At 38.7% G+C, this 72089-nt stretch overlaps 1 protein-coding gene across 1 annotated transcript; it reads right to left on the minus strand.

Moving 5' to 3' along the window:
* Positions 1 to 6139: 6139 nt before the first annotated feature.
* Positions 6140 to 51314, minus strand: ZNF713 (zinc finger protein 713). The gene is made up of 5 exons (XM_019820640.3): positions 51174 to 51314; positions 38356 to 38444; positions 17369 to 17495; positions 16939 to 17031; positions 6140 to 7575 (listed from the first exon to the last, which is right to left on the minus strand). The coding sequence occupies exons 1-5, from the start codon at positions 51256 to 51258 to the stop codon at positions 6518 to 6520; spliced, it is 1452 nt and encodes a 483-aa protein (XP_019676199.1). The 5' UTR covers positions 51259 to 51314; the 3' UTR covers positions 6140 to 6517.
* Positions 51315 to 72089: the final 20775 nt, after the last annotated feature.

The raw sequence follows: 72089 nt of genomic DNA on the forward strand, positions 1-72089 counted from the left end.
TTTGATGCTCAGGGATCGAAGGGAGGCCACTATATCTCAAATAAAATTGTAATAATATTAACACACAGCTGTTGAACAAATGATTGTGTACCATAGGAATGCATCTGTGGTTCTGTTTTAGGAATCCCACTGGGAACATGGTCAAGGATTTGAATTTACAGTGATTTTAGGGAGGCAGAAAATATAGGACTTCATGATTGCATGTGAGTTTGAGGGCAGGAGAGAGAAATCTAAGGTAACTCTCAAGGGTCTGCCTTCAGTGAGTTGGTGGATTCCTGGGCATCCTGGTATTTGATAGATGAGAGAATGAGGAAGCTGTTCAGTTGGATTTACTTGTAGGATTATAAAAGTTCTTAAGGTTTATCATGTCTAGGTAATGCTCAATTTCTCTAGCTTTTAGTCCAACTGAATATTTTAAACCACATTTTACACATGGCTATGTGGGCCTCAGAGACAAATTGTTACTGCCTTGCATGTCTGTCCTTCTGTCTTATTTGAGCTCCTTGCATTCCACCCATCCATCTCTCAGCTCTTGGTAATTTCAACATGTGTGGCCCTGATAAAATACCAAAACATTTCTATTTCTGGACTTAATAGGTTTCATATAAACTATAAATTATAGCATTGTAATTATGTAAAATGTAACTGTGTGTATACAATTGTGTAAGATACAATATCACATTATTGTGATGTAGAGGAAGAGAAGGGGTGGTAGGAGTGTCAGGGATCTTGTAGGCAATTTGGCGATAACGTTATATTCAAAATGTGACTATCATGAAGTGCGTTATTATGGAGTTTTGGTATAACTTATAAATTCTCAGTTCAATAAAATTATCAAGTTCTTCCTACATTAGATTACTACTTCTTTCATGTCCTAACTTTTTTCTATAAAGTTTTGGCTCATTTTAAGGTTCAATGAATGTTGCTTTTTAAAATCAAAATTTTAAGAATTTAAAAAAATATTTATTTTGAGAGAGAGTGTGTGCCCACATGAGTGGAGGAGGGGCAGAGAGGGGGAGAGAGAGAGAATCCCAAGCAAGCTCTGCACTGTCAGCTCAGAGTCTGACTCGGGGTTTGATCTCTCTAACCATGAGATCATGACCTGAACTGAAATCGTGAGTCAGATGCTTAACTGACTGAGCCACCCAGACACCCATCCCACTAATGGATTTTTAAATTTAATGTTTTCATTCATTTTGAATAGGATATTTAATGAATTTCATTCATTAGCCAGTGGGAGCCTTGTTAAGCTGATGCCTGTGTCTTTCTGACTTGCCTTCATTAGTTTTTGTGAATTTCCTTACTTTCTGGCATAAAAGTGTCATTCGGGTCTACCTGTACTTTTCCTGCCTCAGTTATTGGATTGGCAAATTCTCCTAGGAGAAGTTTCAGTGGGGAATGGTATTTAGAAAAAAAGATGCAGGTGCTAGGTGAGCACCTTGCTACTGGACTTTTTTTTGTTTCTAGTATATTTCAGAAGCTGTAGCTATCTATACATTCAAATACACATACACAAGTCCATGTGCACACAGGCACACAACACAAACTTCTAAACACCAATGAGCTTCTTCTCCTCCCCCTATTCCTTGTTTGTATTTCCTTTCCCCACACAGTGAGAAGAACCCTGTCTCCGCTCCAGCAACATCAATGACTGACTTGCCAAATGCCACAATACACACTAGATACTTTTGGAGTTGTAATAACAACAAACTTGCTAAGTATAACTCCAGATTGCTTTTGGAGTTTGTGTGTGTGTGTGTGTGTGTGTGTGTGTATGTGTGTGTGTGTTGTCTTTAGTGCATACAATGAGAGCACTGTGTTAATTTATTGGGACGATTTTTGAGTAGTAATTATTTCTTAAACCTTCATGATCATATATAGGGTTCTTCAAAAACATGCACTTTACATTTGTTACTTTATCAATACTGTTTTTTCTTTCAGCAAGCTGTATACTACTATTGCACTCATCAACCCACTCTTTTCTCCAAAATCTACCCCTTACCTCAGCTCCATGTAATAACTCCAGGGTGCTTGAAATATGGCTTTCCAAATACCCTTTCTACACAAACTGGAGAGAACCTTTTCTTTTGTAATTCCAAATGGAGCGAGTGGGGCTCGCTCAGTCTGACAACCCTGGGATCATGACCTAAGCTGAAATCAAGGCTCAGATGCTCAACTGACTGAGCCACCCAGGCACCCCTGGAATCATTTTTAAATAAAGTTATTTAAATGATTTTTGTCAAAGGAGGTGAACATCCCAGTGATAAAAAAGGTCCTGTTTTAAACAATGAGGCACATCCATATACACTAAATTAGAAAAGCCTGTGAGAAATCATGGCCTTGTCTTAAAAGACATTATCTAGCTTTTATTGCTAAAAGCGACTGATAGGAGTAGCTGTAGAAACAGCAGGACTTCTCGCTCTTAATGGTCGTGTACATCTCCAGGGCCCAGATTTTGGTCATTACCACTTTGCACTAAAAGAAAAGAAACTGGAACTCTTTGGGCTGGAGGTGGGGGAATAAGTTAATCCCATTTCTTGGAGCAAGGAAAGAATTCAGGATGGGCTTGGAACATCTTACTTCCAAAAATGAGAATACTTTTAAGGATAACAGATACAGTGGTAAGAGTTAAAGAAGTTAGCTTAATAAAGCTTCCACTGGTCAAGGTCACAATTTGAACATTTAAAACAATGGCTAATTGGGATTGCATGAGTATAGAAGAGTCTAAGTGTTCATAATGATACTCAAGAGCAAAGTTCATATAATCAAGTATGTTAAAACACAGCTGTAAAAAAATTGAATATGGTGTATGTATGATTCATTATTGACCTTAAAGAGTAATATAAAATTTTTCTTGCTAAGTATGTGTTTATGTACAGATGTGTGTTTGTATATACACATGTGTGTGTGTGTGTGTGTGTGTGTGTGTGTATAATTTGTTCCTGTTTAATTGGTTAAGAACAAACATAGGGGTGGTGTGTTGAACCATTATCAAGGAAGACGAAGAACTTGATGATCCAACCAAGTAGAAAGATGGTTCAACAGTTAATCAGCTCCAATGGTTATATACAATAACCAAGTAGAAAGAGGATTCAACAATGTGTTGCAAAATGATGAAGTAGCCAAATGTTCTACAGAGGAAAATGGATAACAAAACTTGGATTCTTCAGGAAGGAGCTGGAGGGTCTTATTAACTATACTAATGAAGCATAGAAAAGCTTTAAATAATGCTAGTCAATAAGATTCTTATATCAACTAGACAGAACAATGGGCCAGATGGTTTTGGGAAAGTTAAAGTGTCAAAAATTTCCAATCTATACAAGAAGAAAGTCCTAAAATGCCCCATGACATAATAAGTAATATTTTGATATAAAAGAAAAACAAAGAAAAGTTGTTTGGTCTATGCAACTAGGTTTTATGGATGACCTGATTAAGGGTTGGCCAGTTGCTAATCTGTAAATTGCAATTTATTTGTCTGAGAAATTATTATTCTTATTTTGGGTTAGATAAGATTACTAGAACCCAGGAAAGGTACACAAATACCTGGTAGGACAACCTAAGCCTAGCAACAAATTGACAAAAACTGGAATGCCATTCAAATAAAGATAATAAATCCATGAAGCTAACATTTTTATGGTTTTGGTATAATTAATATTCTAGGTATGTCTTACCTGTTTCTTAAGGTATTTAAAATATTTACCACAATCTGAAATTTTAGGCTTGTGATTTAATGAGAGTTTTAGATGTTTTTAATCCCGAAACCCATGTTAAAAAGAGTGGGGATATCTAATTTTAGACATTCTTGTTTTTATTTATTAGTTTCACATCTGTGAATAATTAGGGGAATGTTGGATGCTTAAAGAATTTCAGTTTCTTAAACTAATAAACTAAACATTAATCAAAATACAAATAGTAATGACTATATTTCTCTAAGCCCACAAGGCCTGTGGACATAAGAGAATCTATCACATGATGATCCTTTAACACTCTGAAGTTCTGAGAAAGTCACACAGGTTTTAATGTTGAGCAGCAATCTTTCACTTTATTAATTTTAATATATTTAACAATTGTTTTCAAAGTGTTACAAAATACTGCTCCAGGCACTGTTGGTATCCACTGAATCAGGAGTAGATGATCCATGTTCTAGTGACATTTCCAGTGAGAAATCCTGAATAATAAATTATTTATTATTATTGTGTCTAAGCTTAAATATCTCTTTTCATAAAAGAAAGGCATTAGCACCTGGTTAGACAGACCAAATGAACTAATATACATGAAAGGATAATGTCTTGCCCTCCTAGACAGAAATAAGTCACAACTAACAGGTCTTTGAATAAATACTACACCACTGGCTTCCCTGCTCTAAGAACCAGTATTTTGGTGTAATCAATATATTTAGGGTTCACTCCTTAGTTTGCAACATTTTGAAGAGAACAAAGGACATGAAAATAAATTCATCTCAGAATCACTAGTTTACTGTACATCTAAGCATAATCATTTATGACACTAAAGAATATTTAATAAGCTTCTATTTTTATGATTCTTATTTATTATGTCAGTCCAGACACCTCTTTTCTAGGATTATCCAAGTTCTACTGAATCTCTTCTGAAAATTCCATTGTTCTCAATTCACCTGTTGGATACACTGCCTTATACTGTAGCTTTTAACACTCTTTGTGGATACATCTTTTTATTTTTTTTCCCGACTGCAAAATTAAACTTTGATCAAAGCATTTATCAATTGTAATTAGCCATTACTTCTTTTAATACATACCTCTACTGTCTGAGATTTCACCTTGGCTCACTCTTTTCCTGAAATCTGAGTGCCCTACTTACGGCAAATGAATGTTAAATGTAGTTCATTTTGGAACTACCCTGAAAATGGATCTCTACTACACGGACATCTGAGCACAAAATGTTATTAAAAATTCTCCTTGACCATAGTAACTCATGGTTTTATTAACTGTTGCACACTGCTGATGCACAGGACGTAAATGTACTTTGAAAAGTTTAACTTCTCTGATGAAATGAGTTCATTTTATTACTTTTAGTGTTTTAATTTTTAAATGTCTTTAAATCATTTCAGCTTTGACTCAAGAACTTTACAAAATCTAGTCCTTCAGAGGGAAAAAAAAGAGAAGTCTTGAGATGGGAGCTACGTTAGAAGAAAAAAGGTGAGGAAGCAAAGGGGAAATACATTTCTACCTTAGCTTCATGGCTTCTTCAAGCCATGCCTGAGGAAAGAGAAAAACAGAAAACCAAGAAACTGAAGCAGCCCCCAAAATGTATTTATTTGTGGCTTATGACAGTTTACATTTATAATGCTTTTTAACATCAAAATGTGATTATCTGTTACACAGGACTGTATTCATAAAAAAAATTAACTACTTTAAATTCTTTTTGGAAAAAGGTGTTACATAAATAAATTTATATAAATAAAATGAATTTTTAGGCCAATTTATTAGTACCTCCTTAGTTATTTATATAAGCCAGTAAGGCTCTTCCCTGGTTCTCAGCTTCATCATGGCACCACAGCTCAACATCTGGTCTTCTACTTCTTGTCTTTCACAGTTGTGTAGGGAAGTGTAGGGATTCTTAGCCCCTGGTCATTATATAAAAACAAAACAAAACAACAACAAAAAACTCTGTATTCAAACACACAAAAAAATCCATTTTAATTAAAAAAGTCTATGTTTGCTAGAGGGAATTTTAAAACTAGAACAACAGGATAGAAAAGTAGACTTCTCTGAATCATTTTCAAAGTTCATCACTATGATCCTTAGTCTCCTCCAACATGCTTCTTAAAATGATCCTCTAAGTTGTTTGACGAAAACGCAAAAGTTGCTGAAATGAAAACAAACACTGCCAAAATCCTGTCACATTGTTTTTCAAATAAAGGTACAGAAGATTTAGGTAGTACATCAAGCGGATATTTTTAATTTCAAAGTTATATATGTATTTTGATAAATAAATGTTTATTTATTTTAGAACAAATATAATTGTCATATAAAACTCATAATTTCTGCAAATAATATTTCCTAGGCAATGCTAAAAATTCTGAATCCCTTTAAGGAAAAATATTAAGTAAACACTGAATATGGTAAAAACTGTAAAGGAAACAAATGGCTGGTTTGAGAAATATTGCTTTTATGTTTATTTCAAGTTTATGTGACTGGTTATACTACATCACTGCTTTAAGTAATCAATGTTTACATACTTTAAAAACTTTATATCATAAAAGTTACAGGAGAATAATTTCAGATTATTGCCTATAAGATTTCTGATCATTAAAAAAAGTTTTATATCATATTTGGAACATGACTCAATATTACCTTATTTATAAAATAAATTATTTTCACTATTTATAATCTCTCCTGGGAATATGCTAATTTAAGATCTAAATTTATTTGGTTTCTATGCATTAAAAGTTTATTTATAAATTTTCTCTTCTCTATGAATAATTTTATATTCAAGGGGATGAAAAGATCTGACCAAAAGTTTTCCTATATTTATATATTCATATGATTTCCCCCCTGTGAGTTATATGCTGCTGGGTAAGAGAAGGACTGGAACTTAAGGTTTTCTCACATTTATTATATTCACACAATTTCTCCCGAGTATGGATCTTCCTATGTTGATTAAGATGTGCACTCTGGCTGAAGGCTTTCTCACATTCATTACATTTATAGGGTTTCTCTCCTGTATGAGTTCTCTCATGCTGATTAAGATGTGTCCTCTGGCTGAAGGCTTTCCCACAAAAACTACATTCATAAGGTTTCTCTCCGGTATGAAGTCTATGATGTTCAGTAAGGGATGTGATACGGCTAAAGGCTTTACCACATTGATTACATTTGTAGGGCTTCTCTCCAGTATGAATTCTCAGATGTTGAGTAAAGGATGAATGTTGACGGAAGGCTTTCCCACATTCATTGCATATAAAAGGCTTTTCTCCTGTGTGAATTCGCTGATGTTGAATAAGATGAATCCTCTGGCTGAATCTTTTCCCACATTCATCACACTTATAGGGCTTCTCTCCTGTAAGGACTATCTGAGGTTGAGTAAGAGATGAGTTGTGGCTGAAGGCTTTCCCACATTCACTGGGTTTCTCTTCAGTATGAATATGATTAGTAAGAAGAATATGTTGATTGAAGATTTTTCCACATTCATTATATTCATAAGGATTCTTTCTTACATAGTCTCCCTGATAGTAAATCAAGTCTGAATTATGTTTGATGCTATTTCCTTGTGTGTCAGAATTAAGGGGTATTTTAATTGAAGGAATTCTCTGATGCTTAATAAGGTTTGAGTTTACATTATAGTTTTCTCCAAATCTATTACAGTCAAGGCTTCTCTCCTGTGTGATCTTTTTGTGGGTGAAAGATACTTGTGCTAAATGTCTCTGCTGATTTTCTTGGTTAAACTCTAATTGGTAATCAAAATCCCAGAGTCCTCCTAAGATGGAGTACCAGAAACTGTCTCCTGTTAGTCTCTCCATTATCATGTCATGGTTTTGATTTTCATCAGAAATATTCTGGTTTGGAATTGATTTTCTGATATCAGGTCTATTCTCTCCACCTAAAAGAAATTCAGAACATACAAATACTTTGCCATCTTCTCTGTTTTGAAAAAGAAATTGTTGCACAATGAATTACCAAGTGAGACTTAAAGTAATGTGAACAAAGCATATGTAGCGTAAGTTTTAAAATATGGCCATGTAACAAGGGGGAAGACTATAAAAGGATCACAAAAAGCAGTGAGCAGGGGGAAATTTTAAAACATGTGTGGTAATCATAAGAAAAGATCATCCAGGAGTATCCACGGTTGAAAGGAAATGGAAAGGAGAGTAAGAAATATCAGAGAAAGATCTGTGCTCAGAGGTAGGAGGTATCAGAAGAAAGACTACTGGAAGAAGACAGATCCAGACCTTATAAATCTCATCTGTGGATTATCCTTATGTAGTGTCAGCTACTTGTTTATTGAAAAAGTATGTATTTCTTCCTATTTTAATTTTTTGTTTAAAATGATAAAATGAATACTTGCTTTTAGTAACATATTCAAATAATGTAGAAATGCATAAAGTAAGAATTCCAATCTGTAGAGGCAGCTGTTTGGAGCTGTTGGAGGCTGTCTTGCCAGATTTTTTCCCTATGTTCATACAAATATAAATGTAAGTCATATGAATTGTGATACAAACAAAATTTCATTTCAGCCTCCTACCACTTCTTTGAACTTAATTTAGTGGGGGTATTCTTATTCTGCTTCCAGATGAAGATTTGGGGAGGTTCCATGGCTTCTCCCCTCATTCTTAGATAACAGATACTCCTGTTACATTCAAACACAGTCTCTATTCAATAATTAAAAATTTAATCATGTGTTTAATAATCAAAGTTCCAAAATTAATCCCTTTCTCTTCCCCTGGGCTGTTATAGAGCCATATTCTTCCTTTCCTCCCACTGCCTGCCTCTTCCCCTGCCCTACTTTCTTCCTGCTAGATTTTTCCCTGACTACTCTCTCATTTCTTTCCCCACTTAACTATTTCCCTGGCCACTTCTTCCTTCACTTACTAAGTGTTGTTTAGTTCTCTTCTAACAAGAGTTGGAGGGTAGGAGTCATGTGGAGGGAGGGATTAAGAGAAAGGCCAATTTTTGTATAATTGAGTGGCTTCACATTCTCAGCTTGCAGAAAGCTAAATAGGACTCACTTTGGGAACTTTTATGATTCTTGGGAGGTTTTAGCTGGACCTCTCCTCTCATTTCCATGACCTAGACAGATAAAGCTCTAGTTTGGATAGTCCCTTCAGACCAGCCCTACAGCGTGAATCCTACTGGACAAGATCCAAGATCATGTTGCCTGACTCATAACACTCACGATACCTTGTTCTAACAAACTTGGATAGTACAGACAGATCCTAACTCAACAGTTTTTCTGGCTCACCTACAAAAGCCATTTCATTAGTTAGCTGTTCTTGGGCCTTAGACTGCTTTAGGTTTCTCAAATGTGAGTCACTCACTAGTCTTGGTCTTCCAACCATAGGGAATGTATATATAAAAGCTGAAGGAGTGTTGCCCTTGAAGCTGGCACATACAATTATCATCCTAATTAGGACACTTGAGAGTAAAAGGGGGCTCCATTAATAATAATGTCAACAACTGTCTTGGGAAAATAAACTGGAATTACATCATAATACTGTTTTGTATTTTGCTTTTTTACATTACTGCATATCATGAACACATTTACATGTCAACAAATACATTTCCATATTATTTTTAAAGGTTTTAAAATATCCAATTTTCTGGATATGTCAAAGTATTTTTAATCAATCACATTTAGGTTACCTTGGACTTACTGTTATCACAAACAGCATGGCAAGAATAGTTGGCTGAACATGAAACATATATTTTATAAAGAAAAAAAGAATTGTAAAAAACCGATCAGTTTGCTTAAAGATATACAAAAAGATACATAAACAGAACCTACTCTGGTCTAAAATTGTATGTGGAAAAAAATAGTGATTTAGAAGATTCATTTTAAACCCACTGACCATTTCAACCAGATTACCAATCGGATTTTATTTTCAGCCCAAATGCTTTTGTCTTGCCTAGGGACTTTGGCTCTAAAATGTTTAGAATAACTGGCTAGAACTTTGAAGACACATTTTCTGCCTAGGAGTAGAGTTCAGAGCCTTCATTCCCTATGGCCTAGCTTCTGAAACTTTTGTTTATTCCTGGAAACATGGTGGCTTGATCAACATATTCATGGCCATTTTTGTTGACTGCCTTCTTTCTATGCCTCTGTGAGGGAAAAGGGAAAACTGCTGCTGGTGGACAGACTTTTCATCTACTGATAACAGAAGGAGTGACTATGCATGGGCTATATAAACACTGCTCCCCCACTCTGAATATCTTCAAGGCACATCAGATCTGCAATCACAAGGCTGCCTATCTACATCCCAGTGGGATGCCAGGGAACAGAATCTAGACTACAAAATGAGACAATGATCACTTTGAGTTTCAAAGCATTTGTGAAGAACAAACTCTAGTCCATTTGCTCTAGCTCCTCACCTAACCTAAGGCCCCATGTTAGCGGACATGACTGCAACTTTCCTTAAAAGGAGGGTGGGCTCTGATAAGGATGAACACTTTTATCAAGCCATGTATAAGACAGCATGCAGAGATGCTGTTCATTCGTTATTCACTGTGTACTTTCTTCCTGGTTTGGCCTTACCTGACTAGGAACCCAATCATTAACTGAAGCTCCCAAGTCCTACTTTGTACTTTTGCCTACTCCCCTCTTACACTGCCTGATCCTCTGCTGTCTGAGATTACAGAAAAAGTGTTACCTGGGAAGAAAGTGTTTTCAGACATGGAAGCAGAAGAGCTTTGCCTGCCTACACTGTGAGAATGACATGCAATCTATTTTATGCCCAAGTCCTAAACTAAGCAAGTGCAATATCTTGGTCATGGCTACAGACTAAGCCTCTCTAGCTTATTGCAGGGGTTCATCAGGCCTTCATTATTCTTGCAGGAACCTAAGGGCTCTACATGAAGAAAAACAGGGGATTTTCTGTAGTCTCAAGTGGTTACTGTTTGTCTTCATTGACTCCATATTTCCTGGATCAACTCTTGGGGTTATGACCTGCTGATAAAATTAGATTTCTAGGATACTTAGACCTCTGATCTCCTTTGTATCCAGGAAGGGATACCCTCTAGATGTGACCATGGTCAGTTTAAGCATGTTGTGATGTCACTGGGCAACTTGAACAACATCTTGAAGGGCCTTCTGGACTGCTGTATATCTCATCAAGTAAACAACTTACCCTGATGTTTAGCCTCATCCAATGCCTTTTGAACTGAATTATTTAGAATTAGGAAGGAAGGAAACAAGAAGGGAAAGAGGAACAGAGAGAGGGAGGGAGAGAAAGGGAAAGAATTAGGGAGAAAGGGAGGGAGAAAAACAAATTTTGAAAAGTTTGCCCTTTCTATGTGCAAGGCACTGTAGTATTTCCAGTTCCCTTTTGTTAATTAAAAAACATGCCCTGATCTATAGTGAGTTATGATATTAATTTATTGGGTAGAACAATAAATTAAAAACTGAAACAACAGTTATAGAGAGGGAGGGGGGAAACCATAAGAGACTCTTAAATACTGAGAACAAACAGGGTTGATGGCAGGTGGGGGAGAGGGGAAAGTGGGTGATGGGTATTGAGGAGGGCACCTGTTGAGATGTGCACTGGGTGTTGTATGGAAACCAATTTGATAGTAAATTATATTTAATATAAAAATACTTCAAAAAAATAAAAATAAAAAATAGTCTTAATTTTAAAAAGAAAAAAAAAACTGAAACAAAATAGCCTAAAAAAGATGAGAAACTATCAGAGTTCATCTGACATAGCAATAAAGATAAACGGTGTTTGGTAAAATTTTTGTCTCAATTTTATAGATTATACTGATCTTATGAGTTGCAATAAAAATGGATTTCTTGATGATAGTGGTGGTTATAAATAATTAAAAATGATTGGTTTAAGAGAGGTTGTAAACTTTTTCTATAAAGGGTCATCTCGTGAATATTTAAGGTTTTGTGGGTCATATGGGCTTTACTGTTTACTCAACTCTGCTGTTATAGTGTGCAAGCAGCCACAGACAATATATGAGTGATAGAGGGAGTGCGGCTGTGTTCCCATAAAACTGTTTACACAAACATATGATTCTAGACAATGTTTGTTCATCCAAAGAGTCTACAATACCAAACAGGGTTGTCTGGAAAGGGAGACCCCCTTGATTAATCTATGACATCCTGTGTTGACTGGTGGTTCATCTTATACTAGCAATGTATGAGAGTGCTTTCTTTCCTACAGGCTTATCAACAGTGTATGCAGACAAATTTTTGGGCTTTTGCTGACCTGACAGGTGAGAAAAAGTCATCTGGTGTAGTTTCAATTTGTGCTTCTCTTATCATGAGTGAGACTGAACATTTTTTCTTACATTAAACATATTTGTACTCCTTTACCTAAGAACTGTTCACATGTGTATATTTCTATTGGGCTGTTGGCCTCTTATTGATTTAGAGGAGCCTTTTTAAAATTAGGCTAGATTAGATTATTTTGAGAGAGTGAGAGAGAGAGCGTGATTGAGGTAGGGGAGAGAGATAATCCCAAGCAGGCTCTGCACTGATAGTGCAGAGCCTGATGCAGGGCTGGAACCCGTGAACCATGAGATCATGACCTGATCTGAAACTAAGAGTTAGACACCCAGCCGAGTCACTCAGGCACCCCAGGAGCCTTTTGTTAATGGGAGCTTAGCCCTTTTGATATAAGTTGCAAATATTCCCCCCCACCCCAACCATTGCCATTTACCTTTTCACTTTGCTTATTATTCTATACCATGCAGAATTTGGGGATTTGTGTCTGTTGAAAGTATAAATCTTTTCTTTTATGGCTTCTAGATTTTGAATCATAGTCAGAAATGACTTCCCCATTTCAAGGTTATAAAAGATTTCTCCTATGTTTTCTTCCATGCTCTTATGGTTTCATGTTTTACATTTAACGTCTCTGATTCTTTTGGAGTATCTTAGTTTAAGGGGTAAGCTATGGATCCAACTTTATCTTTTTCCAGATGACTACTCAATATTCATTAAAAGGTCTACCTTTTATAGTTACAATTGTGGTAAGCACAGCATAAAGATGATTCACTAAGCTGTGCTCCTGAAACTAATGTAACATTGTGTGTCAATTATACTCAAAAAAAAAAAAAAAAAAGGTCTACCTCTTAAATACCAGTTATCTCAATATCATTTTACTAAGATGTGTACCTTTTCCCTACTAATTTGAAATAATGCCTTTAACAGATACTAAACCCCTGCATACATCTAGGTCTATTTCTGGATTTTCTATTCTGTTCAGTTGGTTGCCTTGTTTTGCTTAATAAACTTTTGCTATATATTATCTAGTTGAGATAACCCCTCATTGTTTTCCTTTCAGAGTTTTCCAGATTATTTTTGTGTTTTGGTTTTTCAATATGAACTTTAGAATGAGCTTATCTAAGATTCCCCCAAAATCTTGAAGGCACTTTTTATGGGATGACATTACATGTGTGTTAGGAACATTGACATCTTGGTATGTCTATTTATTCAAGTTTATTTTTGTGTCTGTCAGTGTTTTAAAGTGCTCCTCATGCAGGTGTTGCACATTTCTTGTTAAAAGTTTATTTCTATGTGTTTTATCTTTTTAGTTACTATTAATTGGGCTCTTCTCTTCCATCTTATTTTATAACTGGTAGTTGTTTGTGCTTTTACCTTCATCTCATTTCAACAATTATTTACCTGGCTATACAGTTATATCTGAACTTTGATCCATACAAGGAATCTCGAACTCAGTGTCACACTCTCTGGCTCAGTGAGTAGACTATGGCCTTATTCACTCTCCACCTGCTTTCTAATCTCATCAAGACCTCTGCTGCTTTGACTTGTCTGTTGTTTTCTAGTTTCCAGTCCTCTTCAGGCCTTACTTTACTTTTTGTCACTTTTTGGACTCTATGTCAACTCACCTGAATTAACAAACTCTCTCTCAGTTTTCCTCCTTCAGTTCCACCAGTCTGACAGGCTCTCAGCCTGGATCTACAAAGCCTTTCCAGGGGCGCCTGGGTGGCTCAGTTGGTTAAGCGGCCGACTTTGGCTCTGGTCATGATCCAGAACTCGGTCCCTGAGTTCGAGCCCCGCATCGGGCTCTGTGCTGACAGCTCAGAGCCTGGAGACTGTTTCAGATTCTGTGTCTCCCTCTCTCTGACCCTCCCCTGTTCATGCTCTGTCTCTCCCTGTCTCAAAAATAAATAAAACGTTAAAAAAAAAAAAGCCTTTCTAGTGCCAAGTAGAATGGGAGAAATGGCAAATATATGCATAGTTACTGGAAACCACAAATGCATAGGGCAAAATCTCATCTGGACCCTCAAAGCTGCTTGGCAATCTCTTGATTCATTTTTGGTCAGTTTCTGTTGACCTTAGTAAGCTAAAGCAAGTGCTCCTCAAGTTCTGTACTTATCCTTCCCCGATTCCTTTATATTCAAAAGACAACCTTGCCTCCTACTTTGCCGAGAAAATAGAAATAACCATTGTGAACTCTCCCAAATCTTTCTTCAACAAAATTATTTACATAAAAAATCACCCTCACCTCCTTCTTTCCAATCCCACTCCCATCTCTTCTAGAACCTTGCTTCATAATTTGTATCTATTTTCTAATTACCCCCTCTATTAACTCCTCCCCTTCAGCATTACAAACAAGCTAAAACCATTCCTGCTTGGAACAATCCTCTTTGGACACTAGCTTCTATTCTAGCATACGCTTTCTATTGTCTCCCTTTATTATTCTAGCTTCTTATAAGAGTACTGCATACCCAGCTCTACCTGTTTACTTCCTGTTCACTCAAAATGTACTAACTGATCATTCTTATATAATCACTCTTATTAATATAATTATTAACTTCTTTGTTTCTAAGTCCACTGGACATTTTCCAGGTCTCATCTTCATCTGGAAGAGCTTTCTAGATAAATAGGCATCAGTAGATGCCAAAAAGGCAAGCAGTAACCCAGAGGGCAAGCCAGAATTAGATCAGTTCATCCATGGAAATGTTTTGCCACATCCTCATCAGAGGAACCAGTCACTGTGTCTCAGTGTCTTACAGGATAATGCAAAAATGCAATCTGTCTTCTTGGAGGAGGCTGCCAGGCTGCTGATTCCTGACAAGGAGGATATGAGGAAATCACTTGTTCAAGCCGATCTGTGAACCAAGAGCCTTAGGCATCCACATAATAATTTCTGGAAATTTTCCTAAGTTAGCAATTATTTTCTCTAGCTGGGGGTCTGTGGATAGGGACATAATGGGAAAGAGTGTGGATCTTACAAATGGATATGTCTGTGGGGAAAAATATGTACCTGAGGGAAAGAATAGCTTTGCCTTCTGCTGTAAGTTCCTATGCTGGCAATTCACCTGGGAAGGGAGTTTTCATTTTCTTCCTTTAGTTTCCTACTTCCCAGGTTTCAAAGTGTGGAAATTCATAGAAATAACATCACCTACTGTTGTCAGGGAAAGTGTTAGGGTTCCTGAAAAAATGTTTTAATTATTAGCCTCTACTTATGGAATGGCAGCACTGGTCAGATCAAAATTCAGGTTCAATGAGACTAAAACAGGAACAAGGATTCCTACCTAACATGACCTGGAGAACTAAAAGCAAGAAGGACAGCCAAGTCAAAGCCACACTGAAAAATAAGCTGAAGACTGAATGACAGAAAACCAAGTCTAAATGGGAAAACCAGGTGCCAGAGCAAAGAATCAGGGTGGACACTAGACACAGACAGGGTAGGTTAACTTGACTTAATAAACCAGAGTGGAAAATACCTAACTCAGTGTCTGGCATACGTTTAACATACAACTACTTGCTAATATAACTGGGCAGAACACTGTAGGTGGTATGCCAACAATAGAGAGCTAAGCTTTTGGGGTTTTTTGGTTAAGAAGCCTCTCATTTAAAGAGTCCATCAACTGATGAATGGATAAAGAAATTGTGGTTTATATACACAATGGACTACTATGTGGCAATGAGAAAGAATGAAATATGGCCCTTTGTAGCAACATGGATGCAACCGGAGAGTGTTCTGCTAAGTGAAATAAGCCGTACAGAGAAAGACAGATACCATATGTTTTCACTCTTATGTGGATCCTGAGAAACTTAACAGAAACCCATGGGGGAGGGTAAGAAAAAAAGAAGGAGGTTAGAGTGGGAGAGAGCCAAAGCATGAGAGACTCTTAAAAACAGAACAAACTGAGGGTTGATGGGGGGTGGGAGGGAGGGGAGGGTTGGTGGTGGGTATTGAGGAGGGTACCTTTTGGGATGAGCACTGGGTGTTGTATGGAAACCAGTTTGACAATAAACTTCATATATTGAATAAAAATAAAGAGATACTTTAAAGAGAGAGTATAAAGTCAACAAATCCAGGTTTTAAATAATTAAAATAATGGCATGACATTCATAAACAAAAATATAATCTGAAATCTGGGAAGAGAATGTGAATGAAATACTGAGGCTAGAAATATAGACATGGGAAAAGGACACAGAAGGGTTATTTTAAAGTGATGTACTGCAGAGTTGAGCACCACGTCTGTAGGAATACATACCTTTAGAAGAATGAAAAGGGACAGAAGGTAGTGAAAGAAGCAGGTAGAGATACAAGACTGAGACTACAAGAGACAAGAATTGTGTGTATCACAAGCCAGGGTGGAAGAAAATTTCAAGAAAGTAAAGTGAATGCAACAAAGTCATAGGAGACAATAACCGTTGTGTTTTTTTTTGTTTTTTTGTTTTGTTTTGTTTTGTTTTGTTTTGTTTTTTGTTTTTTTTTTTTTGCCACTGGATTTGACTGATAGGAAGTTAGCGGTAATCTCCAAGTAAACAATTTTAGTAGTACAGGTAGGACAGGGGTCATATCACACAGATAATCTAAAGAATTAAAATTCAGGTTATGGGTTTTAGGCATATTTAAAGAGTTTGATAATAAAAGGAAAAAGAATGAAAAGTAGGTAAAAATGGCAGAGGATCTTTGACATGGAAAAGAAAGATTTAAAGAATACTGAGAGAGGATGTATGAATAAAGACCAGAAAATGTTATGTGGAGATTTACAACACCAAGGTATTTATGAATGTTAAAATTAATACCTTGAAAGTAACTTTTGTGTTGTGTAAATTTTTAAATAGTAAGTATATATTATCTGTTTAATCAGAAAAAAAGAGCCATTTCCACTTTGGAAAAAAGTCAAACATAAACTGAATTTTAAAAGTCCTCAGTATTCTTTAAACCCCAGAGGCAGAGATTTGGAGCACACTCAGTTGAATATTTCAAAAGTGACTGCTTCTCTTTACTGAGCAGCAAATACCCAAATGCTTGCTCCTCACCTGCACGAATGTCCCCTGAGCTGCCTCTTTCCATCATCCATTGCTCCTCCTGCTCCAACTGAGAGATCACCTCTGGCTTATAAAGTTGATGCCCTATTCATGGGAAAAATGTATGCCATAGAAGTTTATACTGGGAACAAAACTGTCTCTCAGAACTCATTTCCAACTTTTTTAGTCTTTAGAGCCTCTGGATTTGGAAAGGGGAAACTTCAGAGGCAGCAAAATAAAGCTTACTCATCTCAAACTCAACAAAGTCAAGACCTTTTACCTGAGGAGAAACAGCAGGAAACAAAGGTCCTCTGTCTCCAAGCATTGATTAGCATTCTGTCCTGGCCTGAACTATATTCACAAAAGCTTTGGAAATTTTCACTACTTAAGGAAACAAACCCCTTTAGAATGGTTTCTAGTTTTACAGGGGCAACATCCTTACCCAGTGCGACCAGATTCCTGTAGTTCTCCAGCATCACATCTCGGTAAAGATTCTTCTGAGCAGGGTAGAGCTGGTCCCACTCCTCTCGTGTGAAGTCCACAGCCACATCCTGGAACGTCAGTGATTCCTGAAATATCAAGAACACCCTGCTTAGCCAGACACTGCTTTTTACAGGGGCCCTTTGGGGAAAGGGCAAAGGTGCAACAGTGGCAGTGGCAAAGGTTAGGATGTCTGAACTGTTGAGCTGCCAGTCTTCAAGGCTCTCTCTTGAGTAATTTAGGTCAAAAATTTTAAAACAACAATTACTACCTATCATCTTTTAAGACAGACATAAAGACATGCATGAAATAAGGCTTGCTTTTAAGTTTTTTACAGTTTGTTGCAAGGGAAAGACTCTCCTCACCTAAACAATTGAAAAACTATAGGAAATTCATGCTGTAAGATTTCAGAAATGAAAGAATCCAGGATCAGTAGAAATACTGAGGTGTAAGGAGGTGTCAAGTTGGTGGATTTTGTGTATTCTCAACAGATCCTTAACAGATTTTTAAATTTCAGACAGAATTAAGAGAAAGTATTCCAGTGGGTTGGAAAAAAAAAAAGCAGCAAGGGCAAACAGGTTGAGAATAGAAGACACATGGTGCATGTGGGGATCAGAAAAAGAAACTACCTTGTTACAGGTAGGAAATTCAAATAAAAAAGGGTGACTTCTAAATTTCCTCCACTGTCGGTGCTTTTTAACAATCCTTTTGCTTTAAGGGACGCACCATACAAACACAGGCACATACAAACAATATATATACCTCCCCCTCTTCCCTTACTACCTAACCGTCTCCCACCCCCACCAAATACCACCCATTTCATGGGTATAATAACTCCTCAACCCATCAGAATGAGTGTAGTGTTACAAATAAGTCCTTTCCCCCATAAGGTAATAGTCGATATTTAAATACAGTTCTGGCATTTTACTTATATTAATTTTCATGCTTTGATAACATATCCTTCTAAAATATATTTCAATTAAGTGACATAGACAATTTAGAGATGAGTTACCAAAGCTGGAAGAAATTAAATAATTTATCCAAGGACATACAGCTAGTAAATAGCAGGAACTGGATTTTATCTTCAATCTTATTCTAAGAGTATGCTCTTTCCATCATACCACAAAGATGTGTTTTCTGCTTCTACAAACATCTTCCCTCTTGTGACTTTTATTTCTAATTTCCATTCTACTTTCCCCATGCTTCTTGCATGCAGTACCAGGGTGAGGAAAACTATTAATTTATTATAGTGTACATTTTTTAATACCTGCATTTGTAGTTCTTTTTTGGGTGTTTTATTTAGTACTTTTTATTTCCTTCTATACCTTCTAATGATTTTGCACTTGGTTACCTGTTTCTTCTATTTTATTCTTTTTAAAAAATATCCTTATTTGAATTCTATTTTTAGGTAGATAATGTATTAATATTAATATAGTTCATAAACAAAAACATATAAAAAGGTAGTAAAAAAAAATCTCTCTCCCAGGCTTCTTTCCTCTCTATCTAGCTCTTGCTCCCAATAGATAATCACTATTTATAATTTTTTAGTGTATTTCCCCAAAATTCTTTATGCAAATATGAATATGGATTTTTATTTTCTCCCACTTTTTTTTTACCTCAAATGTAACATATTGTATAGATTTTTTTTTTCATTTTATTTAAAGTTTATTTATTTAATTTGAGAGAGAGAGAGTGAGAGCGAGACCAGGTGCATAAGCAGGGCAGGAGCAAAGAGAGAGGGAGAGACAGAATCCCAAGCAGGCTCCGTGCTTTCAGCGCAGAGCCCTACTTGCAGCTCAAACTCACAAACTGTGAGATCTTGACCTGAACTGAGATCAAGAGTTGGATGCTTAACTGACTGAACCACCCAGGGGCCCCTCATTATAGTTTTTAAATTTAAAAAATTTTGACATAATTTCAGACTTAAAGAAAAGCTGCAATAATAAAAAAAATTCCTCCCTCTCCTCTACCTTTTTCTTTCTATAATTTTTCTGGACCGTTTAAGAGTAAGTTGCAGACATGATGCCCCTTTACCTCTAAAAAATTCAGTGTTTACTCTCTAAACAAGGGATTCTCTTATGTAATGATAGCACAATGATCAAAATCAGGAAATTAGCACTGACACAATACTGTGTCTAAACTATATACTAATTCAGATTTCATGAAATGTCCTAATAATGTCCTTTATAACAAAAGAAATTTCAAGACCATGTACTACATTTGTCTTCTATCTTTTGTCTCTTTTACTCTGCAGCAGTTACTGAGCCTTTCTTTAAATTTCATAACATAGATATTTGGAAAAGTATAAGCTAGTTATTTTGAGAATAAAACTCTGGTCTTGTCTAATGTCTCCTCACAAGTAGATTGACACCACACACTTTTGGCAGAGGTAGTACGGAAGGGATACCGGATTCTCAGTGAATCCTATCAGAAGGTACACATTATTGACTCGTTCCATTACCAGCAATTTTGATAATTTGGTTAAGGTGGTTATCTACCAGCAATTTCTACTAGAAAATTACTATTTCATCCTGAAATTTTTAAGTATCTTGTGGGGGAGATAATTTGAGACTATGTAAATATCTTGTTCCTTAAACTTTCATCCACTAGTTTTGGCACTGATACTTCTTGCCTGAATGAATTACATTTATGATGGTTGCTTACTTTTCTAATCCCATCATTCTTTGTATAAGTTGGCTTTCTACTGTGATGAAGAGGTTTCTCTTCTCATTCATTAATTTGTATCAGGTGGGTTTATTTATTTATTTATTTATTTAATTTATTTATTTATTTATTTATTTTATTCAGTAAGTTATAATCATTTACTATTTATTTTAATGCTCAGATTGTCTTAAATTTAGTTGGGAGGAGCCCTTCAAACTGGCTCTGTGTCTTTCAACATTTCCCTATCATTCTCTGAGCACTTTACTTTTTGGGGACAGAAAAATGTTCTTTCAAGGTACATTTTGTGCTTTTCTGTCCCAAGGATGGAATTAACAATTTCTTCAAGGATCCATGGTTCCTTCTAGTGGTCAAACACTGAGCGGCTCTGCTTCTAACCAAAGGATCTGTAGGGCTGCCGTGTATCATGTTCTGTTCTATTGGTCAAATACGGAGTGTTATGTCTACTTTCTCTTAATGGAGAATGGCATTTAAAAACCAAGATGTGGACCCTAGGTGTGTTCAATGCTACTGGAATGTTAGTGGTTTTAGGCCTTCTAAGTGGTTGTACCTGGGAAATAGAGGTATGTATATAATGATGTATGTATACATGAACACAAATACAACTCCATAACCATTTCTATATTTAGCTGTATATATTATGAGATTACACTGATACCTCTAATTCCAATCCAACATGGCAGAGTTTATTTATCATCTCTTTTCATGCTAACTCATGCCTCTGCACAAAAGAAACCTACAACTTAGAGCTCTGTATTTGCAGTTGCTTTTGCTTTTAGTCTCTGAGTAGAGTCCAACAATTTAGGTTTAAAGGTTAACTCCTTTTCCTGCCTGATTCCTTAAGTGTGGTTATGTCAGTAATTTGAAATACAGTTTAGTTCATTTGTTTCTGCTTGTATTCGATTGTAGGCCCTCCCTGCAAACTCTCTCCCTCTCCCTGCCATTCCCTCTTTCTTTTTCACCCATTCTCATTCAAGCCCTGTTGGCAACCAATCTCAGACTAAATTTCAACCTGGTGTTCCTTTTTTCTCAAATGAGAAAATATACATATATGTATGTTTTTATTTCCTCTTTTCTTACACAAAAAATAGTGCACTATAGATACTCTTGTATTTTGATTTTTTCACTGAACAGTTTATCCTGGAAATTCCTCCACATCAGTTCATGGTTATCTATCTCATTCTTTTTCATGGCTACATGGATCTCTCTTGTGTGAATGTTGCACAATTTACTTAACTAGTGTATTAAAAACACTTTAGTTATTTTCTACTCTTGCTATTTAAATAATGCTGCAATGAATTATCTTGTATGTATATTATTTTGCAACTGTGAACAAGTCTGTCTGAAGAATCAATTTCTCAAAATAGGATATCTAGTAAAAGAATACATGAATCTGTAATTCTGATATATATTGTCAAACTGATCTTTTATAAGGGTTCTATCAATTTACATGCTATAACAATCTATTGTTGCATAACAAACTACTCCAAAGTTTAGTAGCTCAAAAGAACAATCATTTATTTTGTTTATAAAATCTGAAACATGGGCAAGACTCAACGAGATTAGCTCATCTTTGTCCCATTTGGTTTCAGCTGGGATGGTTCAGCTCAACTTTGGGCTGTAGGAATCACTTGTAAGATGGCTTGCTCATATGGCTGACAAGTTGGCTGTCAGATGGTGCTCAGACAGGGGTCTTAGTTTCTCTCTGCATGGGTCTCTCAACAGGGTGCTTCTGACTTCTTCGTGGGATAGTAGTTGGATCCTGAGTGTAAAATTCCCAAAAGGACCACCTTTTATGACCAAGCTTCAGCAGTCACATTGTTCACTTCCACTATAGTCACAAGCCTATGAAATTGCCCAGATCCAAGGGGAAGATACAGACCCTTACCTCTTAATGGAAAGTTTTTCTTTCTTTCTTCATTTCTTTCTTTCTCTTTCTTTCTTTCTTTCTTTCTTTCTTTCTTTCTTTTGTTCTCTTTCTTTCTTTCTTTCTTTCTTTCTTTCTTTCTTTCTTTCTTTCTTTCCTTTCATTCTTTTCTTCCTTTTCTTTCTTTCTTTCTTTCTTCCTCTTTCTTTCTTCTTTTTTATTTTTTTTTTAATTTTTTTGGAGAGAGAGAGAGAGAGGCAGAGGGAGGGGAGAGAAAGAATCTTAAACAGGCTCCACACTCCGTACAGAGCCCTATGTGGGGCTCAATCTCACAGCTGTGAGATCATGACCCAAGCTGAAATCAGGACTTGGATGCTTAACTAAGCCACCGAAGCTCAGATGGAAAGAGTTTTCAAGTCACATTATAAGAGGAGTCTGTGGGATGGGAGAGATTATGCCATTTGTGGAAATACTCTCTGCCACAGTATATCTTCTAGAATATAAAAATTCACATTCCTCCCACATGCAAAATATACCCATCTTCTTCCCCTAAGCCCCCAAGTTTCATTCCATTATGGCATCAGTTTGAAGTCCAGGATCTTGTCATCTAAATTAGGTCCACATACAGATAAGGATCTTAGAGTGTAGTTCCTCATGTTTGGTTCCTTGAATGATTTCTGTCTATACTATGACCTGTGAACTAAAGAAGTAGTTATTTGGTCCCATCCTGAACTCCTCCCCCCACCCCCAATTTACAGTGGTAGGAAAGGCACAGAAATAATCACTGGAGGTATCCCCATTCAAGTAAATAGCCGTTCATTGTAGTTCTAAAATGTAGCTGAACTGTGCACATGTTGAGAGGTGTGAATGGGAAGGTTTCATTTTCAAACCCAGTAACTCTCGGTTTCTTTATATTTAACGGACCTTTTTCTAGCCTATATTTTTCCTTTTACATTTTACTTTAGGTAGCCAGAAGCTAAAGCAATCAGGGATTTCAATTTTCTACATGAAAATCTCCTTAGATAGATCATTGGGTTCATTAAGTATATTTCCTATTTTCCTTATTATGAAGGTGACAACATTGCCCATTATTTCTTCTTTGAGGATGTTGTTTCCTCTTCAGGTGGGCTTCTCCAAGGACTGTCTGGTGCTCTTAATGGCAAGGTAGCTGGATTTAAAGCAAGCATCCCAAGAGAATGAGGTGGAAGACTTATTGCTTTTTGACTTGCCTTTGAAGTCACAAAGCTTTACTTCCACTGGTCACAGACCTGCCCAGAGTCATTGGAGGGAATACACACCTCAATGTCTCTTGATGCAATGAGTATCAAAGTCACACTGTAAAGGAAGTGTTTCTGATGGGAGATGTTTTGGCCACTTTTCTGAAAAGGCAAGTTGCCACACACTTATACCAGCAATGTAAGAGAGTGCCTGTTTCCCCAAAGCTTTGCCAAGAGATTATGTGACCAGCTTGTGGAAATATCAAACTCATGGCACATATGAAGCTTGGTGATAAAATATCAAGCTTCTCTAGTTTTATTATTTTTTTTAAGCTTCTCTAGTTTTAATTTAAACTTTCTCTTGTTACGAGTATATTTGACATTTTCTTTAGGATCTACCTGAATTTTCTTTCCTGTGAATTGTCTTTTTATGTTATTTGTACATTTTTTATTGGATTCATAATCTCTTATTGATTTAGAGAAGTGTTTTATATATTTCAAAAATTAGCCCACTGTTAATTTGAGTGGCAAAATATTTTTCATCATTTGACAATGTCTTTTTACTTTGCTTATAGTTTTCTTATCATGCAGACTTTTTGGGTATTTTTTTTTTTTTTTTTTTTTTTTTTTTTTTTTTAAATTTTTTTTTTTCAACGTTTATTTATTTTTGGGACAGAGAGAGACAGAGCATGAACGGGGGAGGGGCAGAGAGAGAGGGAGACACAGAATCGGAAACAGGCTCCAGGCTCCGAGCCATCAGCCCAGAGCCTGACGCGGGGCTCGAACTCACGGACTGCGAGATCGTGACCTGGCTGAAGTCGGACGCTTAACCGACTGCGCCACCCAGGCGCCCCACTTTTTGGGTATTTTTAAGGAGTTGAGTCCATCAATCTTTTCTTTTATGGTTTCTGGATTCCCAGTAATTATAAAACCTTTACTCAGTGAAGGAATTCTCTCATTTTTTAAATTGATATATAATTGAGATACATTATGTCAGTTTCAGGTATACAACATAATGATTTGACATTTGTATACATTGCAAAATGATCACCACATTAAGTCTATTTATCATCTGTCACCATACAGAGTTACCACACTTTTTTTTTCTTGTGATGAGTTTTGCTTTCTTAGCAACTTTCAAATTTGTAATATAATATTATTGACTAAAATCCCCCCACTGTACATTACATCCCCATGACTTATTTTGTAACTCAAAGCTTATATTTCTTTATCTCCTTCATTCTTTTTGCCCACCTCCCAACTCCCCTCCCCTCTGGCAACCACCAATCTGTTCTCTGTATCTATGAGTTTTGGGGTTTTTTTTTTTTGCTTGTTCATTTGTTTTGTTTTTTAGATTCCAGATATAAGTAAAGTCATGTAATATTTATCTTTCTTGGACTCATTTCATTTAGTATAATACTCCTGAAGTCCATCTATGTTGTCACAAATGGCAAGACTGCATTTTTTTTATGGCTGACTAGTATTCCCTTGTGCACACACACACACACACACACACACATACATACATGTACACACACACTACATCTTTTTAAAAATGTTTATTAATTTTTGAGAGACAGGGAGACACAGAGTGCAAGCAGGGGAGAGGCAGAGAGAGAGGGAGACACAGAATCTGAAGCAGGCTCCAGGCTCTGAGCTGTCAGCACAGAGCCTGATGCAGGGGTCCAACCCATGAACTGTGAGATCATGACCTGAGCCAGAGTCTAACGCTCAACTGACTGAGCCACCCAGGAGCCCCCTACATCTTCTTTATCCATTGATGGGACATTTAGGTTGATTCCATATCTTGGTTATTACAAACAATGCTGCAAAGAACATAGGGGTGCATATATCTTTTTGACTTTGTGTTTTTGTTTTCTTCATATAGATACCCAGAGGTGGAACTGCTGGGTTGTATGGTAGCTCTATTTTTAATTTTTTTAAGAGTTTATTTATTTATTTTGAGAGAGAGAGAGAGAAAGAGAGAGGGATGGAGGAAAGGACAGAGGGAGGGAGAGATCACATGCATGAACCGGGGAGGGGCAGAGAGAGAGGGAGAGAGAATCCCAAGCAGCCTCTGTGCTGTTAGCATATAGCTCGATGTGGGGCTTGATCTCACGAACTGCAAGATCATGACCTGAGCTGAAATCAAGAATTGGACACTTAACTGCCTGAGCCATCCAGGTGCTCCTATTTTTAATTTTTGAGGAACTTCCATACTGTTTTCCACAGTAGCTGCACTAATTTCAATTCCCACCAACAGTGCACAAGGGTTCCCTTTCCTCCACAGCCTTGCCAACACTTGTTAGTTTTTGTCTTTCTGATAATAGTCAATCTGACAGGTGTGAGGTGATATCTCAATGTGATTTTGGTTTGCATTTCCCTGATAACTAGTAATGTCGAGGATCTTTTCATGTGCCTATTGGCTTTCTGTATGTCTTCTTTGGAAAAATATCTATTCAGATCGTCTGTCCATTTTTAAAATCAGGTTGCTTGTTTTTCTGTTACTGAGCTGTATGAGTTCTTTATATGTTCTGGATATTAACCCATTATCTGATATGTTATTTGCAAATATCTTCTCCCATTCAGTAGGTTCCTTCTTATTTTATTTTATTTTTAAAAAATATTTATTTATTTTTGAGAAGAGAAAGCAAGTGGGGAGGTTCAGAGAGACAGGGGGACAGAGGATCTGAAACGGTCTCTGCTCTGACAGCAGGGAGCCAGATGGGGACTTGAACTCACCCGTGAGATCAAGACCTGAGCTAAGGTCAGATGCTCAACTGGCCAAGCCACCCAAGTGCCTTAATATGTACCTTTTTAATTTTGTTGATGGTTTCTTTCACTGTGCAGAATCCTTTTAGTTTGATGTAGTCCCATTTGTTTATTTTTGCTTTTGTAGCCATTGTTTCTGGAGTCAGATCCCAAAAAATATCACTAAGACCAATGTCAAGGAGCTTACCATCTTTTTTTTCTTCTAGCTATTTTATGGTGTCTGGTGTTACAACTTCCATTTTTTTCTTGTAATACTTTTAGGCTTAATTTTTCATATTTAAATCTTTGACCCATTTGAAGACTATTCTTTTTGTTCTTCCAAGTTTTAAATTCCAAATAGTTAACATACACTGTAATATTAGTTTCACATGTAGGATTTAGTGATTCATCACTTACATAGAATACCCAGTGCTCATCACAAGTGCCCTCTTTAACACCCATCACCCTTCATCACCCATCACCCGTCATCCTCCCACCTACCTCCCCTCCAGCAACTCTCAGTTTGTTCTCTATAGTTAAGAGTCTGTTTTATGGTTTGTCTCTCTCTTCCCACCTGCCCCTCCCATGTTCACCTGTTTTGTTTGCAGACTATTTTGATGTAAAGTATGAGGTATGGATTCAACTTTACCTTTTTCCAGATGGCTCTCCAGAAATGCCAACATCAATTATTGAATAAACTATCTTTTCATCACTGGTTTGAGATAACAATCTTCATCATATGAAAATTTCTATTTTTCTTTCTTTTTTAAAGTTTACTTAATTATTTTGACAGAGAGAGAAAGAGAGAGAGAGAGAGAGAGAGAGAGAGAGAGAGAGAGAGAGAGAGAGAATCCCAAGCAGGCTCCACATTGTCAGAGCAGAGTCTGACACAGGGTTCTAACTCATGAACTGTGAGATCATGACCTGAGCTGAAACCAAGAGTTGGACACTTAACTGACTAAGCCACCCAGGCGCCCCACAAATTTCTATTTTTCAAAAAATATTCAGTGCTTCCTTATGTGACAATCATGGTGCTTGAGTGTCATAGATCCTGGGTCTAGAGTTCTCTCTTGTTCAGTAAGAGAGCAGGTCGCTGAATTAAAACGCGAGAGAGGCTAATGTTCTGAGGAGACAAGAGCCCTGAGTAAGGGTCCTTGCTCTGTTTTTATTAAAATCAGAAGTCTTATTGTTGGAGAAATGAATAAAGTGCTGCACTAAAGATGGCCGACGGGACTAAAACAAGCTCTGGTCTCTAGCTTAGAGACCCCTCTTCCGGGTTCTTCTTGCCCTGTTTGCTGTGAGCATGAAAACCCCCACAGATATAGAAGCTGACAACTATAAATTACCCTTCCCACTTGCATTCAGGCTCAGATCTTTGGAGAAAGTCTCCTCTGAGCCCGCTGGTGTTAAATAAATCTCTGAACCACCAAGATCTCCAAGTGCCACTTGTTTTTTCTGCCAGTGTTCCAGCTTGGTTCTGTAACATATTTGGTTGCCTGACCAGGAAACCCAACCGTGCTGTCTCATTGTTGCCACCGGTTTGGAAGAACGGTAAGGCGGTGACAGGGCGAGGAATCGCAAAGAAGGCGCGCCCTGCCTGAATTTTGGCAGTCTCCTATTTGGTCGCCTCAGGCTGGCCCCGCTCCGTCATTCCCACCGGACTCAAAGAGGCTGGTAGGTGAGGACCTGGACCCGACGTCGGAACCAGTAAGGCCGGGGCCCCAAAGTAGTCAGGCCCATCCAAAAGGGTGGATGGGGGACCTGATCACTCCCCAGAGACTTTAGCACTCTCACGGGTAGAAAATTTTGCAGGAGGGAATGTAATAGCCTCTGGTGTGTGTGTGTGTGTGTGTGTGTGTGTGTGTGTGTGTGTGAATGTGCGGCTCGGCCAGGCTTGCCAGTCGAGTTTGAGTTTGTAGCTCCATGGACAGGCACCTTTAAGGTCCCCAAAAGTCTACGGAGTCTGAGTGGGCTCTCCTGTATCGTGGTGAAAGCATACAGTCCAGGGCGGCATCAGAATAGACTCCAATTGCAAGTCACAAAGCTGAGTCCACTACAGCCAAGCCTCACCTAAAGTTTCCCTTGGGAACGCGACCAGTGGAGTATCTGATTGGTCCTCTCATCTGAGGGGATACCCTCCCTTTGTCTGTCTCTGCAACACCGAACACGAGAAAGGAATTAATAATGGGGTCAAAATAGAGTAAGCCTATGATTTTAGAGATCATACTCAAAAATTTTAAAAAGGGATTTTCAGGTGATTATGGGGTCAAAATGACACCTGGGAAGTTAAGGACATTTTGTGAACTAGAATGGCCCATATTCAATGTAGGATGGCCCCTGGAAGGGATATTAGATGCTCAAATAGTGCAGCAGGTTTGGCTGATAGTCACTGGGAACCCAGGTCACCCTGATCAGTTTCCATACATCAACTCCTAGCTTGAAATTGCCTGAAATCCTCTGCCTTGGGTGCAATTCATCCATAGCAAGCAGAGCCAGGCAAAGGTTTGAGCTGTTTTATCCAAAGACTCACCCAGGGAGCCAAAGAAGCAAACCACCACTCCTTTAGTGTTTGCAGGAGACCCAGAGGAAGATCCCATCTTTCCACCACCTTATGACTCACTGGGCTCCCTCCCCCCTTCCCCTGAGCTTGAAATTCCCCGCCCGCCCCCCCACCCCCCGTCTGTCTCTCCTCCTCCGCTGCTGCTGCTACCCATCCCTCCTTCCCTCCCAGACCCAGAGAACCCTCCCTACAAGGGCCAGCAGCCAGACTACGCCCCAGACCCAGACCTAACACTCTCCAAATGCCTGTAAGGGAGACGAAAGAGCCTGAAAGACAGAATGAGGACAGAATAGTCCAGCCCAGCTGTTCCATGATGTATTATTATCAACCTTTCTCTACAACCAACCTCCTCAATTGGAAACATAACACTCCATCATACTCTGAAAAGCCACAAGCAATGGTCGACTTGATGGAGTCCCTCTTCCAGACCCACTAACCGACTTGGGAAGATTGTCAACAGTTACTCTGTACTCTGTTTAATACAGAAGACAGAAGAAGAATGAGAGAAACATGACAGTACCTAGAAGATCACGCACCTCTGGGGATCAATGACCCTGCTGTCTGGGCTCAAGCTGCTGCCCCTGATTCAATGCCCAACATGGGATTTCACCACAGAAGGAGGACAAGCCCACATCTGACAATACCAGGAAGCCCTCCTTTGGGGAATCTGAACTGGAGCCAAAAATCCCATGAACATGACTAAAATATTGTCAGTCACACAGCAGCCTGGGGAGTCTCTCAGACACTACTATGAAAGACTATGTGAGGCATACCGTGTATACACTCCGTTTGACTCCCAGGCACCAGAAAGTCATCAAATGGTAAATACCTCTTTTGTGGCACAGGCTTCCCCAGATATCAGAAGAATACTCCAGAAGTTGGAGGGCTTTGCTGGGGTGAATATCACTCAGCTGATAGAGGTCACCAATAAAGTTTTCAGGAACAGAGAAGTTGCAGCCGAAAGAGAAGTGGAGAGAAGACTAAAAAAGAAGGCCACCTTTCTTGCAGCAGCACTGAAAGAAATAGACACTGCAAAGATGGGAAGACCCCAACCACCAAAAAAGGGGAATCCCAGAGCCCCCTTAGCAAAGGACCAACATGCATACTGCAAAGAGAAGGGACACTGGTAGAATGAATGTCCGAATTGGAAGGGGCCCTCAAAACCCAGCTGATATTGGGAGGAACCTCGAGGCGAGGACCTCATTGGTCTGGCGAGGATAGAATCAGACTGAGGGGGACCGGTCTGTTTCTCTTTTGGCCCTATGAGCCATGGTTGAAATGAAAGTAGGCAGCTGAACAATAACTTTCATGGTTGACACTGGGACTAAACACTTGGTTGTTACTTCCCCGGTAGCCCCTTTCAGCCAAAAGACAGCAACCATACTTGGAGCTACTGGGACATGGGTGATACAAGAGCTCTTCTGTCAAGCTCAACAATGTGAACTTGGGGGTCACAAGGTCTGGCATGATTTCCTCTACTTACCTGACTGCCTGATTCCTCTCCTGGGCCAAGATCTGCTCTCCAAACTTGGGGCCAGATAACTTTTGAACCCACTGGACACACTAGCCTCCAATCAAACCCAAGGCAGAAGGAAACCCTGGTCTTGGTGATTACCCTGCCAAGGGAAGAAGAATGGAGACTATTCTGTGCCCAGGCCCTACCCTGTAACCCCTCAGAATTCAGGCTTACATTCCCCTCTGTATGGGCTGAAGATAATGCACTTGGACTAGCTTGGAGTCGGGCCCCCATCATTGTTGACCTGATCCCTGGAGCCCAAGCTCAGAGACAAAGGCAGAACCCCTTTCACTCGAGGCTAGAATGGGTACACAAGAGTACCTGACCAAGCTCAGAGAGGAAGGTATTCCAATTGAGTGCCAATCAGCTTGGAATACCCCGCTCTTGCCAGTCAAGAAGCCAGGAGGAGGATACAGACCAGTACAGGATTTGAGGACCATTAACAAAGTGACTGTTTCCTTACACCCAGTGGTTCTGAACCCATGTACTCTCCTCAGCCAAATTCCAGGGTCAGCCAGATGGTTTACATGCCTCAACCTAAATGATGCTTTCTTCTGCCTCTGCCTGGCTCCTCAAAGTCAACCACTGTTTGCCTTTGAATGGACTGAGCCCGTTACAGGGTGCCAGATGCAGCTGACCTGGATATGACTTCCCCAAGGCTTCAAGAACTCACCCACTTTTTTGGGGGAAGCATTAGCTGCAGACCTCACCACCTTTCCAAGGGAAACCAGAGGGTGTGTCCTCCTCCAATATGTAGGTGACCTCCTCCTTGCCAGCGACACCCAAGAAGGCTGTATGAAAGGTACCAAGGCCCTCCTGCAGCTCCTATCCTACTTGGGGTACCGGGCCTCTTGTAAAAAGGCACAGATTTGCCAGCAGCAGGTCCAATACTTAGGCTTCCTCCTCACAAAAGGAAAAAGAAAACTAGGACTGGAAAGGAAGAAGGTTATCACCACACTGCCACAGCCCCAAACAAAATGAGGCTTGTGTGAATTTTTAGGGGCTGCAGGGTTCTGTCGCATTCGGATCCCTGGATTCTCAACCATAGCGAGGCCCCTCTATGACCTGTTGGGAGGGCCAGACTGGGAGCCCCTCACATGAACTGACAAGGCAAGGGCCGCTTTCACAGAAATAAAGTTGGCTCTGGGACGAGCCCCAGCCCTGGGCTTGCCCGACACAGAAAAGCCCTTTAACCTCTTCGTACATGAAAAGGACAAAATAGCCCTTGGAGTGCTCACTCAGAGCATGGGGCCTTGGCAATGGCCAGTGGCCTAACTGTCAAACAAAACTTGATCCTGTGGCTGCAGGATGGCCACTGTGCCTCAGAGCACTGGCAGCCACAGTCCTGCTCATCAAGGAGGCAGACAAACTCACACTGGGACAAACACTTAATGTTAAGGTCCCACACTCGGTCATGTCCCTCATGAGTACCCAAGGATATCATTTCCTCTCCAATTCTCAGCTGACATAATACCAAGGCCTTCTCTATGAAAACCCAAGGGTCACTCTCAAAACAGTAAGAACACTAAACATGGCCACCTTCTTTCCCACGGAAGAGGGAGAACATGACCATGACTGTTCCGAAGTAGTGGATGAAGTCTACGCCAGCCGCCTGGACCTCCAAGACCAGGCTGTAACAAACCCAGAGATCACCCTGTTCAGCAATGGGAGCAGCTATTTACAAGAGGACAGCCAAAGAGCAGGATATGAAGTAACCACAACCAGCGAAGTTCTGGATGCCGAGGCTTTGCCGGAAAGATGGTCGGCACAATGAGCTGAACTGTAAGCCTTAAACCCCAGCCCTCATCCTTAGCAAAGGTAAATGAGTTAACATCTACACAGTATGCCTTCGCTACTGTGCATGTACACGGGGCCATCTATAAAGAAAAAAGACCTCCTTACTGCAGGGAAAGCTGCAGGGAAAACTATCAAAAACAAGGAAGAAATACTAAAGCTTCTTGAGGCTGTTTGGCTCCCAGACAAGGTAGCTATCCTACACTGTAAGGGACACCAGAAAGGAGATGACCCCATATCTCAAGGAAATTGCCTGGCCGACAAAACAGCCAGAGCAGCTGCCTGTGGTGACCTAGGTGAAGCTCCTCCCTACACTATGACTCTTGCACCCCAGAGGGAAGCCTCCCCGCCCCTGTACACAAATGAGGAAAGAAGTTGGGCCTCGACAGAAGGGGGAACATTAAGCAAAGAGGGATGGTGGGTCATGCCAAATGGGCACATCTTTGTCCCTTTGTCTATGGGAAAACACCTAGTGAAGGAATATCACCAACTCACGCACCTAGGGAAAACTGCACCAGAGGCCCTCCTCAAAAAGAACTACTATATCAGCCAGCTGCTGTCATTATGCCGAGCTGTCAGTGAATGATATGTAATGTGTGCCAAAAACAATGCTTGGTCTGCCTCACGGCCCCCGCCTGGCACACAAAGGAGGGAGGCCACCCCTTTCGAAGATTTAGAGGTGGACTTTACCGACATACAACCAAATAAAGGATTCAGGTACCTTCTTGTAATCATCTGCACATATTCAGGATGGGTCGAAGCATTCCTGATCAGAATAGAATGAAGTTGCGAGGTGGCCAAAGCTCTTCTACGGGAGATTGTGCCTCGGTTTGGTCTACCTTCAACCATACACAGTGATAATGGACCTGCGTTTGTGGCAGACATTATACAAACCCTGACAAAGTCCCTTAGCATTACCTGGAAACTGCACACTGCTTACCAACCCCAGAGCTCAGGGAAAGTACAGCAGATGAATTGAACCCTCAAGGAAACCCTGGCTAAGTTCCACCAAGAGACTAATTGTCCATGGCCAGATTTACTACCGCTGGCCCTCTTGCATGCCCGATGCATGCCTGGGGCACTAGGATTCTCCCCTTTTGAGTTATTATATTGGTGACTCCCCATGTTTAGGAAAACTCTCAGGAGACCTACACCAGATTGGAGACAAGGAAATAAGAGAACAGCTCCAGACCTTGGGGGTAGTCCTAAACAAGTTACAGAGATACACCATAGAGAGGGCCCCAATTTCCTTAGGGACTCTTGTTCACCCCTTTCTGCCAGGAGACTCTGTGTGGGTCAAAGATTGGAAGAGGGAATGTCTTAAACCACGGTGGACTGGGCCTCATACTGTTATTCTAACAACTCCTACAGCCCTTAAAGTTTCAGGTATTACCCCCATGGGTCCATCAATACAGAGTTAAGAAGGCCAGCTCAGAAGAACCCACAACTTGGCGAAGTGATCCAGATCCAGTCAACCCACTTAAACTGACCCTCAAAAGGGACACTGGCCCCTGAGACCTCCAGCCCTGCTCCAGCCACACCCTGGCTGTCCTGCGCACAGCAGAAGCTTGAGGAATCAACATGTGAACCTAGCCCAGGGGTTTGGATGCAACTCTGCCAGCCCTTGCCCCTTACTGGTGTCATAGCACTAATCTTACATCTTTTAAAAATTATTTTTTTTTACATTTATTTATTTTTGAGACAGAGCACAAGTGGGGGAGAGGCAGAGAGAGAAGGAGACACAGAATCCGAAGCTGGCTCCAGGCTCTGAGCTGCCAGCACAGAGCCCGATGCGGGGCTTGAACTCATGAACTTTGAGATCGTGGCCTGAGCTGAAGTTGGACGGTCAACCGACTGAGCCACCCAGGCGCCACCTAATCTTACTTCTTACTGTTGGGCTGATAGAGACTGCACCAACAAGCTGGACATGAGACAAAAGATGCATGCTGGGTCTCACATACCTCCTCTGGATGGGAGGATTATTAAGTATTGCCTGCATATTATGATAACCTCTCTCACCCTCTCAACTGTTGCTTACCCACTTTGCTCCCAGGATTGTTATGTGACAATAAAGGGGTCAAGGGCGTTCAGTGCCTTCACCTCCCTCCACAAAGATTGCTACAAGGGAGAAACACTCTCTGTCAGTCACCCGGTGCCCCAAGGACTAAGTATTGGACCACAGAGATAACCCAAAATGTCAGGAACCCATGTCACAACAAGGGCCTCCAGAGAGGGAGGCTTGCTACCTTACCTTACCTTCCTCAATGAGGGATCTCGGACGGGGGAGGTATGAAAGACACAGCCCTTCAAAAGCTTATAAAGGATACCCAGGATAGGGTAATATAAGCCATAAAGGTGACCATTCCCCCAGCAGCCTACCAGGGTTTGAACCTTTCAGCCTTCAATCAGATGTTTACCAATTCCCCACTCCAGTGTTGGACTAACACTACTCTACAAGTCCTCCATAAAATAGATAATCACACCCAAACCTGCTGGATGTGTTTGCCCCTCAGCAGAAGGGCTTACTTAGCCACTCCTATCCATTTGACTTGTGAGGCTTCTGAAAATCTCAAAACCAACACTTCTGTCTTAATTGGACCCCTGGTCCCTGGGATCCGTCTCACAAATGCTGACAATCTAATCTGTACAGTCCCTGAAGGTATGAATGGTAACTCTCTATACAGAAGAAATATAACCTTAAAGAGGAATACAACCCTATGTTCAACCCCTGGGTTGTTCTATGTTCTAATTCAGCCTACCAATTGCTTAGAGGCCAACTGGACTCAGATATGTTATTCTGTCTTCCTAACCCCAGAGATATCCATATACACTGAAGATCAGTTCCTAACAGCCTTTAGCCCCAAGTCCTGCTCATTCTGATAGGAGCAGGAATTGAGACAGGAATAGGGACTGGAATAGGGGGCACAGGTTCATCCGTAGGACTGTACCATAGACTATCTCAAGAGCTGAATGAAGACATGGAACAGGTGGCAGATTCTCTGGTAACCTTACAAAGCCAAATAAACTCTCTGGCAGCAGTGACCCTCCAAAATAGGAAAGCCCTCAACCTCCTCACTTCAGAAAAAGGAGGGAATTGCATCTTTCTGGGGGAGGAATGTTGCTATTTCATAAATCAGTCAGGAATAGTTACAACTAAGGTTAAGGAGCTCAAGGAAAGAATTCAACATAGACAACAGGAAAATATCAATCAATGGAAAGGATGGGATCTCACGGATTGGGCATCCTGGCTTTCTGCCCTGATGGGGCCTCTCCTCTCCATAATTTTACTTATATCCATTGCCCCCTGTATACTGAATGCCATGATACATTTTATTGAAAACACTGTTGCTTGCCAAACTACTGCCCATATCTTAGCCTTCTGAGAGTACCAACCTGTAAAACTGAAAGGTGATGCCTACTAAAAATTTTTTTAAAAGGCATCAAAAGGGGGAATGTTGGAGAAGTGGATAAAGTACACCAAAGATGGCTGATTGGACTAAAACAAACTCTGGTCTCTAGCTTAGAGACCCCTCCTCTGGGTTCTTCCTTTGTTTGCTGCAGCATGAAAACCAACCCTCCCTCCCCCAACACACACACAAATATGGAGGCTGATAACTATAAATTACCCTTCCTGCTCGCATTTGGGGCTCAGATCTTCGGAGAAACGGTCTCCTCTGAGCCCGCCGGTGTTAAATAAATCTCCAATCCACCAAGGTCTCCAAGTGTCATTTGGTTTTTCTGCCAGCGTTCCAGCCTGATTCTGTAACAAACTGACTGAGCCACTCAAGCGCCCCTTCTCCACCTAGTTGTAAGTTACTATTTTCTATCATCTACAATGTGGTAGTAGCTTCCTAAGTGGTTCTCTCCCCCTTCCTTTCTTGCCTGTCAAAAATTCATTTGTTATATAGCACACATCTGGGTGATCTTTAAAGTGGAATTCAGCTAATTATTATGTTACTATCCTGCTTAAATTCCCCCAAGGCTTTCTACCTCATTTAGAATAAAACCCAAACTTTTCTTGCATAAGAAAGTCCTGCATACTTAGGCCATGTATACTTCTCCAAGCTTATCTCAAGTCATTCCCTCCCTCCACTCCAACAATGGTGGCCTTCTTTTAACTTCTCAAATATACCCATAGCTTTTACACATGATGTTAAATGCTCTTTTTCACTTACTTCTTTTAACACTTGTATAACCTTTACATTTCACCTTAAATTTCACTTCCCCAGAGAGTTTTTTCTTGATTCCCTAACGCACATTCACAGCCTCTTATTCTTATTTTGTATAATAAACACCTCAATTTGCAAGTGAGTGGACGTTTCTGTTAGACTCTAAGCAACTTGGATTTAGGAACGTCTATTTTGCTTACTGATGTATATCTGATGCCAAGCACAATTTCTGGTACATAGTAGCTGCTCAAAAAATACTTGATGAATTAACCATCTTTCTTTTTTCTTTTTTAAGTTTATTTGGAGAGAGAGAGAGAGACAGAGACAGAGAGACAGAAAGCGAGCGCTAGCAGGGGAGGGGCAGAGACAGAATCCCAAGCAGGCTGTCCTGACAGCGCAGAACCCAACACAGGGCTCAATCTCATGAATCATGAGATCATGACCTGAGCTGAAATCAGGAGTCTGTCACTTAAGTGACTGAGCCACCCAGGTGCTTCTGAATCATCTTCTTTCTTAACATAATAAGTGGTTCTGGAAAATTAAAACAAACTTCTTTGGCTAGAATGCCAAGAAGCAGATATGTCACCTTAGTTCTTGATGTCTTTCTATTCCTGTCTGTGGGGAGCCTTATAATTAAGAATAAACCTAATAAATCTATTCCCTGCAACCCAAAGATTCCCAAAGCACTAATGTACCAAATAAATGCTCAGCTCCAGCTGCCAGTCTTCTTATTGTCCCTGCTCTTGCACAAGTTTTATTTCCTGTCTGCAGTGCTCCTGTCTACTTTAGTCCCCAAATTCTACCCAATATCAGCACAAATTCAAACTCCATCTTCTTCATGAAGTCTACCCTCATCATTCTGGTCTCAAACAGATTTCTCCCTTCTCTGAGTACCTGGTGTATTTTGTTGCATTCTACACTCATAGGAGCATCCAACATTACACTTTTTTAAGTGCTGTATGGTGTAGACCTGTAAAAATCTCCTCCAATGAATTTATTGGCTACCTACAGATAATGATTATTTCATATAATTTGGGACAAGAGAAGTCCTCCTGTTGAGGGAAACAAAGACAAGAAAAATGTAGTTTAAATTAAATCCCCTTACAGCTTGCAGACCACTGATAGATACCAGAGACCTGTAGTGTGTAACATTCCTCAAGGAGTTTGTGGCTGCCTTAATGCATTAATGTTTACATTTCATTACAATCTAAAAGCAACCTTATCTTGACAATAGCTAAGTCTTCAGGGTCCAGTAAGACCCTGCTTTCACCATACAGAAATTCCTTAGAAACTAATTTTTTCTTCATCTAACCCTGCTCCCTCCACAAACTTAAAAGTATATAATCAGTTGCTCCTCCCAATCCCAGTGCAGCTCTTTCTGCCCATGGGTCCTGTCCTCGTGCTTAAATAAAATCACCTTTTTGCACCAAAAAAAAAAAAAAAGTCTTGAGAATTCTTTCTTAGCCATTTGTTCATGAACCCCACTTCAAATTTCATCACTCCTATCTGAATTAATTGATACTGGTAGCTGGTGTGTTAAGCTAAAAAGCTGTTAAAGTTGAGATCCATAAAAGATATCTTAAACATTTTCATTTGAAATTATAAATGTATATTCATTTGCTCATCTTTTGATGCAAATCTAAGCCTCTTCTATGAGAGTGATTTTAATGATTGAGTGCCCATACCCATAATACATCAGTTTTTGTTTCATTAAAGTGGAACAAGCAAGTGACACTTGGGAAATTATACAAGTGTAGAATCCTCTGAGATTTTTATAATTTTACTTCAGTGTTTTACAGTTTTCTCACACATAATTTGATAGCAATTTAAAAAAAAGTGGCATTTATAAGGTCTTTCCAAAGCATTCAACTAGTTTTCATAGAAACAACTCCTTGTTATAGTTACACCTTATCAGTTTACATAATACTTAAATTATGGAATAGTAACAACAGGCTTAAACAGATTTTGTAAGAGATACAAGAGATTCTTGATAAACACTGTCTTGTGGCAGATGTCCTCAGGTATATTTAATAATGTCATTAGCTCCAAGAAGTCATACTTGGGCATCGTTCATTGTTTACAGAGAGAATGACAAGTGTTGTTTAAAGTCTGGTGAGCTGTTTAAGTAAAGGGTGATTAAAAGACAGTCAATGGCTTCTTTTGTTTCCTTTAAAACATCTAGGACAGACATGAGCCCATGATCTTGTAAAAATGCTGGAAGGAGAGAAGAGTTATAAAGGATATATAAGGCAAACGGGAAACATCTTACAGAGATTATCATTTGCCATAAAAGTCTAAAGGGCTCTGGATTCACAACTGAGAACTGAAAAATAAAAGTGCCCACATTCTTAGAACTATAACAGCATTTCCGAGGAGAATAAAAGTGAACTTACCTGAGACCTGACTACCTGTGATTCATCATTCATTTCCTTCTCTTCCATGTTCCCTCTTTGGGAAAGTATAACATTCTGAGAGTGCATAACTAAGAAAAAGAGCAAAGAAGCATCTGGTCAATACGTGATAACACTGAAACTAACTCTTAGAGTTTTTGCTTTGTGTTAGGATGGCAGTTTAGAGAGAAGCCCTCTAAGACATAAGCTCAAAGGCTGGATAACTTAACCATGACACTCTTGTTCTTCCAACATACTGAGGAATTCAGTGTAGGACTTTCTCTTATTGTGGCATATGGGAAGCTCAAGGAAGTTCAGTGATTTTCAGCCCTGGCTACACACTTGGGGGATGTTCTGAAAATGCAAATGCTAAGATTTGGATAAATCCAGTATTATACAAATTGGTCTACGATGACCATGGGCAACAGCATTTTAAATTCTAAAGTCTCCAGGTGACTTCTAAGTAAGGAGATGAAAACCACTGATATGAGCTGATAGAGAAAACATATGTTGAGAGCCTGATCTTATTTTTAAGGGGATACACTCATCCTCAAACTCAAACTCCAGAGATCTTCTCTCCTTTACTCTCTTTAAGCTGATCTTCCTGGGCCATCTTGATCTTGGGGTTGTGAGTTAGAGCCCCATGTTGGGTGAAGAGATTACTTAAAAAGAAAATCTTTAAAGATGATTTTTCTAATACACAAAGGAGATTTCACTCTTCTCATTTTTCAAAATGTTCACCTTCCTGTTTGAGTACGTGGATTCAGTCCTCCACCAGGATTACTACACCTCTCTGCAGTTCTTAAGTTATAATGCCATCAAAGCTTTGCTTTCTTCTAGAAGGACAGTCAGGAGATACACCAGTACTAACAGCTTCAGTGTCCTTGTCAGTCCCTGAAAGCTGATTTTCCAATGCCTTATGGAAAACAATCACTCACTCCCAGGTATTAAAGGTGCTTCATCTCTGATGAGAACCTCAGGAGCCAATGGCTATCCACAAGAATGACTTCTCAGGGCAGCCACTCTCAGAATCTTGCCTTGTTCATGCAAGGTTGACGTGTGGGGGTTCCTCAAAGCGGCTATTACTTTTTCCCCCTAAAGGCATCAGTCCTTCATGAACAGACTTCACTATGATACTCAAATCTCCCTTCTGACAGGAATCTTGTGAGATACTATATCAGGTGTAGCACATGTAATGAGATGCACCAGTCTTGCAAAAGAAGTCCAGCAGTCTCAGTCACTTAGTGACCTAGAGAGTCTGTAAAGAAACATACAAACTATCTGTTCATACTTCACAGTATGGTGTGGAATTTTTAAAAACAATCAAAAAGCATTTCTAGAATTTCTCAGATTCACACATTACAAAAAGCAGATATATACATATCCATCAACCAAAAACAAACTTTAGCTTTAGTTCTTACCCATCCTCTTCTCAGAATAGAAAACATGTGGTCTGTGCCTAGTGAAAGATTTTCAGAAGACTTTCACCAACATCAACAACAGAGCAAAATATCTTGATCTGCTGATAAGCATGAAAGAAAACATTCTTTTTTCTGTTCACAACGTTTGGCCTGAAAAATTTCTCTCAAAAGCTAGTGATGGTATTAAAGAATGAAGTCATTCCTGAGAAGTAAGTTTTTTTAAGAAGAGAAAATCACAGTTCCAGTGGAATGGCCTTGTTAGATGAGGAAGCCAATCACTGCCCAAGATAGGGCATGAATTCAACATTTTACAACCAGTTGACTAAGAGGTACACCTTTCAGGAGTAATTTAAAAGCATTTTAAGAATCAGGGCCTGGGGCGCCTGGGTGGCTCAGTCGGTTAAGCGTCCAAATTCAGTTCAGGTCATGATGTCATGGTTTGTGGGTTCAAGCCCAGCATCGGGCTCTATGCTGACAGCTCAGAACCAGGAGCCTGCTTCAGATTCTGTGTCTCCCCCTCTCTCTTCCCCTCCCCTGTTCTCTCTCTCTCAAAAATAAATAAACATTAAAAAAACAACAACAGGTCCTATTTCACCAAGCAAAAGCTCTAAAAGGGTCCTATTCTCTGAAGAGCCAGACAGAATCTATGAGAATGCTCTGATGGTTTCAACCCAATCACCTCAAAACCACTTACAAAATAATAAATAATCACAATAATAAAAAACAGCATTTACCAAGTTAGGCAGAACAGGGTTTCTCCTTCATACGTGTGAACCCAAGGGGATAAAGAGCATGTCAAATATATATTGCTTGCAAACTTAGTTATTTGAGAATTTTCTTATGGCATCTGATGAGACTAAGTTTCCAGAGAACACACGTTGGAAGCACTGATTTAGTTCTCAGCTTTTTGGTTTAAAGGAGGATTCTGAAGCTGAAGATCATAGAACTAAGTGAAAGAGCTGGTTCTAGAACCTAGGTCTCCTGGTTCACAGCCCTAGGTTCCTTCCAGTATACTCTGAAGTTCTTCTTAGTACCTGTTCTCTCCCTTTTCATTTTTTAATCTGATCCCCTTCTGAAAATTTCCCTTTTAATTCCTGTATTGGAAACACACACACACATAAAACCCCCCAAACCAACCACTCTCCATCCCCAAACTGTGTGTGATTTTTCATACAATACACATGTAGTCCTTTCCAGAGAAGCCTGTGGTATCACCACAGGCTTTTTCAAATATGTAACCATGATGGCTTGGAAAGTAAGGAATTCCCATGACTGCCTGAGGAATACTAAAATTATAATCAATTCAGATGAAGAATGACTTCCGGCTTAACACCCTTTTTCCTCCAAGCTTTTCCAAAAATCTGAGTGAACTTCCTTGACCATGTATATATTAACGTATATATACATGTCCAGGTTCCACCCAAAAACTGTTGAGATGAAGTCCGGCATCTATACATTTTTTAAGTGCCTCACAAGTGATTTTTAAGCAAGCAGGAATTCAGAACCATTATCAGAGCCTCTAATTTTGTTAACTTCCTCAATGCCAGTGATTTTCGCCATCATTCTACTTCTGTCACCCACTTCCGGTGCCATAGTAGTTCTGAAGTTTCTTCCCTTACAAAATGCTTGACTATGAACCAGGAAACCTTATGGTATAGACTGGATGGGGAAGAAAGTGAAGACAGTGGAAGAAAGTGGCTTGGGGTGCCTGGGTGGCTCAGTCGGTTGGGTGTCCAACATCGGCTCAGGTCATAATCTCGCTTGTGAGTTCAAGCCCCACGTCAGGCTGGGTGCTGACAGCTCAGAGCCTGGAGCCTGCTTCAGATTCTGTGTCTCCCTCTCTCTCTCTCTGTGCCCCTCCCCCGCTCATGCTCTGTCTCTCTCTCAAGAAGTAAACATTAAAAAAAAAAAAAAGACAGGAGTGGCTTAGTATAGGGGAAAAATAGAAAAAAACAGCAATGTTTATCAAAGTGTGGTCTGCAGATCACTTGAATCACACAGCATTTGCTGAAAAGCAGATTCACTGGTTCAATCCCAGACCTAATGAAATGGCATCTCTGGGGGAGTATTCTTGGCCCAGGGATTTGCCTTAAAAAATATTTCTTCTCTAGGATCAAACCATTCTCTCCAGCCTCCCTACAGGCCTGAATCTAGCATATATCTTCTCAGTCCTTGATCTGCAACTTGATCTTTCATTTTATTGACTCCTCCTGTCATAATTTAAAACCATTTAAGATCTCTCCCAGCATTAAAAACTTTCACTGGCTATATGCCCTTTTGTAACTAATATCCATTCTTTTTTCAAGGCTACAACTCTTCAAAGGATTGTTAGTACTTGTCTCTACTTCTTCATTACCCATTTATTTTTCAATTATCTATGATCTTTCTTCTGTTTTGCCATCAGCACACCGCTAAAATTGCTCTGGTTAGGAATGTCAACAACACTTTTGTTCATGCAATGGGCTTTATTACCTCCTGAGCTCTGATGGGTATCTGACATTACTAACAGCTGTGTTTTGCTTTATGTCCACAGCCTTTCTCAGCAGGCTATGCTCTAGTCCCTTTTCCTCTGCCTACCATTTACATATTGTTGTTCCTTAGGAGTTTTCAATATCTATCTTTGTTCCCTCCACAGGTGAAGTAAAGGAATCTTTAAAGGTATACAAATCTGATCATATCAGTCCCTTATTTGAAATTCTTCAGTGGCTCCCTACAGCTCTTAGGCTGGAATACAAAGCCATAAAAAATCCTGTGACCTGCTTCCTGATCTTTCAAGCCACTCCCCTGCTTGCTTCTGAGATTTCATCTACACAGCTCTGCTTTTAAGTCCTTAAATGTGTCCTGTGTGGTATCTCCCCTCCTCCACTCCAGATGATACTTACTCTTCCTTCAGGTCTCAGTTTAAATCAAGGAAGATTTTTGATATCACAGACATGTGAGGTCCCTCATTTACACCTTCCTTTTTTTTGGTAGCACTTTTTATCATTGTTAATTATTTGTAGTCATCATTTTTATTTATACCTCACCATTGTGTGATGTTAACCTCCATGAAGACAGGAATCTTTTCTGTCTTATTTACTATTCCACTTTTAATACTTTCAGTATGTGGCTCATAGTAGGCACTCAGTATCTGCTAAATGAGTAAATGAAAGGGTTCTTCTGTTTCTTCTTCTATTTTTTATTTTTAACTTATTGTGAACCAATTTTAGACTTACAGTAAAGTTACAAGAATAATACACAATTCTCACATACAATTCACCCTACTTGTCCAAATGTTAATATTTTATATGCCTATAGTACGATGATCAAAACAAGGAATTTAAATTGGTACAATACTATTAATTCAAACTACTCAAAATTTACTAGTTTCTCTAATAGTATTTTTTCTTTGATCCAGGATCCCACATGGAATTTAGTTGTTTTTTTCCCTTTGTCTTCTCCAATCTGTAAGTTCCTCAGCCTTTCTGTCTTTCTTGAGCTTAATACTTTTGAAGAGTACTGATGAGTTATTTTGCAGTGTCCCTCAATTCGGGTTTGTCTGATGTTTTCTCATGGTTGGAATGAAGCTAAGTATTTTTGGCAAGAATAACACAGAAGTGATCTTTTATCTTTTACATCACATTAATGGGTTTATGATGTTGGTACACTTCATTAATGATAATGTTAACCTTTATCACTTGGCTAAGGTGGTGTTCACCTGGCTTCTCTATTGTAGAGCAACCATCTTTCCCTCTGTAGCTGATAAATATCTTGGGGAGATACTTGAAGATATAAATATCCTGATTCTTCTCAAACCCACTAACTTTAGCATCCATCAGTTTATCTTGTCTGCAACAATTAGTAATATAGTGTTGGTCTAATGGTGATTTCTCTCTTTCTCATTAACTTATTTATGTGTACATTTTTAATGTTTACTTCTGAGAGAGGGAGAGGGAGCTGGGGAGGGGCCGGGAGACAGGATCTGAAGCAGGATCTGCGCTGTCAGCCAGCGCCTGACACAGGGCTTAAACCCATGAACTGTCAGATCATGACCTGAGCCAAAGTCTGACGCTTAAGCAACTGAGCCACCCAGGTATACCTCCCACTAATTTATTAACTGAAATTTTTCTGCAAGGAAAAGCTGCTCCATATCTCTTATCATTTATTTACTAATTTGTTTATGTCACTATGAACTCATGAATATTTTGTAAGCACCAATATTATCATTATTTTATTGCACAAATAGTTTTGGCTTTGGTCAGTTGGAGGCTCCTATGTTATTCTGACCAGCCTCTATCCTATTTTGAGCACTTCTTGGCACTGTAAGATGTTTCAAGTTCTTGTATTATCCCTGCCCAGCCCTAGAAATCAACTTCTCCAAGGAGCCCTAGTTCCTTTTATTGGAGAAGTGCTTAGAAACAAAGATCTGGGTGCTGGATCAGCACAAAGATCAGCTGTGCTCGCTGCTACTGGGGTATCATTGCTTCTAGGCCCTCTAGGAGAGATAGGACACATGGACACACGGACACACACACACACACACACTGTATTCATCTATGTATTAAACACTACAAGTTCATTATGACACCTCTGATTCCAATCCAATACCTCAGGGCTCATTTTTAATCTTCCTCTTTTCCTCACTTCTTTCTTCAACAAAGAAGTTACCAGTGAGGAAAGGAGGAAGATTGTTGGCTCTTAGTATCCACAATATATTTACTTATTTGTTCAGTTTTGGTATATACATAAAGTAGTTTCAGAATTGACTCATACCCCTGTGACAAACACAGTTATTAACTGGAAATTACAGCATCTGTGTAGAGTTCTCTTTGTCTTTAGTTATACAGTATCTAGTCAAGATAGTGTTTTCTAAAATAATTTAATTTTTTTCTTTGCCACTTCCTTCAGTGTGGTTATGTCATTCACTTGTAATACAGTTAGGTCCGGTTGTTAGTACTTGTGTTTATTCTCTTCTATTTCTTCTCAGGTGGATTCCTTCAGCTTTACCCACTGCCATGATTTCACTGATCATCTTTTTTGAGCTACATAATCACATATCTACCCAACCACCTTACTGGACATCTCCAGGCGTGTGTCCCTCAGATCTCTCAAACCTAACATGTCCCAAACTCATTCTCTCTTAAGCCTCTTGCCATATATTTGCAATGAAGTATGCATGAACACCAACTCTATCGCCAAACTGATTGGGTTTGATTCCTAGCTCCACAACTTACTAGCTGTGTGAGTTTGGTTGTATAAGTTACTCAACCTTTCAATGTTTCAATTTCCTCATTTGTAAAACTAGTTATAATAGTACCTACCTCATGGGTTTGTTGAGGATTAAGTGAATATTTTGAAAATATTTAAAACAAAATGCCACATAGTAGACATATTTATATGTTACATACTGTTCTTTTTTTGTTTTTAGTATTTATTTAAAAATGAAATTTATTGTCAAATTGGTTTCCATACAACACCCAGTGCTCATCCCAACAGGTGCCCTCCTCAATGCCCATCACCCAACCTCCTCTCTCTCCCACCCCCTATCAACCCTCAGTTTATTCTCAGATTTTAAGAGTCTCTTATGGTTTGGTTCCCTCCCTCTGTAACTTTTTTTTTCCTTACCCTCCCCCATGGTCTCCTGTTAAATTTCTCAGGATCCACATGAGAGTGAACACATATGTTATCTTTCTCTGTATGACTTATTTCACTTAGCATAACACTCTCCAGTTCCATCCATGTTGCTACAAAAGGCCATATTTCATTCTTTCTCATTGCCAAGTAGTATTTCATTGTGTATATAAACCACAACTTCTTTATCCATTCATCAGTTTGTTACATACTGTTCTTATTCTCCTGTTAAATTCCCTATCTCAATGAATAGCACCACCAAGCCTGAAACCTGAATGCCATTCCTGACCTCTCTTTCTTTCTTTCCCTTAGTCTCTCTCTTCAATTAAAGTCAAATCCTGGTAAATTTATCCCCTTAAATATGTAGTGAATGTCCCATCTTCACTTCCACTACCTTGATTCAGGCCACTATCATCTCTCACTTTGACTACTTCTGCATCCATCAAACTGGTCCTTAACTTTAGTCCAGTATTTTCTTCATGCTGGAGTCAGAGTGATTTCTCTCTCCACACCTTTTCTCTACCTTGGAAATACCTTAATTTTATTTTCTGACAAATATTAAAACAAAAATTTTTGTAAACATAGAAAAGCAGAAAGAAAATCACTTATAATATCATTACCCAGAGATAACCAGTTTTTTTGGGATACATACTTCCCAGCTTTTTCTATACTAATTCTCACACATATTATAATATGGCATATGTCATTATTATATGTCTGATTTTCTTTTCTGAAATCTGGGTTTTAATTGGCAGTATTGTGTACATCACTTCAGGACAGAAAACAAAAATCTAAATATTAAAAAAACTAGGGTCATACAGTCTCTTCAACAAATGGTGCTGGGAAAATTGGACAGCTATGTGCAAAAGAATGAAACTGGACCACCTTCTTATACCATATGCAAATATAAATTCAAAATGGATTAAAAACCTAAATGTAAAACCTGAAACTATAAAAATTGCAGAAGAGGGCACAGGCACTCAGACATCAGCTGTAGCAAAATTTTTCTAGATAAGTCTTCCAAGGTAAGGGAAATAAAAGCAAAAATAAGCTATTGGGACTACATCAAAATAAAAAGCTTCTGCACATCGAAGGAAACATCAACAAAACTAAAAGGTAACCTACTGAATGGGAGAAAATGTTTACAAATGATCTATCTGATGAAGCGTTAGTATCCAAAATATATAAAGAACTTATACAAACAACTCAATACCAAAAAAAAAAAAAAAAAAACCAAAAAAAAAAACCAAAAAAACAAAAAAAACAAAAAACACAACCTCCCAAATAATCCAATTAAGGATGGGCAGAAGAAATGAACAGAAATTTCTCCCAAGAAGACATCCAGATGGCCAACAGATGCATGAAAAGATATTCAACATCACTCATCATCAAGGAAATGCAAATCAAAACTAGAATGAGGTGTCACTTCACACCTGACAGAATGGCTAAAATAAAAAGCACATGAAACAATAAGTGTTGGCTAGGATGCAGATAAAGGGGAACCTTCTTGCACTGTTGGGAATGCAAACTGGTGCAGCCACTGTGGAAGACATTATGGAGGTTTCTGAAAAAGTTAAAATTAGAACTGCCCTGTGATCCAGCAATGGCACTACTGGGTATTTACCCCCGAATACAAAAAAACACTAATTCAAGGGGATACATGCACCCCTATGTTTACTGCCACACTGTTTACAGCAGCCTGTGTCTACAGATAGATCGATAAAGATGTGGCATATATATGCAATGGAATATTAATCAGCCATCAAAAAAGAATGAAATTTTGCCATTTGTGACAGCATGGGTGGAGCTACACAGTATTATGCTAAGCAAAATAAGTCAGAAAAAGATACATTCCATATGACTTCACTCACAGGTGGTATTTAAGAAACAAAACAAACAAGCAAAAGAAAAAAAAAAAAAGAAAGACAAACCAAGAAACAGATTCTTAACTATAAAGAACAAACTGATGGTTACCAGAGATGAGGTGAGTGGGGAGGGATGGTGAAATGGGTGGTGGAGATTAAAGAGTAGATTTATTATGATGAGCACTGAATAGTATATAGAATTGTTGAATCACTTATTGTACACCTGAAGCTAATATAACACTGTATGTTAAGTTTACTGGAATTAAATAAATAATAAAATAAAATACAAAAGAAATAAAATAAAAAAGGAAAAAAATTAAAAAAAAATAGTGTCATGGTATATTCAATTGCTTGCAATACCCAAAACTTGTTTAATAAGTTAATTATTAATAGGCATTTAGGGAGCTTTATTTCTCTTTTCCTGTTATAGACGACAGCAAACATTATACAGTCTTGGCATAATTTTGTGTGATTATTTCTTTAGGATAGATTCCTAGAAGTGGAACTGCTGGATCAAAAGGAAGACAAAACACTATTGAGGAAGGTTGTACCATTTTTCATATTAATCAACAATATATGAGAGTGACCATTGGCCAAGAATGATCAGCATTATTCTTTTTAAATATAATACATAGTATATAATTACTGCTTTAGAATGTAATTCTTAGATAACATGGGAGGCAGACTTTACATTTTTAGTTTTCATGTTTCTTCTTCATAAATTACACTTTTGTGTAATTTGTCCACTTTTCTACCATTTTGCCTTTTCCACTAATTTGTAAGAATTCTTTATTACAAAGTACAGAGTGCAGGAAAGGATGAACTAAGCAGGTCTGGGTGGCCCAGACTGTACATTTTAAGGAAAGGTTTGATCGTGGCCTGGTTCCTGAAAGATAATCTATAGCCTTGCAACACCCTGCCTTTTAAGAGTGTCTCTGTTTACCTGAAGCCTTGGGACAGGTCAGAAAGTTCATGCCAAAAGAGGATTTATGGTGGGATCCTTGGGCCATGTGGTATCAGCTTGCCTTCTGGAGAGACTGGAGACTGAAGGTCAGCAGCACAGGTGGTCAGCTATGCCTACATGAACAACTTCCGATAAATACTCTGGATGCCAAGGTTTGGAGGAGATTTCCTGGTTGGCAATACTGCATACATTTATTACATGTCACTTCTGGGAGGATGTAAATGCTAGCTGCATGACTCTTATTGATAGAAGACAACTGGAAGCTTGTACCTGGTCTCTTCTGGACTCTACTTGCATTTTTTGTTGCTGATTTTAATGTGTATCTTTTCACTGTAATACTTATGCTACTGTAAGTATAACAGTTTTGTTGAGTTCTGTGAGTCATTTTAGCAAATCACTGAACCTAAGGGTAGTCTTGGGGATCCCTGAACACAGACAGTAAACAGCAACTCCCTTGGTATAACATAAATAACAAATGTAGTCTTCTTGTTATCATTTGTCTTTTATTCTTTGCTGCTTTAAAAAAAAGTTAATTTAAAAATTTTCTGCATCATAAAACACTTTCCCCCCTGTGTAGATATTAAGTTCATGTGAGGCTTTTGTTTTGTTTTTTCCTTACACAAGAAATAGCTTCTCAGTCTTTTGGCTAAGATCAAGTGTTTTTTCCTTACACATGTAATATATGTTTCATTTTTTTTTACACATTCTACATGAAACCATAAGTATTCAAAACATGGGAATATACTGAGTAAGATGTGAGTGACTTTCAATCCCTCTTCTCTATTCGATTTCCCTCTCTGAAATAAATCATTGTCAGTCATTTGGTGTACATCCTTTTCTGTGCATTTATGAACATAGATAACCACATCCGTACTTAATATGATGCACACTACACTACGTGCCATTGTTCTCTAGCATCCTTTATTCACTAAATTGTTCCTTGTTTGTTAACTTCAAAATAAACTACCTTATTCTATTTTATGGCAGCACAGTATTCCATTGTATGGATCTATCATAATATATTTAAGCATATCCCTAGTGAACATTTAAGCGTACTTTTTTCTCACAATTACAAATAATATGGAAATAAAACTTTTTACACACTTTTTTACATACTGTGTACCTGTGCAACTATTTCTGCAGGACTGATTCCAGAATGAAATTTCTGAGCCAGGTGAGCTCATTTAACATTTTGGTAGGTACTGTCACACTGCCATTCAAAGTGTCTTCCTCAATTTTACAACTGGGTCCTTCTTCTGGGCATTTCCCTCACACCTTTTATCATCAATATTTTTATATTTTTCCATTCTATTTTGTGAAAAATATCTTTGTCTTCATTTGCATTCTAGGGTTACTTATGAGGTTAAGCATTAGAAATTTTGTTTTGTTTTGTTTTTTGGTTACCTGTATTCTATAAATTGCCTGTGCATATCCTTTGACCATTTTCCCTTTTTCCTTCTGTTGTTTTTCTTTCTTTCTTTTTTTTTCTTTCTTTTTTTTTTTTTTTTTTTTTTGCTATTTACAGAGGTTCTTTACATATTATGGACATTAATCCTTTGTCTCCTACACATGTTGCACATTTTTTCATGTCTCTTGTTTTTAGCCCTTTGTTCTTTCTGAATACAGAAATTTAAATTTTTGACATAATCAAATGAATGAATTTTTCCCAGAGGGTTTTGTGTCATGTTTAAACAGTTTGGTATGGCTATAGCACGATGTGCAAGAGTGGATGGCAAAATATTATGCAATATTAAGATCATAAAGGGCTTTGAAGGCACTTCTAAGAAACTAGATTATCCTGATGGCAACAAGGAAACGTAAACATTTTCAACAACACAGTGACTTTCAACAAACATTCCCTCGTTTAATAACTATCTATTGAGCACCGCTAAGTGCCACGATCAATTCTTTCTCTTAGAGAATTATAATTTTTGAACCTTTACATTTTTCACAATTCCAAATACGTCAAAAGAAATAGATCATTACTGTCAGAGGACATAATTAGGGGGCGTTTGCTCTGCCACATATTAAAACATACTTAACATTAAAACACAGTGCAAAAACTGTCAGAGCAGTGCAAGAAACTGTCTGGAAACATTTCCGAGTATATACACGCCTGCAGAATGTAATATAAGTGTCATTTCAATTCAGTGGGAAAATGATTCAATAGATAATGGCAGGGCAACTGGGAAAAAGGCTCATTTCTATCCAACACCTGACAACAAATTAATATCCAACATAATGTAAGTACAAATGTAAAAAAGACATTTTAAAAATCCTTTAAAAACATTAGAAAAAAGTAAAGGTTAAGGTTTTAATAATCTTGAGATGGGGAAAAACTTTCCAAAAAATGACACCCACCCATGCCCACACCAAATAACAACTGCAGAAGATACCAGAGGAAAATATGTTTGTACTCTTGGGATGGGGCGGCCTTTCTATCAAAGAAGGGGCGTGGGTCTCCGAGAAGGAGGACGGCGCTGCAGAGGTACTCCGAGTTGAACGCGGACTGCGACCGCTACCCGGGCACCCTTGGGCCGCCGCCCGCCCTTCCCCCTCGCCCGCCTCCGGGCCCGCAGCACGCCGCACTCACCAGCCTCCACAGACAAAGGGCGCTCGGGGAGGCTCCGCCCCCTGACGCCACCGCCGCCGGGCCCGACCTAGGCGGGACAGGGTGATGAGGGCCTTACAGCCTGAGCCAATGACGCCCAGCGGCTGGGTCCCTGGAGCTGGACCAGCCGCCGGCTCCAGGCCCGCTCTAACGGAAGCCTTCCCGCGATGGCGGCCGCGTCGCGCTGGGTGAAGCTCCCCGATACGCATGCGCCAGCGGCGCCCCAGGCAGAGCGCTTCCCACATGCTGGACTCGGAACTCCCACCCGCTACCCCGGTCGGCTTTCTCCCGGGCAGCGCTCACCCAGGAGGCTCGGACCTCCGCCCCAGGCCTCGCAAAATTTCGCTTACCGGGAGTGAAAGTTGGGGTCGGGGTGGGAGTGAAGGTGGGGGGAAGGCCGAGGACCCTCCCATAGTCCCTGCCAATCGGAAACATTGTACTGCCCGGTTCCCCGGCGCTGTAGCTGCTGCGTCCCAAGGCGACGAGGGAAGCCCTCCCACTCCTCAGTCCCGGCCTACCCCTCCCACCCTCCTTTTATAATCAATGATTGAATTCAATTTTCTGTTTTGTAATATAGGTCTACTGATGAGAAGAATGAAATTCTTTTAACAGGGATAACTTGCTTAATTGGGATTCAAAATGTTCTCCATCATCAAAATTGATTGCCATGGTTGATCTCTTAATGCCATTCTATAATATTTAACATATTTCATCTTTGAAAACTTTTCAAGTATGTAGGTACTGTCAAATACTAACATTCACAAGGTTATGATTTAAACGGAGCATGTTCATTGCTTGAAGATATTTATGGAATCCCATAATTTTCCTCTCTTTATATTTGCTTTTTAGCATGCTAAAAAAGGCAGATTAACCACTTCTTTTTTTTTTAATTTTTTTTTTAACGTTTATTTATTTTTGGGACAGAGAGAGAGACAGAGCATGAACGGGGGAGGGGCAGAGAGAGAGGGAGACACAGAATCAGAAACAGGCTCCAGGCTCTGAGCCATCAGCCCAGAGCCCAATGCAGGGCTCGAACTCACGGACCGCGAGATCGTGACCTGGCTGAAGTCGGACGCTTAACCGACTGCGCCACCCAGGCGCCCCTAACCACTTCTGAATGAAGGTTAGGTGGCAGGCTTCTCGACTGCACAGTTAAATGGATTGTAAAATACAGAAACTTCCTTTGCACTTGCATGGAGGATTTTTAAAATTAAATTCTAATTCCAGTCTAGTTAATATACCATGCTATATTAGTTTCAGGTGTACAATATAGTGATTCAGTAGTTCTATATATTACTCAGTGCTCATCAGGATAACTGTATTTTTGTCCCCTTCACCTATTTTACTCATCCCACACCCACCTCCTTTCTGGTAACTATCAGTTCTGTATAATTAAGAGTCTGTTTCTTGGTTAGTCATTTTTTTTTCTCCCTGTGCTGTTTGTTTCTTAAATATCAAGTATGAGTGAAACCATATGGCATTTGTCTTTCTTCGAATTGACATATTTTTCTCACTAGCTCCATCCATGTTGTTGTAAATGACAAGATTTCGTTGTTATATCTCAGTAATAGTCCATTGTACATATATACAAGTATATATATACTTTGGCTGTTTCCATAACTTGGTTACTGTAGATAATGCTGCTGTAAACATAGGGGTGCAGGTCTCCATTTGAATTAGTGTTTTTGTATTATTTGGGTCAATACTGCAATTGCTAAATCATAGGGTAGTTCTATTTTTTTCCTATTTATTTTTATTTTTATTCATTTATTTATTTTATATTAAATATAATTAATTGTAAGATTGGTTTCCATACAACACCCAGTGCTCATCCCAACAGGTGCCCTCCTCAATGCCCATCACCCACTTTCCCCTCCCCTCCACCCATCATCAACCCTCAGTTTGTTCTCCGTATTTAAGAGTCTCTTATGGTTTGCCTCCTTCCCTCTCTGTAACTTTTTTCCCCCCTTCCCCTCCCCCGTGGTCTTCTGTTGAGTTTCTCAGGATCCACATAAGAGTGAAAACATATGGTATCTGTCTTTCTCTGTATGACTTAATTCACTTAGCATAACACTCTCCAGTTCCATTCACGTTGCCACAAATGGCCAGATTTCATTCTTTCTCATTGCCACATAGTATTCCATTGAATATATAAACCACATCTTCTTTATCTGTTCATCAGGTGATGGACATTTAGGCTCTTTCCATAATTTGGCTATTGTTGAAAGTGCTGCTATAAACATTGGGGTACAAGTGACCCTATGCATCAGTACTCCTGTATCCCTTGGGTAAATTCCTAGCAGTGCTATTGCTGGGTCATAGGGTAGGTCCATTTTTAATTTTTTGAGGAACCTCCACACTGTTTTCCAGAATGGCTGCACCAGTTTGCATTCCCACTAACAGTGCGAGAGGGTGCCCATTTTTCCACAACCTTGCCAGCATCTATAGTCTCCTGATTTGTTCATTTTAGTCACCCTGACTGGTGTGAGGTGGTACTGAGTGTGGTTTTGATTTGTATTTCCCTGATGAGGAGTGACATTGAGCATCTTTTCACGTGTCTGTTGGCCATCTGGATGTCTTCTTTAGAGAAGTGTCTATTCATGTTTTCTGCCCATTTCTTCACTGGATTATTTGTTTTTTGGGTGTGGAGTTTGGTGAGTTCTTTATAGATTTTGGATGCTAGCCCTTTGTCCGATGTCATTGCAAATATCTTTCCCCGTTCCATTGGTTGCCGTTTAGTTTTGTTGATTGTTTCCTTTGCAGTGCAGAAGCTTTTTATCTTCATGAGGTCCCAATAGTTCATTTTTGCTTTTAATTACCTTGCCTTTGGAGATGTGTCAAGTAAGAAATTGCTGTGGCTGAGGTCAAAGAGGTTTTTTCCTGCTTTCTCCTCTAGGGTTTTGATGGTTTCCTATCTCACATTCAGGTCCTTCATCCATTTTGAGTTTATTTTTGTGTATGGTGTAAGAAAGTGGTCTAGTTTCATTCTTCTGCACGTTGCTGTCCAGTTCTCCCAGCACTAATTGCTAAAGAGACTGATTTTTTCCCACTAGATACCCTTTCTTGCCTTGTCAAAGATTAATTGGCCATACGTTTGTGGGTCCACTTCTGGAGTCTCTATTCTATTCCATTGGTCTATGTGTCTTTGTGCCAATACCATACTGTCTTGATGATTACAGCTTTGTAGTAGAAGCTAAAGTCTGGGATTGTGATGCCTCCGCTTTGGTCTTCTTCTCCAATATTACTTTGACTTTTGGGGTCTTTTGTGGTTCCATATAAATTTTACGATTGCTTATTCTAGTTTCGAGAAGAATGCTGATGCAATTTTGATTGGGATTGCATTGAATGTGTAGATAGCTTTGGGTAGTATTGACATTTTAACAATATTTTTTCTTCCAATCCAAGAGCACAGAATGTTTTTCCATTTTTTTTTGTATCTTCTTCAATTTCCTTTATAAACTTTCTATAGTTTTCAGCATACAGATCTTTTACATCTTTGGTTAGATTTATTCCTAGGTATTTTATGACACTTGGTGCAATTGTGAATGGGATCAGTTTCTTTATTTCTATTTCTGTTGCTTCATTATTGGTGTATAAAAATGCAACCGATTTCTGTACATTGATTTTGTGCCCTGAAATTTTGGTGAATTCATGTATCAGTTCCAGCAGACTTTTGGTGGAGTCTTTGGGTTTTCCATGTAGAGTATCATGTCATCTGTGAATAGTGAAAGTTTGACCACATCTTTGCCAATTTTGATGTCTTTGATTTCCTTTTGTTGTCTGATTGCTGATGCTAGGACTTCCAATATTATGTTAAACAAGAGTGGTCAGAGTGGACATCCCTGTCGTGTTTCTGATCTCAGGGGGAATGCTCTCAGTTTTTCTCCATTGAGGATGATATTAGCTGTGGGCTTTCATAAATGGCTTTTTATGATGGTTAAGTATGTTCCTTCTATCCCAACTTTCTCGAGGGTTTTTATTAAGAAAGGATGCTATATTTTGTCAAATGCTTTTTCTGCATCGATAGACAGGATCATATGGTTCTTATCTTTTCTTTTAATAATGTGATGTATCACATTGATTCATTTGCGAATATTGAACCAGCCCTGCAGCCCAGGAGTGAATCCCACTTGATCATGGTGAATAATTCTTTTCATATGCTGTTGAGTTCGATTTGCTGGTATCTTGTTGAGAATTTTTGCATCCATATTCATCAGGGATATTGGCCTGTAGTTCTCTTTTTTTTTCTGGGTCTCTGGTTTGGGAAGGAAAGTAATGCTGGCTTCATAGAATAAGTCTGGAAGTTTTCCTTCCCTTTCTATTTTTTGGAACAGCTTGAGAAGGATAGGTATTATCTGTGCTTTAAATGTCTGGTAGAATTCCCCAGAAAAGCCATATGGTCCAGGGCTCATATTTGTTGGGAGATTTTTGATAACTGATTCAATTTCTTTACTAGTTATGGGTCTGTTCAAATTTCTATTTCTTTCCGTTTGAGTTTTGGTAGTGTGTGGGAGTTTAGAATTCGTCCATTTCTTCCGGGTTGTCTTTTTGTTGGCATACAAGTTTTCATAGTATTCCCTGATAATTGCTTGTAATTCTGAGGGATTGGTTGTAATAATTACATTTTCATTCGTGATTTTATCTACCTGGGTCCTCTCTCTTTTCTTTTTGAGAAGCCTGGCTAGGGGTTTATCAATTTTGTTTATTTTTTCAAAAAACCAACTCGTGGTTTCATTGATCTGTTCTACGGGTTTTTTTAGATTCTATATTGTTTATTTCTGCTCTGATTTTATTATGTCTCTTCTTCTGCTGGGTTTGGGTGTCTTTGCTGTTCTGCTTCCAGTTCCTTTAGGTGTGCTGTTAGATTTTGTATTGGGGATTTTTCTTGTTTTTTGAGATAGGCCTGGATTGCAATGTATTTTCCTCTCAGGACTGCCTCTGCTGCATCCCAAAGCGTTTGGATTGTTGTATTTTCATTTTCATTTGTTTCCATATATTTTAAATTTCTTCTCTAATTGCCTTGTTGACCCACTCATTCTTTAGTAAGGTGTTCTTTAACCTCCATGCTTTTGGAGGTTTTCCAGACTTTTTCCTATGGTTGATTTCAAGCTTCATCGCAGTGTGGTCTGAAAGTGTGCATGGTATGATCTCAATTCTTATACTTATGAAGGGCTGTTTTGTGACCCAGTATGTGATCTATCTTGGAGAATGTTCCATGTGCACTCGAGAAGAAAGTATATTGTGTTGCTTTGGGATGCAGAGTTCTAAATATATCTGTCAAGTCCATCTGATCCAATGTATCATTCAGGACCCTTGTTTCCTGACTAATCCTGTGTCTAGATGCTCTATCCATTGTTGTAAGTGGAGTATTAAAGTCACTGCAATTACCACATTCTTATCAATAAGGTTGCTTATGTTTGTGAGGAATTGTTTTATATATTTGTGGGCTCCCGTATTCGGCATTTAGACATTTATAATTGTTAGCTCTTCCTTATGGATAGACCCTGTAATTATTATATATTTCCCTCCTTAATCTCTTGTTATAGCCTTTAATTTAAAGTCTAGTTTGTCTGATATAAGTATGGCCACTCCAGCTTTCTTTTGACTTCCAGTAGCATGATAGATAGTTCTCCATCCCCTCACTTTCAATCTGAAGGTGTCCTCACGTCTAAAATGTGTCTCTTGTAGACAGCAAATAGATGGGTCTTGTTTTTTTTTTTATCCATTCTGATACCCTATGTCTTTTGATTGGAGTATTTAGTCCATTTACATTCTGTGTTATTATAGAAAGATATGGGTTTAGAGTCATTGTGATGTCTGTAGGTTTCATGCTTGTAGTGGTGTCTCTGGTACTTTGTGGTCCTTGCAACATTGCACTCACAGAGTCCCCCTTAGGATCTCTTGTAGGGCTGGTTTAGTGGTGATGAATTCCTTCAGTGTTTGTTTGGGAAAATGTTTATCTCTCCTTGTATTCTGAATGACAGGCTTCCCCTATAAAGGATTTTTGGCTGCATATTTTTTCTGTTCATCACATTGAAGATTTCCTGACATTCCTTTCTGGCCTGCAAGTTTCAGTAGATAGGTCTGCCACTAGTGTTATGGGTTTCCCCTTGTAAGTTAGAGCGTGTTTAACCCTAGCTGCTTTCAGAATTTTCTCTTTATCCTTGTATTTTGCCAGTTTCACTATGGTATGTCATGCAGAAGATCTATTCAAGTTACATCTGAAGGGAGTGCTCTGTGCCTCTTGGATTTCAATGCCTTTTTCCTTCCCCAGATCAGGGAAGTTCTCAACTATGATTTGTTCAGGTACACCTTCAGCCCCTTTCTCCCACTCTTCCTCTTCTGGAATTCGTATTATACGGATATTTTTCCATTTGATTGCATCACTTGGTTCTCTAATTCTCTGGATTTTTTAATCTCTCTTTTTCTCAGTTTCCTCTTTTTCCATAATTTTATCTTCTAATTCACCTATTCTCTCCTCTGCCTCTTCAATACGTGCTATGGCCACCTCCATTTTATTTTGCATCTCATTTATAGCATTTTTAGCTCCTCCTGACTATCTCTTAGTCCCTTGATCTCTATAGCAATAGATTCTCTGCTGTCCTCTATACTTTTTCAAGCCCAGCGATTAATTTTATGACTATTATTCTAAATTCTTGTTCCATTATATTGCTTAAATCCTTTTTGATCAATTCATTAGCTGTCGCTACTTCCTGGTATGTCTTTTGAGGAGAGTGCTTCCATTTCATCATTTTGGGTAGTCCCTGGGGTGATGCCGAACTGCAGGCACTTCCCCTGTGCTGTCTGGAGTAACTTACGTTGGTGGGCGGGGCCACATTCAGGCCCAATATCTGCCCCCAGCCCACTGCTGGGACCACAGTGTAGCTAACAGGTTTATAAGTTCGGTTATATTTAAAGAACCAGCTCCTGGTTTCATCGATCTTTTCTTTGAAAATAAATTTATATCTATTTCTACTCTAATCCTTCTTTCTACTGTTTTTAGGTTTTCCTTGTTCTTTTTCTAGCTCCCTCAGGTGTAAAGTTAGGTTGTTCATTTGAAATTTTTCATGTTTCCTGAGGTAGGCCTGTATTACTATAAATTTTCCTTCGAGAACCACTTTTTGCTGGCACCCAAAGATTTTGCACCATTGTATTTTCATTTTAATCTGTCTCTATGTATTTTTTTTTTTTACTTTCCTTTTGATTTCTTGGTTTACCCATTCATTGCTTAGTAGCATGTTTTTCTTTTTCAAGTTATATATTTATTTTGAGAGTGGGGAAAGACAAAGAGGGAGGGAGAGAGAGAATCCCAAGCAGGCTCCATGATGTCAGCACAGAGCCCAAAATGGGACTTGATCTCACTAACCGTGAAATCATGAGCTGAGGCTAAATCAATAATCAGACACTTAACTTACTTGGGTACCCAGGTACCTCCTAATAGCATGTTTTTAATCTCCATGTATTTGTGGTCTTCTCAGATTTTGTCCTGTGGTTGACTTCTTGTTTCATAGTGTTGTGATGAGAAAAGATACATGGTGACTGTGATCTGTTTGAATTTGTTAAGACTTGCTTTGTGGCCTAATACGTGATCTATTCTGGAGAATGTTCCCTGTGTACTTGAAAAGAATGTGTATTCTGCTGTTTTAGGTGAAATGTTCTGAATATATCTGTTAAATCAATATGGTTGAATCTGTCATTCACAACCGCTACTTCATTTTAGATTTTCTGTTTGGATGATCTGTCCATTGATGTACGTGGGGTATTAAAATTCCTTATTATTATTGTATTGATTAATTCCTTTATGTTTGTTATTAACTATTTTATGTATTTGGCTGTTCCCATATTTATGTACATGAATATTTTCAATTGTTTTATCTTCTTGTTGTTTTGTCTGTGTTATGATTATATAGTGTCCTTTTTTGTCTCTTGTTGCAGTCTTTGTTTAAAGTCCACTTTATCTGATGTAAGTATTGCTAGAACAGCTTTCTTTTCATATCCATTGCATGATAATGTTTCTCCATCTCCTCACTTTCAATATGCATGTGTCTTTAGGTCTGAAACAAGTTTGTTTTAGGCAGCATATAAATGTGTCTTTTTTAAAAAATCCATTCTGTCACCCTATGTCTTTGTCTTTATTTTATTCTATTTTATTTAAACATTTATTTTTTTTGAGAGAGTGAGAGGCAGCGAGAGAGGGAGAGAGAGAGAGTCCCAAGCAGGCCCTGTGCTGTCAGCACAGAGTCTGATGTAGGGCTCAAACTCACAAAGTGTGAGATCATGACCTGAGCCAAAATCAAGAGGCAGACACTTAGCTGGTTGAGCCACCCAGGTGTCCCTGTCTTTGTTTTTAATGTTTATTTACTTACTTTGGGAAAGAGAGAATACACATGCATGTGCATGCTTACAAGTGGGAGAGGGGAGGCTTGATCATGGGGTAGTTCTATTTTTAGTTTTTAAAGGAACGTCCATACTGTTCTCCAGAGTGGCTGCACCAGTATGCATTCTCACCAGCAGTACAAGAGGGTTCCCCTTTCTCCACATCCTCATCAACATCTATTTTTTCCTGAGTTGTTACTTTTAGCCATTCTTACAGCTGTGAGGTAGTATCTCATTGTGGTTTTGATTTGTATTTCCCTGATGATGAATGATGTTGAGTATCTTTTCATGTGTTTGTTCATCATCTGGATGTCTTTCTTGGAAAAGTGTCTATTCATTTCTTCTGCCCATTTCTTAACAGGAGTATTTGTTTCTTGAGTGTTGAGTTTGAGAAGTTCTTAATAGATTTTGGATACTAACCCTTTTTTCAGGTATGTCATTTGCAAATATCTTCTCCAATCCTGTAGGCTGCCTTTTGTGTGTGTGTGTGTGATTGTTTCCTTCACTGTGCAGAAGACTTTTATCTTGATGAAGTCCCAATAGTTCACATTTATTTTCATTTCCCTTGCCTTTGGCGACATGTGTATTAAGAAGTTGCTCTGGCTGCAGTCAAAGAGGTTACTGCCTGTGTTCTCCTCTAGGATTTTGATGGTTTCCTGTCTCAAATTTAGAATTTAGAATTTATTTTTGTGCATGGTGTAAGAAAGAAAGTGGTCCAATTTCATTTTTCTGCATGTTGCTGTCCAGCTTTCCCAACACCACTTGTTGAAGTGACTGTCTTTTATACATTGCATATTCTTTGCTGTTTTGTCAAACATTAATTGACTATTTAGTTGTGGGTCCATTTTCTATTCTATTCTATCTGTTCTGTTTTTTTTTTTAATGTTGATATCATTGATTTCTGCTCTAATTTTTCTTATTTCCCTTCTTCTGCTGTTTTTGGGCTTTAGTTGCTGTTGTTTTTCCAGCCCTTTTGGTGTATGGTTAGGTTGTGTATTTGAGGCCTTTCTTCCTTCTTTAGGAAGGCCTGGATTGCTATATACTTCCCTCTTATGACTGCCTTTGCTACATCCCAGAGGTTTTGGAGTGTTGTGTATTCAATTTTCATTGGCTTCCATGTACTTTTTACTTTCCTCTTTAATTTTTTGGTTAACCCATTCATTACTTAGTAGGTTGCTCTTTAATTTCCAAGTACTCATGGTATTTCCAACTTTTTTCTTGTGGTTACTTCAAGATTCATAGTGTTGTGGTCTGAAAATATGCACGGTGTGATCTTGATCTTTTTGTACTTGTTGAGCGTTGATTTGTGACCCATATATGATCTAATCTGTAGAATGTAACATGTTCCTTCTTGACAAAAATGTGTATTCTGCTGCTTTAGGATGAAATACTCTGAATTTATCTGTTAAGTCCATCTGGTCCAGTTTGTCATTCATTGTTTCCTTGTTGATTTTCTGCTTAGATGATCTGTCCATTGTTGTAAGTGGGATGTTAACATCCCCTACTATGATGGTATTATCAATGAATTTCTTTATTTTTGTGATTAATTGATTTGTATATTTGGGTTTCTACCATGTTGGGACATAAATGTTTACAGTTGGTAGATCTTGTTTTCCCCCTTTTTTCTATTGTTAGATCTTCTTGATAGATGCCTTAATTATGATATAATGCCTTTCTTGATCTCTTGTGACAGTCTTTGATTTATTGATTGATTTATTTTTAAATTTTAATAATTTATTGTGAAGTTAGCTTACATATAGTGAATAAAGTGTAGTGTTGGCTTCAGGAGTAGATTTCTGTGATCCATCCCTTTAATAAAACCCAGTACTCATCCCAACGAGTGCCCTCCTCAATGCCCATCTCCCATTTCCCTTGCCCTCCAATTCCCCCACCACCATCTGTCCTGAGTTTGTTCTCTCTATGTAAGAGTCTCTTATGGTTTGCCTCCCTCTTTGTTCATAACTTAGTTTTCCTTCCCTTCCCCTATGGTCTTCCTTTAAGTTTCTCAAATTCCACATATAAGTGATATTATATAATATCTGTCATTCTCTGACTGACTTCTTTGCTTAGTATGATACCATCCAGTTTCACCCACAATGTTGCAAGTGGCAAGATTTCATTCTTTTTTCATTCTATTGTATATTTATACATATACCACATCTTCTTCATCCATTCATCAGTTGATGGACATTTGGGCTCTTTCCATATTTTGCCTATTGTTGATAGCGTTGCTGTAAATGTTAGGGTACAATGTGCTCCTATGAATCAGTATTCCTGTATCCTATGGGTAAATTCCCAGTACTGCTATTGCTGGATTATACGGTTATTTTTAAAAACTTTATTTATTGTTTAATTTACATCCAAATTAGTTAGCATATGGTGCAACAATAATTTCAGGAGTAGATTCCTGAATACCCCTTACCCATTTAGACCATTCCCCCCTACTACAACCCCTCCAGTAACCCTCGGTTTGTTCTCCATATTTAAGAGTCTCTTATGTTTTGTCCCCCTCCCTGTTTTTATATTATTTTTGCTTCCCTTCCCTTATGTTCATCTGTTTTGTATCTTAAAGTCCTCATATGAATTAAGTCATATGATACTGGTCTTTCTCTGACTGACTAATTTCATTTAGCATAATACCCTCCAGTTCCATCCACGTAGTTGCAAATGGTAAGATTTCATTCTTTTTGATTGCCAAGTAATACTCCATTGTGTGTGTGTGTGTGTGTGCGTGCGTGTGTGTGTGTATACATGTGAGATATATATATATATATATATATATATATATATATATATATCACACCTTCTTTATCCATTCCTCCATCGATGCATTTGAGCTCTTTCCATATTTTGGCTATTGTTGATAGTGCTGCTATAAACATGGGGGTGCATGTGTCTCTTTGAAACAGCACATCTGTATCCCTTGGATAAATGCTTAGTAGTGCAATTGCTGGGTTGTAGGGTAGTTCTATTTTTAGTTTTTTGAGGAACCTCCATACTGTTTTCCAGAATGGCTGCACCAGCTTGCATTCCCACTAACAATGCAAAAGAGATCCTCTTTCTCTGCATCCTCGCCAACATCTGTTGTTGCCTGAGTTGTTAATGTTAGCCATTCTGACAGGTGTGGGGTGGTATCTTATTTTTCATGTGTTTGTTGGGCATCTGGATGTCTTCTTTGGAGAAGTGTCTATTCGTGTCTTTTGCCCATTACTTCACTGGATCATTTGCTTTTTGGGTGTTGAGTTTGGTAAGTTCTTTATAGATTTTGGATACTAACTTTCCTTCGCTGTGCAGAATCTTTTTATTTTGATGAGGTCCCAGTAGTTTATTTTTGCTTTTGTTTCCCTTGCCTCTGGAGATGTCTTGAGTAAGAAGTTGCTGTGGCCAAGATCAAAGAGTTTTTACCTGCTTTCTCCTCGAGGATTTTGATGGCTTCGTATCTTACATTGAGGACTTTCATCCATTTTGAGTTTACTTTTGTGTATGGTGTAAGAAAGTGGTCCAGGTTCATTTTTATGCATGTCGCTGTCCAGTTTTCCCAGCACCACTTGCTGAAGAGACTGTCTTTATTCCAATGGACATTCTTTCCTGCTTTGTCAAAGAGTAGTTGGCCATACATTTGTGGGTCCATTTCTGGGTTCTCTATTCTGTTCTGTTGATCTGAGTGTTCTTGTGCCAGTACCATACTGTCTTGATGATTACAGCTTTGTAATATAGCTTGAAGTCCAGGATTGTGGTGCCTCCTGTTTTGGTTTTCTTTTTCAAGATTGCTTTGGCTATCCAGGGTCTTTTCTGGTTCCATACAAGTTTTAGGATTGTTTGTTCTAGCTCTGTGAAGAATGCTGGTGTTGTTTTGATAGGGATTACATTGAATATGTAGATTGCATTGAATATGTAGTATTGACATTTTAACAATATTTGTTCTTCCTATCCAAGAGCATGGAATCTTTTTCCTTTTTTGTGTGTCTTCTTCAATTTCTTTCATAAGGTTTCTATAGTTTTCAGTGTATAGATTTTTCACCTCTTTGATTAGATTTCTCCTAACCAAAGGTATTTTATGGTTTTTGGTTCAATTGTAAATGGGATTGATTCCTTGACTTCTCTTTCTGTTGCTTTATTGTTGATGTATAGGAATGCAACCGATTTCTGTGCATTGATTTTATATTCTGCAACTTTGCTAAATTCATGAATCAGTTCTAGCAGTTTTTTGGTGGAATCATCTGGGTTTTCCATATAGAATATCATGTCATCTGCAAAGAGTGAAAGTTTGAACTCCTTCTGGACAATTTGGATGCCTTTTTTTTTAATTTTTTTTAACATTTATTTATTTTTGAGACAGAGAGAGACAGAGCACGAACAGGGGAGGGGCAGAGAGAGAGGGAGACACAGAATCGGAAGCAGGCTCCAAGCTCTGAGCCATCAGCCCAGAGCCTGACGCGGGGCTCGAACTCACGGACCGCGAGATCGTGACCTGAGCCGAAGTCGGACGCTCAACCGACTGAGCCACCCAGGCGCCCCTGGATGCCTTTTATTTCTTTGTGTTGTCTGATTGCAGAGGCTAAGACTTCCAATACTGTGTTGAATAACAGTGGCAAGAGTGGACATCCCCTCTTGATCCTGACCTTAGGGGGAAAGCTGTCAGTTTTCTTCCATTGAGGATGGTTTTAGCATTGGTTTGTTCATGTATGGCTTTTATGATCTTGAGGTATGATACTTGTATTCCTACTTTCTTGAAGGTTTTTATCAAGAAAGGATGCTGTATTTTGTCAAGTGCTTTCTCTGCATCTATTGAGAGGATCATATGGTTCTTGTCCTTTCTTTTATTGATGTGATGAATCATGTCAATTGTTTTGTGGATATTGAACCAGCCCTGCATCCCAGGTATAAATCCCACTTAGTCATGGTGAATAATTTTTTTTAATGTATTGTTGGATCCAGTTGGCTCATATCTTGTAGGGGATTTTTGCATCTGTGTTCATCAGGAAAATTGGTCTATAGTTCTTTTAGTGGAGTCTCTGTCTGGGTTTGGAATCAAGGTAGTGCTGGCTTTATAGAATGAGTTTGGAAGTTTTCCTTCCATTTCTTTCTTTTGGAACAGCTTCAAGAGAATAGGTGTTAACTCTTCTTTAATGTTTGGTATGGGGCGCCTGGGTGGCTCAGTCGGTTAAGCGTCCGACTTCAGCTCAGGTCATGATCTCACTGTATGTGAGTTCGAACCCCGTGTTGGGCTCTGTGTTGACAGCTCAGAGCCTGAATCTGACTTCAGATTCTGTGTCTCTCTTTGCCCCTCCCCTGGTCATGCTCTGTCTCTCTCTGTCTCAAAAATAAATAAAAACATTAAAAAAATGTTTGGTAGAATTCGCCTGCAAAGCCATCTGGCCCAGGATTCTTGTTTTTTGGGAGACTTTTGATTACTAATTTGACTTCCTTACTGGTTATGGGTCTGTTCAAATTTTCTACTTCTTCTTGTGTCAGTTTTGGTAGTTTGTGTCAGTTTGGTAGTGTATATGTAGTGTATATGTATTTGTCCATATCTTCCATATTGCCCATTTTATTGGCATATAATTGCTCATAATATTCTCTTATTATGTTTATTTCTGGTGTGTTGGTTGTAATCTGTCCTCTTTCATTCTTGATTTTATTTATTTGGGTCCTTTCCTTTTTGTTTTTGATCAAACTGGCTAGCGGTTGATCAATTTTGTTAATTCATTCAAAGAACTGGCTTCTGGTTTCATTGATCTGTTCTGTTTTTTGGCTTCAATAGCATTAATTTCTGCTCTAATCTTTATTATTTCCTGTCTTCTGCTAGTTTTGGGTTTCATTTGCAGTTCTTTTTCCAGCTCTTTGAGGCATAAGGTTAGGTTGTGTATCTGAGATCATTCTTCCTTCTTTAGGAAGGCCTGGATTGCTATATACTTTCCTCTTAATACCGCCTTTGCTGCTTCCCAGAGGTTTGGGGTTGTGGTGTTATCATTTTCATTGGCTTCCCATACTTTTTAATTTCCTCTTTAACTTCTTGGTTAGCCCAGTCATTCTTTAGTTGGATGTTCTTCAGTCTCCAAGTATTTGTTACCTTTCCAAATTTTTTTCTTGTGGTTGATTTTGAGTTTCATAGCATTGTGGTCTGAAAATATGCACAGTATGATCTCAGTCTTTTTGTACTTGCTGAAGGCTGATTTTTGTCCCAGTATGTGGTCTACTCTAGAGAACGTTCCATGTGCACTGGAGAAGAATGTATATTCTGCTGCTTTAGGATGAAATGTTCTGAATATATCTGTTAAGTCCATCTGGTCCAGTGTGGCATTCAAAGCCATCTTTCCTTGTTGATTTTATGCTTAGAAGATCTGTCTGTTGCTGTTAGTTGGGTGTTTAAGTCCCCTACTATTATGGTATTACTATCAATGAGTTTATTTATGTTTGTGATTAATTGATTTATATATTTGGTTGCTCCCACATTTGACGTATGAATGGTTTCAATTGATAGGTCTTCTTAGTGGATAGACCCCTTAATTATGATATAATGCCCTTCTGCATCTCTTGATACAGTCTTTATTTTAAAGTCTAGATTGTCTGACATAAGCATGGCTACTCTGGCTTTCTTTTGTTGACCATTATCATGATAGATAGTTCTCCATCCCCTTACTTTCAATCTGAAGGTGTCTGTAGGTCTAAAGTGGGTCTCTTGTAAACAGTGTATCGATGGATCTTGTTTTCTTATCCATTCTGTTACCCTATGTCTTTTGACTGGAGCGTTGAGTCCATTGACGTTTAGAGTGAGTACTGAAACATATGAATTTATTGCTATTATGTTGCTTGTAGAGTTGGAGTTTCTGGTAGTGTTCTCTGGTCATTTCTAATCTTTGTTGCTTTTGGTATGTATGTATGTATGTATGTATGTATGTATATTCATCTTTTCTCCCCTCCGAAAGTCCCCCTTAAAATTTCTTGCAGGGTTGGTTAAGTGGTCACAAAGTCCTTTAATTTTTGTTTGTCTGGGAAATTTTTATCTCTCCTTCTATTTTGAATGACAGTCTTGCTGGATAAAGAATTCTTGGCTGCACATTTTTCTGATTCAGCACACTGAATATATCCTGCCACTCCTTTCTGGCCTGCCAAGTTTTTGTGGATAGGTCTGCTGCAAACCTGATCTGTCTTCCCTTGTATGTTAGGGACTTTTTTCCCTTGCTGCTTTCATGATTCTCTTCTTGCCTGAGTATTTTGTGAATTTGACTATGATATGCCTTGTCGATGGTCAGTTTTTGTTGAATCTAATGGGAGTCCTCTGTGCTTCCTGGATTTTGATGTCTGTGTCTTTCCCCAGGTTAGGAAAGTTTTCTGCTATGATTTGCTCACATAACCCTTCTACCCCTATTTCTCTCTCTTCCTCTTCTGGGACCCCTATGATTCTGATGTTGTTCCTTTTTAATGAGTCACTGATTTCTCTAATTCTTAAATCATGCTCTTTTGCTTTAATCTCCCTCTTTTTTTCTGCTTCATTATTCTCGACAAGTTTGTCCTCTATATCACTGATTCTCTGTTTTGCCTCATCTATCTTGCTGCTGCTGCATCCATCTGTGATTGCAGCTCAGGATAGAATTTTTAATTTCATTCTGGCTATTTTTTACTTCTTTTTCACTGCAGAAAGGGATTCTGATTTATTTTTGACTCCAGCTAATATTCTTATTATTGTGATTCTAAATTCTGGTTCAGACATCTTGCTTGTATCTGTGTTGGTTAAGTCCCTGGCTGTTGTTTCCTCATGCTTTTTCCTTTGGGGTGAATTCCTTCGTTTTTGTCATTTTGAAGGGAGAAAAGGAATTAATGAGGTAGAAAAGTTGAAATTAAAAAAATTAAAATAAAAAATATTATAATTAAAAAGTAAACACACACACACACACACACACACACACACAGACACACACACACCAAATAGATGTTGCTAGATCCTAAGTGTGTTTTGGTCTGGATGTTGAAAGTGGTTTGACAGATTAGAGAAACAAAGCGGGGGGGGGGGGGGGGGAAGAAATCATTTGAGAATTTGAAAAAATGAATACACTGAAGTAGACTAAAATGAGATGATTAGGGTAAAATAGTACTTGAAAAAAATGTACACAAAAGTAAAGATTATATTAGAAAATATTAAACAAAAATATTTTTAATAAAAGTTAAAAATAAATATGAATTTTTTCTTTTTATGTATTCGAGAAAAAATAAAAGAAATGAAAAAGAGAAAAAAGATTTAAAAATAAAGAAAAAAAGGAAATCGTTTGAAAATTTGAAGAAGTGAATACATTGTAGTAGACTAAAATAAAATGATGGAAGTAAAATAGAATTTGAAAAATTTACATGAAAGCAAAACTATAGTAAAAAAAATAAATAAAAATATTTTTAATAGAAACTGAAAGTAAAAATGAAGTTTTTCTCTTCTGCATTCAAGAAAAAGAAAAGAAATGAGAAAGAGGAAAAAAGAAAGAAAGAAAAAGGAAATTGCTTGAAAATTTGAAAAGGTGAATACACTGAAGTAGACCAAAATAAAATGATGGAAGTAAAATAGAATTTGAAAATATTTACACAAAAGTAAAACACATAGTAAAAAAATTAAAGAAAAATATTTTTAATAAAAATTGAAAATAAAAATGAATTTTTTCTCTTTCTGTATTCAAGAAAAAGATAATTGTAAAAGAGAAAAGGAAAAAATAAAGAAAATTGGATAGATGAACCTGCTATCAGATTGAAGTTGGACTGAAATTACTTTGTTTTCCCCTAGAAGTCAGAATATGAAGTGCTTTATAGTCCATAAACTAAGCCGACAGTGAGACTTGTGTTCTTGAAGAGCGAAGTTGGCCCAGTTGGGTGGGACTCAGTGTAACAGCTCCACTCTCCACTAGATGGCGCTGCTAGCCTCCTGGGGTGGATTGTTGTTGGGCTCGTAGGTGCCTATGCGCATACGTGGGAGTGGTGAAAATGGTGCCACCCAGCGACCCAGTGTGTTCTCACTGATCAGCAATTGCCCACCCATCCTCTGTCTTCAGCTTTCATCTACTCCTTGCCTTTTCACTTGCCGTGACCAAGCCCCAGGCAGTACCTCTCTCCAGAGTTGTCTCAGATGTGGCTGTTTTACCCGGCCCCTTACTTCTGAAGGACTGTGGTTTTGACCTGTTCTGCCCCTCTGTGGAAGGGTCTCACCGAGCAATGGCCAAATGAGCAATGGCCAAATGTCGGCTGCACCCAGGAATGCTTGCTGGACCCTGCTGCTGGTGACCAGAGACTGCAGCCAAGTACCAGCCCACCCCAGAAAAAATTCATGAGACAGTGTAGCAGCAGCATTTCAGGGATTGTGGAAAATCACCACACATCTGGCACCAGGCTTCACCCTTAAAGACCTTGTTCCAGCATCAGTGAATGTGGCCATTCTCTGGGGTCTGCTGGGACCAGGTGGCCTCAACAGTCTCTACCAAATGTCTTTCCAGCAGTGGAACCGCTTTTCCCCGTGTGACCTGAGAACCTCCTGGACCTCACTCTGCTCCTGGGGATTCACCCTTCCCACCAGAGCACTGCCAGGTATCAAGCTGCGGAGTTGCAGACTTTGTGCTCCCCTTTTTTACAGTCTTAATGGAATTTAAACCCTCTCCTTTCTCCTTTCTCCCTTTTTAGTTTAGTCCCTGCAGCTGTTTCCAATTTTTCACTTTCTCTCCAGCTGCTTTTGGGGAGGAGTGTTTTTCCCGTATTCTCCCCTCCTCCCCAGTCTCTGTCTTCTTTCCGCCCACAAAAGCGGTTCCCTTCCCACAGCAGCTTTTCGCTCCCCAAGTTCACCTCTCCATGCCGTGTACCTGCTGAATTCTGTGGTTCAGGTTGTGCAGATTGTTGTGTTAATCCTCCAATCAGTTTTCTAGGTGTGTAGGATGGTTTAGTGTTGGTCTGGCTGTATTTCAGTACATGAGACACACAAAAAACTTCCATGCTGTTCCACCATCTTGGCTCCTCTCAATATTTATTCTTCTTATCTTTGAACATGGAATGTCTTTCCATTTCTTGGTGTCATCTTCAATTTCTTTCATCAGTGCTTTATGGCTTTCAGAGTATAGGTCTTTCACCTCTTTGGTTAGGTTTATTTCTAGATATCTTATTGTTTGGGGTGCAATTGTACATGGTAAATCGATTCCTTGCTTTCTCTTTCTGCTGCTTCATTATTGGTGTCTAGAAATGCAACAGATTTCTGTACATGATTTTGTATCCTGAAACTTTACTGAATTTGTGTATGAGTTCTAGCAATTTTTTGGTGGGGTCTTTTGGGTTTTCTATGTAGAATATCAAGTCATTTGCAAGTAGTGAAAGTTCCAACTTCTTTCTTGCCAATTTGCATGCCTTTTATTTCTTTTTGTTGTTTGAGTGCCGTGGCAAGGACTTCCAGTACTATGCTAAATAACAGTGGTGAGAGTGGATATCCCCATCTTGTTCTTGACTGTAGGGCAAAATCTCTCATTTTTTCCCCATTGAGGAGGATACTAGCTGTGGATTTTTTTGTATACAGCCTTTACTGTGTTTAGGAATGTCTCCTCTACCTCTACTTTGTTGAGGGTTTTATCATCACTTGATGTTGTACTTTGTCAAATGCTTTTTTTTGCATCTATTGAAAGGATTATATGGCTCTTATCCTTTCTTTTATTCATGTGGTGTATCACATTGATTGATTGATTTGCAAATATTGAACCACCCTTCCAGCCCAAGAATAAATCCCACTTGACCATGGTGAATGACTTTTATTTTTATTATCATTAAAAAAAATTAATGTTTATTATTTTTGAGAGAGAGAGACAGAGACAGAGAGCAAGCAGGGGAGGGGCAGATAGGGAGACACAGAATCTGAAGCAGGCTCCAGGTTCTGAGCCATCAGCTCAGATCCCAACGTGGGGCTTGAACTCATGAATGGTGAGATCACGACCTGAGCCGAAGTAGGACACTTAACCAACTGAACCACCCAGGGACCTCTCGTAAATGTTTTTTTAAAAATCTATTGGTGGATTTGGTTTGTTAGCATTGTATTGAGAATATTTGTTTCCATGTTTATCAGGAATATTGGCCTGTAGTTTCCTTTTTTAGTGGATTCTTTATCTGGTTTTGGTATCAGGCTAATGCTAGTCTCAGAGAATGAATTTGGAAGTTTTCTTTCTTTTTCTGTTTTTTTTGGAATAATTTGAGAATAGGTATTAAATCTTCTTAATTATTTCGTAGAATTCATCTTGAAGCCCTCTGGCCCTGGCCTTTTGTGTTTGGAGAGCTCTTTGATTACTGATTCAATTAGTTTGCTGGTTATTTTTCTATTCAAATTTTCTATTTCTTCCTGTTTCAGTTTTGGTAGTTTACATGTTTCTAGGAATGTATTTATTTCTTCCTGGTTGTCCGATTTGTTGACATACAGTTTTTCATAATCTCTGATAATTATTCGTATTTCTGTGGTGTTTGTTGGTACTTATCTTCTGTTCATTTGTGATTTTTTTTGTCTGGGTCTTTCTCTTCTCTTTGATAAGTCTGAGTAGATGTTTATCAACTGAATTATTTTTTTCAAAGAACCAACTTCTGGTTTCATTGATCTGTTCTATCATGGCTTTAGTTTTTATATCATTTATTTCTGCTCCAATCTTTATTACTTCCTTCCTCCTTCTGGCTTTAGGTTTTATTTATTGTTCGTTTTCAAGCTCCTTTAGGTACATGGTTAGGTTGTGTATTTGAGATTTTTCTTGCTTCTTGAGGTAGACCTGTATTGCTATCTACTCCCCTCATAGGACTGCTTTTGCTACATTCCAACATTTTGCATCATCGTGTTTTCATTTTCATTTGTTTCCATGTATTTTTAAAATTTCTTCTTAGATTTCTTCATGGAATCATTCTTTGTTTAGTAGCATGTTGTTTCACCTCTATGTTTGTGGTCTTTCCATTCTTTTTCTTGTGGTTGACTTCTAGTTTCACAGTGTTGTGGTCAGAAAATATGCATGGTATGATATCAATATTTTTGTATTTGTTGAGACATGTTTAATGACCTAATATGTGATCTATTCTGGAGAATGCCCAATGTTCACTTGAAAAGAATGTGTATTCTGCTGTTTTAGGTTGAAATGTTCTGAATATATCTGTTAATATTTATGTACTTCCGTGTTGGGTTCATAAATATCTACAATTGTTAGATCTTTTGTTGGATTGTCCCCTTTATTATGCTATAGTGCCAACTTTTTGTCTCTTGATACAGACTTTGTTTAAAATCCAGCTTGTCCACTATAAGTATCACTACTCTGGCTCCCTTTTGACATCTATTTGTGTGATAAATATTTCTCCATCTCATCACATTCAATCTCCAGGTGTATTTCAGTCTAAAATGATTCTATTTTAGGCAGCATGTAGGTGAGTCTTGTTGTTTTTGTTTTTATCCATTCTGACATTTATCTTTTTTAAAAAAATATTTTATTTATTTTTAAGACAGAGAGAGACAGAGCATGAGTGGTGATGGGGCAGAGAGAGAGGGAGACATAGAACCTGAAGCAGGCTCCAGGCTCCGAGCTGTCAGCACAGAGCCCGACGTGGGGCTTGAACTCACAAACTGTGAGATCATGACCTGAGCCGAAGTCAGACGCTCAACCGACAGAGCCACCCAGGCACCCCTGACATTTATCTTTTGATTGGAGTGTTTAGTCCATTTACAGTCAAGTTAATTATTGATAGATAGATATTTAGTGCCATTTTATTGCTTGCCTTGTCATTGTTACTGGAGATTTTCTCTTACCCTCTCTTGTATTTGTCTCTTTTCATCTCCCTTTTCCACTCAGAGTCTCCTTTAATATTTCTTGCAGGGCTGTCTTATCTTTTGGTATCAAGTTTTTATTTAAATTCCAGTTAGT

The sequence above is a fragment of the Felis catus genome, chromosome E3, assembly GCF_018350175.1.
Source record: "Felis catus isolate Fca126 chromosome E3, F.catus_Fca126_mat1.0, whole genome shotgun sequence".
Taxonomy (NCBI): domain Eukaryota; kingdom Metazoa; phylum Chordata; class Mammalia; order Carnivora; family Felidae; genus Felis; species Felis catus.

Excerpts from the sequence above, each read along its gene's own strand:
- ZNF713 (XM_019820640.3), bottom strand. The coding sequence starts at position 51,258 with ATGTTTCCGATTGGCAGGGACTATGGGAGGGTCCTCGGCCTTCCCCCC. Across the intron at positions 17,496-38,355 it reads CACAGGTAGTCAGGTCTCAG|GAATCACTGACGTTCCAGGA; the intron begins GTAAGTTCACTT and ends TTGATATTTCAG. Across the intron at positions 17,032-17,368 it reads CAGGAATCTGGTCGCACTGG|GGCATCAACTTTATAAGCCA; the intron begins GTAAGGATGTTG and ends TCCCATGAATAG.